Source organism: Emys orbicularis, chromosome 1 (genome assembly GCF_028017835.1).
Source record: "Emys orbicularis isolate rEmyOrb1 chromosome 1, rEmyOrb1.hap1, whole genome shotgun sequence".
Lineage (NCBI taxonomy): Eukaryota > Metazoa > Chordata > Testudines > Emydidae > Emys > Emys orbicularis.
The window spans coordinates 201,694,120-201,766,208 of NC_088683.1; the positions used below are offsets into that span (position 1 = coordinate 201,694,120).

General features: G+C 45.6%; 1 protein-coding gene across 1 annotated transcript; it reads left to right on the forward strand.

The window, feature by feature from the left end:
• The first annotated feature begins 8,235 nt into the window (after positions 1-8,235).
• On the forward strand, positions 8,236-43,446 carry IFNAR1 (interferon alpha and beta receptor subunit 1). Its single transcript, XM_065402726.1, has 11 exons — positions 8,236-8,347; positions 16,661-16,784; positions 23,403-23,599; positions 24,831-24,988; positions 27,035-27,182; positions 29,692-29,809; positions 30,683-30,882; positions 34,191-34,345; positions 35,384-35,531; positions 37,502-37,656; positions 42,244-43,446. Exons 1-11 carry the CDS (start codon positions 8,278-8,280, stop codon positions 42,469-42,471), a joined length of 1,701 nt encoding a protein of 566 aa, XP_065258798.1. The 5' UTR covers positions 8,236-8,277; the 3' UTR covers positions 42,472-43,446.
• The last annotated feature ends 28,643 nt before the right edge of the window (positions 43,447-72,089 follow it).

The window sequence follows — 72,089 nt, forward strand, 5'->3', positions numbered from 1 at the left end:
CAAGCACCCATCTTAACATTTTCATTTCCACTATATTCAAGACCTTCTCCTCAGTGCCCAGCATTCAGAGCCATACAAAAGTGCAGGCCTAATTAATGTCTTGAAGATCTTACTTTTCAATTTGATAGACATTCTCCTAATGCAGATTACTCCACTCACTTATCTCCATTTAGTCCACGTCTTTCCTGCTCTGCTAATAGGTTCATCGAGTTCACCATTATCTCAAATTATCAAACCTAGGTACTTGAACTTCTGTATCTTTGGTAGTGGCTCATCCCCCAGACTTATATTTTGTTATCTTCCTGCAATTTACTGAATCTAGAGACCATATACTCTGTTTTATTTTGGCTGGTTTTCATGACATTTTTTTCAAGTATGTGTCTCCATCTCTCTCAATCTTCTTCCACTTTTTCTTTGCCGTCTCCCCGCCCTTCTCCCAGCACTAAATCATCTGCAGAAAGCATGTTCCAGGATACCACTGTGGATGTTAAAGTGCATGAATCACCAACATGAACAAAAAGGGGCTTAGGGCCAAACCTTGATGTACTCTGACTCTTATTAGAAACTGTTCCATTTCTCCACATATGCCCAGTATCCTGTCTACCAACTGTGGCCAATGCCAGGTGCCCCAGAGGGAGTGAACCCAACAGGCAATGATCAAGTGATCTTTCTCCTGCCATCCATCTCCACCCTCTGACAAACAAAGGCTAGGGACACCCTTCCTTACCCATCCTGGCTAATATCCATTAACGGATTTAACCTCCATGAATTTATCCAGTTCTCTTTTAAACGCTGTTATAGTCCTAGCCTTCACAACCTCCTCAGGCAAGGAGTTCCACAGGTTGACTGTGCGCTGTGTGAAGAAGAACTTCCTTTTATTTGTTTTAAACCTGCTGCCCATTAATTTCATTTGGTGGCCCCTAGTTCTTGTATTATGGGAACAAGTAAATAACTTTTTCTTATTTACTTTCTCTACATCACTCATGATTTTATATACCTCTATCATAGCCCCCCTTAGTCTCCTCTTTTCCAAACTGAAAAGTCCTAGTCTCTTTAATCTCTCCTCATATGGGACTCGTTCCAAACCCCTAATCATTTTAGTTGCCCTTCTCTGACCCTTTTCTAATGCCAGTATATCTTTTTTGAGATGAGGAGACCACATCTATACGCATTATTCAAGGTGTGGGCGTACCATGGTGTAGTAGTGTTCGGCCGAGGTTCGGCCGTCAGCGGGGCGGTGGGGTATCCCACCGCCTTGCTCTGGTCCGGTGGCAGCCTGGGACAACAGGCACACCGTTAGGGCCTCTGGCCCGTAGCAGGGGCTGAGCCAAGAGGTCAGAACCCAGGCCCTTAAGCCAGGGCTGAGGCAAAGTCTATAGCAGCCCAGGCCCTAGGTCAGGGCGGGGCAGCAAACAAATAGTCAAACAGCGGCCCAAGCCTTGTAGCAGGGGCTGGGTCAGTTTGGGGCGGCCCAGGCCCTAGGTCAGGGCGGGGCAGCAAACAAATAGTCAATCAGAGGCCCAGGCCCTTAAGCAGGGGCTGGGTCAGTGGCAAATAGTCAATCAGAGGCCCAGGCCCTTAAGCAGGGGCTGGGTCAGGGTTTGTGGCAGCCCAGGCCCTAGGTCAGGGAAAAAGGGGGAGTCTGCCACCCAAGGAGTGGGTGGCACGGGGGACACAGGCCCTCCCACTCCACTGCGTCCCAGCCCGGGGCCCTAGCAGCGGAGGATACTCGCTGCTGTCAGTGGGGATCCTGGCCGCAACACACGGACATCGGCTCTGGCAGTGCAGCAGCCAGACTGGGGTCGGCTGCCCCCGGGCTACTTCCACACTCCCCCTCGTATGGTACCTGGGCCGTCTTAGTGTCGTCAGTGCTCTCCACCAGCATTGGCTCCTCTGGGTAGGTAGCGAAGGGCAGGCTCGGCTCCTCCTCGGGGTAGCTGGCACGGGGCAGGCTCGGCTCCTCCTCGGGGTAGCTGGCACGGGGCCGGCCCGGTGAGTCAGCAGGCTGGTCGCGGCCTGCGGCTGTTTCCCAAGCGGGAGCTCAGCCACAGACGTCTGCTCTCTCCGCCGGCCTGGGATCCACTGAGCTCTGCAGGCGGGCTTTTATACTTCCGGGCCGGGGCCGTGACCTCGGAGGGGCGGGCGCCGGACCCGGTGGCTCCGCCCACATTGGTATTAGGGGAGGTTTGGTCCTCAGCGGGGCTGTGGGGTATCCCACTGCCTTGCTACACATGGATTTATATAAGGGCAATAAGATATTCTCCATCTTATTTTCTATCCCCTTTTTAATAATTCCTAACATCCTGTTTGCTTTTTTGACCGCCGCTGCACACTGCGTGGACGTCTTCAGAGAACTATCCAAGATGACTCCAAGATCTTTTTCCTGATTCGTTGTAGCTAAATTAGCCCCCATCATATTGTATGTATAGTTCGGGTTATTTCTTCCAATGTGCATTACTTTACATTTACCCACATTACATTTCATTTGCCATTTTGTTGCCCAATCACTTACTTTTGTGAGATCTTTTTGAAGTTCTTCACAGCCTGCTTTGGTCTTAACTATCTTGAGCAGTTTAGTATCATCTGCAAACTTTGCCACCTCACTGTTTACCCCTTTCTCCAGATCATTTATGAATAAGTTGAATAGGATTGGTCCTAGGACTGACCCTTGGGGGACACCACTTGTTACCCCTCTCCATTCTGAGAATTTACCATTTATTCCTACCCTTTGTTCCCTGTCTTTTAACCAGTTCTCAATCCATGAAAGGACCTTCCCTCTTATCCCATGACAACTTAATTTACGTAAGAGCCTTTGGTGAGGGACCTTGTCAAGGGCTTTCTGGAAATCTAAGTACACTATGTCCACTGGATCCCCCTTGTCCACATGTTTGTTGACCCCTTCAAAGAACTCTAATAGATTAGTAAGACACGATTTCCCTTTACAGAAACCATGTTGACTTTTGCCCAACAATTTATGTTCTTCTATATGTCTGACAATTTTATTCTTTACTATTGTTTCAACTAATTTGCCCGGTACCGATGTTAGACTTACCAGTCTGTAATTGCCGGGATCACCTCTAGAGCCCTTTTTAAATATTGGCGTTACATTAGCTATCTTCCAGTCATTGGGTACAGAAACCGATTTAAAGGACAGGTTACAAACCATAGTTAATAGTTCCGCAACTTCACATTTGAGTTCTTTAAGAACTCTTGGGTGAATGCCATCTGGTCTCGGTGACTTGTTACTGTTAAGTTTATCAATTAATTCCAAAATCTCCTCTAGTGACACTTCAATCCGTGACAATTCCTCCGATTTGTCACCTACAAAAGCTGGCTCAGGTTTGGGAATCTCCCTAACATCCTCAGCCGTGAAGACTGAAGCAAAGAATCCATTTAGTTTCTCCACAATGACTTTATCGTCTTTAAGCGCTCCTTTTGTATCTCAATCGTCCAGGGACCCCACTGGTTGTTTAGCAGGCTTCCTGCTTCTGATGTACTTAAAAAACATTTTGTTATTACCTTTTGGGTTTTTGGCTAGCCGTTCTTCAAACGCCTCTTTGGCTTTTCTTATTACATTTTTACACTTAATTAGGCAGTGTTTATGTTCCTTTCTATTTACCTCACTAGGATTTGACTTCCACTTTTTAAAAGATGCCTTTTTATCTCTCACTGCTTCTTTTACATGGTTGTTAAGTCACGATGGCTCTTTTTTAGTTCTTTTACTGTGTTTTTTAATTTGGGGTATACATTTAAGTTGGGCCTCTATTATGGTGTCTTTGAAAAGCATCCATGCAGCTTGCAGGGATTTCACTTTAGTCACTGTACCTTTTAATTTCTGTTTAACTAACCCCCTCATTTTTGCATAGTTCCCCTTACTGAAATTAAATGCCATAGTGTTGGGCTGTTGAGGTGTTCTTCCCACCACAGGGATGTTAAATGTTATTATATTATGGTCACTATTTCCAAGCGGTCTTGTTATAGTTACCTCTTGGACCAGCTCCTGCGCTCCACTCAGGACTAAATCGAGAGTTGCCTCTCCCCTTGTGGTTTCCCGAACCAGTTGCTCCAAGAAGCAGCCATTTAAAGTACCGAGAAATTTTGTCTCTGCATTTTGTCCTGAGGTGACATGTTCCCAGTCAATATGGGGATAATTGAAATCCCCCACTATTATTGAGTTCTTAATTTTGATAGCCCCTCTAATTTCCCTTAGCATTTCATCGTCACTATCACTGTCCTGGTCAGGTGGTCGATAATAGATCCCTAATGTTATATTCTTATTAGAGCATGAAATTACTATCCATAGAGATTCTATGGAACATGTGGATTCACTTAAGATTTTTACTTCATTTGATTTTACATTTTCTTTCACATATATTGCCACTCTTTCCCCCCACCCCCGCACGACCTGTTCTGTCCTTCTGATATATTTTGTACCCCGGAATGATTGTGTCCCATTGATTGTCCTCAGTCCACCAGGTTTCTGTGATGCCTATTATATCAATATCCTCCTTTATCACGAGGCACTCTAGTTCACCCATCTTATTATTTAGACTTCTAGCATTTATATACAAGCACTTAAAAAAATTGTCATTGTTTGTCTGCCCTTTTCTGATGTGTCCGATTCTTTTTTATGTGAATGTTTCTCGTCTTATCTGACCCCTAGATTATCCTCTTCCATCCTCTGCTCCTGACTAAAACCTAGAGAATCTCTATCAATAGAATCTCCTCTAAGAGAAGTCTCTGTCCAATCCACGTGCTCCTCTGCAGCAGTCGGCTTTCCCCCATCTCTTAGTTTAAAAACTGCTCTGCAACCTTTTTAATGTTTAGTGCCAGCAGTCTGGTTCCACTTGGTTTAGGTGGAGCCCATCTCTCCTGTATAGGCTCCCCCCATCCCAAAAGTTTCCCCAGTTCCTAATGAATCTAAACCCCTCCTCTCTACACCATCGTCTCATCCACGCATTGAGACTCTGAAGCTCTGCCTGCCTACCTGGCCCTGCGCGTGGAACTGGGAGCATTTCTGAGAATGCCACCATAGAGGTCCCGGATTTCAGTCTCTTCCCTAGCAGCCTAAATTTGGCCTCCAGGACGTCTCTCCTACCCTTCCCTATGTCATTGGTACCTACATGTACCACGACCACCGGCTCTTCCCCAACACTACACATAAGTCTATCTAGATGCCTTGAGAGATCCGCAACCTTCGCACCAGGCAGGCAAGTCACCATACGGTTCTCCCGGTCATCACAAACCCAGCTATCTATGTTTCTAATGATTGAATCTCCCATTACTAACACCTGCCTTTTCCTAGTGACTGGAGTTCCCTCCCCCAGAGAGGTAACCTCAGTGCGAAAGGATACCCCAACACCATGTGGAAGGAGGGTCCCAACTATGGGAAGTCAAGTATCAGCCGTGTTAGTCTGTATCTACAAAAACAACAAGGAGTCTGGTGGCACTTTAAAGACTAACAGATTTATTTGGGCATAAGCTTTCGTGGGTAAAAACCTCACTTCTTCAGATGCATAGAGTGAAAGTTACAGATGCAGGCATTATATACTGACACATGGAAAGCAGGGAGTTACTTCGCAAGTGGAGAACCAGTGTTGACAGGGCCAATTCAATCAGGGTGGATGTAGTCCACTCCCAATAATAGATGAGGAGGTGTCAATTCCAGGAGAGGAAAAGCTGCTTCTGTAATGAGCCAGCCACTCCCAGTCCCTATTCAAACCCAGATTAATGGTGTTAAATTTGCAAATGAATTTTAGTTCTGCTGTTTCTCTTTGAAGTTTGTTTCTGAAGTTTTTTTGTTCAATGATAGTGACTTTTAAATCTGTAATAGAATGACCAGGGAGATTGAAGTGTTCACTTACTGGCTTTTGTATGTTACCATTCCTGATGTCCGATTTGTGTCCATTTATTCTTTTGCGGAGGGACTATCCGGTTTGGCCAATGTACATGGCAGAGGGGCATTGCTGGCACATGATGGCATATATAACATTAGTAGATGTGCAGGTGAATGAGCCCTTGATGGTGTGGCTGATGTGGTTGGGTCCTCTGATGGTGTCGCCAGAGTAGATATGGGGACAGAGTAGGCAACGAGGTTTGCTACAGGGATTGGTTCCTGGGTTGGTGTTTCTGTGGTGTGGTGTGTAGTTGCTGATTGGGCAGGCGAGCAGGCTCCCCATCAGCTCCTCCCAGCCCAGGTAGAGCGACGGGAGCAGGGGTGGAGAGCAAGCGATGGAGGGGGGTAACAGGTGGAGGAAGAGGCGGTGTTCAGTTTTCAGGGATTAGAAAGTTAGCAACCCTAATGGAGGTGGTTTTATTAGGCCGACGGGACATAGAGTGTCTTCACCAGACACATTGCAGTGCTATATGTGAAGACATGCCTTGAAAGTTCCAAGTACAGCCTGATCCTCAGGTAGAAAAAACTCCATAGAGGTTTACAGGAGCTCTGCCTACATAGTGCTGGCAGGATGGGACCCCGGCTGTAGCTAAATCTCAAATTAAACATCTGATTTAGTTGAGATTTGTATGTTAATCCTCAATTCTGTAGTGCTGCCTTTCATGCAAGTACCTGATCTCTAAGCTCTTTACAAATAAAACCTGACACACCCAATCATAGAATAGAATCAGAGAAGATTAGGGTTGGAAGAGACCTCAGGAGGTCATCTAGTCCAACCCCCTGCTCAAAGCAGGACCAACACCAACTAAATCATCCCAGCCAGAGCTTTGTCAAGCCAGGCCTTTAAAACCTCTAAGGAGGGAGATTCCACCACCTCCCTAGGTAACTCATTCCGCTGCTTCACCACACTCCTAGTGAAATAGTTTTTCCTAATATCCAACCTAGACCACCCCCACTGCAACTTGAGACCATTGCTCCTTGTTCTGTCATCTGCCACACTGAGAACAGCCGAGCTCCATCCTCTTTGGAATCCCCCTTCAGGTAGTTGAAGGCTCCTATCAAATCCCCCCCCCCCCTCACTCTTCTCTTCTGCAGGCTAAATAAGACCAGTTCTCCCAGCCTCTCCTCATAAATCATGTGCCCCAGGCCCCTAATCATTTTCGTTGCCCTCCGCTGGACTCTCTCCAATTTGTCCACATCCATTCTGTAGTGGGAGGCCCAAAACTGAATGCAATACTCCCGATGTGGCCTCACCAGTGCCGAATAGAGGGGAATAATCACTTCCCTCGATCTGCTGGCAATGCTCCTACTAATGCAGCCCAATATGTCGTTAACCGTCTTGGCAACAAGGGCACACTGCTGAGTCATATCCAGCTTCTCGTCCTTTAATGCAGAACTGCTGCTTAGCTCGTCGGTCCCCAGCCTGTAGCAGTGGATGGGATTCTTCCGTCCTAAGTGCAGGACTCTGCACTTGTCCTTGTTGAACCTCATCAGATTTCTTTTGGCCCAATCCTCCAATTTCTCTAGGTCACCCTTCAGTGTATCTACCTCACCCCCCAGCTTAGTGTCATCTGCCTACTTGCTGAGGGTGCAATCCATCTCATCATCCATATCAGTAGTGAAGATGTTGAACAAGGGAGGAATTTCTCCACACAATTCAGCATTCTCATTCTCTGTAAAAAAAAATTAAATATAATTTTAAAAATAAATCAGGTGCATTTTAAATCTCTTCTTAAAGGAAACACAAACCAATTAAGTAAAATAGCCACAGTTAGAAGGCACATTAAGTTCTTCAGGACAGGGAGGGAGCATCTTTTTGTTCTGAGTTTGTCACAGACTGTGACTCACAGTAGGGCCATGAACCTCAACTGGGGCCCCAAGGCACTAGCAACAGAAATAACGATTGGTGTAAGGAAATGGGGGGCAGCTTCTCCTCCTTCCCCCGAGAAATTATGCTCTTACATATTAATTACTGTGATGGGTTTGCAATAAAACACCCAGTGCCCGCGGTTGGGCCAATCTGCCCCATGTTATTTGCATTGCAGCTGCACTCCGAGGCCCTGACCAGGCTGAGGTGGGGGCATTCTGCTGGAAACTGCACAGACCTAGAAATGAGCCCTGCCAGGCCTGTTTTCACGCTGTCCGTGGGCAGGAACCACACACACAAACACAGCTGCTGGCTGGGGCGGTGACGTCACTCCCCCACACCGCCCACGCCAGCTCTCGCGCTAGCTCTGCCCGGGTTTCTGGGAAGAGTCGCTGAAGCCTGGAGGCGTGTGCGCAGCGCGAGACCGGGGCGCGGCGACGGTGGCTCGAGGCAGCGGCGGGGGCCCGGGGTGGTTTCCAGGCACAAGCCTGGTCGCTAGAGCCCCCGCGGGAGGATGGCGCCGCCGGAGCTGCTGCTGCTCCTGCTCCTCCCGCTCCTGCTGGGGCCGGTTCCCCTCGGCGCAGGTGAGCGCGGCGGCTTCGCCGGGGGGCAGGTTGTGGGGTCTGTGGCGCCCCCCGGGCCGATCTGTGCCCGCCTGGGGGGGGGGGTAGCCGCGTGTCCAGCCTGCGGCCTCGTGTCCAGCCTGCGGCCTCAGAGCCCCCCCGAGTCCAGCCCTGGGCGCCGGCGGCTCTGCCTGGCCGGGCTGTGTCTGCCGCGCCTCGGCCCCGGACCGCCAGCGGCAGCAGCCCTGATGGAAGCGGAGAGACAAGGCGGCCCTGAACCCCACACCGGCCTCGCTTGTGCCGCTGTCAGCCGGCGGCTGGGCTCCCCCAGGGCTCGCCCGCGCCAGGAGAGATGGTCCAAATGGACTGTTAGAGTGGGTTAGTTAATCTGCCATGTGGTGCCTTTTATTTAGCGTGACAGTGGCCTTAATGTGGGTCAGTTCCGTTTACTTGGAAGTGAATTAAACTAAACTGAATCAGGCCGTGTCTACACTACAAAATTGACCACCTCGCTTATGTTGGCATACAGCCCCCGCAGTTATTAAATCGTGTGTGTGTGTGTACGTGTGCAGACTTGGCTTTGTGTCGGAGGTGAGGGCCTTCACCAGGAGCCCTTGTATCGATTGTATTGTCAGTGTGGGGGTACTGCGGGATAGCTCCTGAAAGCCAGTAACCGTAGACGTAAACAACGCTGTGTCTACACTGACGCTACCTTGACCCTAATTACATCCCGACATGACTTGTTGGGGGGAGAGGGGGTGTCACACAACCCCCAGATTTTTGCCAGGATAGGAGTTGGGCTGTGTAGAAAAGGCACTGGCACCTAGCACTCCTGCTGAGCCCTGCTAGGAGGTGCCTGGGGCAGGGAGGAGAGTGGGTGGGCAGCACAGCTCTGCCAGAGGGAGCGCAGGGAAGCCCACTGAGTCCCATCCCTTCCTCACTCGCAGCTGCAGTTACCGATGCTTGGCAGTAGGTGGCTGGAGCCTCTGTCCGCAGCGGGGAGGCAATGGGAGAAGTGAGGAAGGAGCTGTGATGGGCGTGGAGACAAGTTGGTGCCAGCTTGAAGCGGTTGTGGGAGGCACGGGAGGAGTGGGAAAGGGCCCAGAGGTGAAGCAGTCATGTGCCCCCACTGACTTTTAAATTATGCCCAGCCCATTATCAACAGTTAAGTGTCGCTACTCAGGGGGGTCATGTTACTATATTGGTGTAGAGAGACACGTAGGTTGGTAGGAGCCATCTTTAAGTGAAAACACTTTCACAGCTAGGTCAACACAAAGCAGCTTATGTCGACCTAGTCCTGTTGTGTAGGCCAGGCTCAGCCACACAAGGTGGGTGAGGTAATATGTTTTATTGGACCAATTAATTTTGGTGAGATAGACAAGCTTACACAGAGCTCTTCTTCCAGTCTGGGACAGGTACTCAGTGTCACACTTAGGGCTGGTCTACACTGGGGGGGGGATCGATCCAAGATACGCAACTTCAGCTACGCGAATAGCTGGATCGAATTACCTGGGGTCCAGACAGCGCGGGATCAACGGCCGCGGCTCCCCCGTCGACTGCACTACCGCCGCTCGCTCTGGTGGAGTTCCGGAGTCAACAGTGAGCACGTTCGGGGATCGATATATCACGTCTTAATGAGACGCAATATATCGATCCCGGATAAATCGATCGGCGGGTAGTGAAGACGTACCCTTAATTACAAGATGGAGCAGTCATGGGAAGGGAGGGAGGAAAGATGCTGGAGTGGGATGGTTAGCTGGTTACTGATCATTGTAATAAGCCATAAATCCACTGTCCCTATATAGTCCATGATTTTTAATGTTTAGCAAAGTTGTAAATTTAAGCTCCCAGGTTCGTCTTTTGAAGGTGTTGTGCAGGTTTCCTTTGAAAATAGGATTGAGAGGTTAGATATGGCGTGATCACTTTGTGAAAAGTGTGCACCCACAGGATGATGTGGTATTTTTGTCTTATTTTCTGTGTGGGTTCATTTGAGAGTGTAGTGATTGTCTGGTTTCACCCACGTAGTTGTTGGTTGGGTATTTAGTGCACTGGATGAGGTACATCACATGTGATGGACATGTGTGGGACCCATGGATCTTGAAAGGAGCGTTGTTGAGGTTGTTGGTCATTGTACCCATAGAGAGATGTCTGCAGGTTTTGCATTTGTTGTTCTGGCAGGGATTGGTGCTGCTTTGAGTTGGTATGTCTTGGTCTGCTGGGAACTTTCTTCTGATGAGGTGTGTGTGTTGGTGGAGAGAGGATGTATGAAGGCCAGAAGAGAAGGTTCAGGAAAGATTGAAGTATGAGTTGTAATTGTTTGATACCCCTTATGGGTTCCATTGTAGGGTGGTAGGTGACAACTTAGTTCCTTTTCCCCTTAGGACTGAAGAGTTGTTAACAGGCCACTTCACCTTGAATGGTCCCTTGAAATATGTGGGGACTACCTATGCTGAACAACCTGTTTCCTCTTGTATTCTGCTGTGTCACTCTGAGGGCTTGTCTACACCACACAGCTTTTAGCGACAGGGCTGTGTTGACACAGCCTTGTCGCTAAAAGTCGGCTTGTGTAAACCCTCCTTGTTGGCACTTTGTCGTCACCTTTGCCAACAAAATACTTCCACCCCCATGAGTGGCATTCAGTTTGTTGGCAGGAGAGCGGTCCTGCTGACAAAGCCACATTCACATTGCCACTTGCTGCGGCAAAACTTTTGTCTTTCGGAGGGGGGCTTTTTTAAGCACCTGTGAAAGACAAAAGTTTTGTTGACAACTTGGCAGTGTAGACAAAGTCTTAGTACCTTTCCCAGACCTGAAGAAGAGCTCCATGTAAGCTCAAAAGCTTGTCTCTCTCACCAACAGAAGTTGACCCAATAAAAGATATTACCTCACCCACCTTGTCTCTCTAATATCTTGGCACCAACATGTCTACAATACCTCTGCATAAACTGAATTAAGGCCACTTTAATTCTCAGTGAGGGCAACCACACGGGTTTAATGCGGTTTAACTAATGCACTTCAAATTCACTCTTGAATTCAGTTTGATTTTTCTTGAGTGTCCTTGTGTAGACAAGCCCTATGATTCTCTCTGTCCACTGTAAATCAGTAACACAAGCCCCATTGGAGACATCCTTGACCTTCCTCCCAGCCCCCCGTTCACCTTAGTCAGCTACATCAAGGTAAAGCTACAGATTGCTTGGTCTGCACTAACGTTTTACAAAATGTCAGCTATCATGTACTAGCTATCACCTTGTAAAAACAACTCAGTTTTTCCTGGGGTAGATGTGGTCTAAGTGAGCTTTTGAATTGTGTTCAGGCAAGGGTTTGTGTGCATGGTGGGGTAATGCACACTATAGTGTGCGACTTCTGAACCACACTAACATATTGCACACTAGCATCTTGGTCTGTGTAGACCCTGCTGGGGCTCATTAAAGGTTTCCTAGTGCACTTTAACATCGGGCTGGCTATATTATTTTATCACAAGGGAATATTTGAATATAGATTGAGCAGATGAAGGGATTGAAAAAAAAATCCATGCAACCATGGATGGTTATGTAATGCAGGGTGATAATCATCATGTGAATTATCAATCTGTTTGAATTAGGACTGAGGCTGACCGATTTTTTTTTTTTTTTTTTTCCTTCTAATGATTTGGCACGCCTGTCTGTATACTTTATTGGCTCTGGTGTGGAGAGCCTTATTATTGTAAAATAACTCTCAGCTAGTGTTTATATAGGGACATTGAGCACTTCCATATTCTTCTACTTGTTCACAATATTAATGTAAAAACTTATATTAATAAAGGCAAATACAACTCAGAGTTTGAAATGAAAAACAAAAAAATGCTTTGATCACACAAAATACTATTATTTTTTCTTAAATTTATTTCAGTGTACAACTAGTGTTGGCATTTGTGAGTGTATCTCTGTGCTGCAGTGGAGAAAAGAAATGGGAATTCTCAGGTCTTTACTGAAAGAGTTGGAGTTTACGTGAAAGGATATGTGTTTCATTGGGTGTTACGAGAGGAAAGGGGCATATGAAAAGGGGTGGGTGGACAAGGGTGGTCTGCCTATCTGGGAAGCTGGCCACCAGTGACATCCCTTAGAGATTGCTGCTACACTCGTGTGACACGCTCAATCTTGTGTGTGTCTTCTTTTACAAAGATGAAACTCTTTAGTCATCATATGAATAGATGAAATAACCTTTAAAACTGGGGATGAGACTGAAAACAAACACAAGATAACTTTAGATGTGAAAATAGTTTCTTGTGGTTGTCTGAAGTTTCTTTTCCATGATGTGTTAATGTCTGACTGTAATGTTTTCCAGTGAAAGAAACTATTTGTGTGTGAGAGAACAAAAGGGGACCCTCAAATGTTTGTTATGAAAGTGTTTTGAGGATTTCTCTGAAGTGAACTTAAAGGAGCATGGTTTGGGGACTTTTTATGTGTACATATGTACAAATGAAGTGAGATAAGTGACAGTTCCTTTGAAATCAAAAGGACATGTTCAACTTTAAACTCACACTTCTGTCTGGAGTTTTTTACCACCTACAGTTATAGTAATCTTGGGGAGTAACTTGTAAGTAAAATGTCAATGAAACGTTTTTTCTATTTAGTTTTGCATTTGACAGCACTATGTATAGCTACTTTTACGGATTCTCTTGGATAGCCAGCTAGCTCCCAGTCCTGCAAACATTCACATTTATGCTTAACTTCACACCATGAGAATCTAGTTGTTAGTTGTGAATTCAATGGAACTACTCACATGCATGAGGCTAAGTATGTGTATAAGTGTTTACATGATTTGGGGTTTTGGTCATTTTCACCTTAGCTGAAAAAAAAACATTGTAAACCTTAAGGGGAGAATGATTTTGAAAAATAAATCAGAACAAGCTCTTTAAAGAATGCTCTATCAGAAACTACTTTTTTTTTAAAATAATCATTTAGAAATGTTAAAGTTGTCCGTGTCCCTTTAAAGATCACATGAGCTGCTTTAATCTGCTTGTGTTAAGATAGACAATGCTTTTATTTAAAAAAAAAAAAGGTAAAACCTTTACAATATTAGAATGTGAATGCTTTTGTTGAAGAAAACAATATGCTAAATGTTATGTTGTTCTTTCCACCCAAATCATAAATAGCCCTCCCTTTTTACACCTCTGCTGTCTGGCCCTGGAAATATCCAGTCACGCATTGGCTACAGTTTTTCCTCTTCCACTGTTACTAGTCTTTGCCATAACATGGTGTCTAGTTAAATTAAGAGCATGTGTTTGTGGCTAAAGCTGCTCTGCTAGACAGATGTTTGATTAGTAAGAAAGTTATTTCCTCCTTTCCTTCCTTCCTGATCATCATACAACATAAGCTTTTTAGCATAGTGTATATGGTTAACTGAAAAGAGTGGCAAGTTTGAATGTGTTGCAGAATTTCTTAGATATAGTCCAGGGGTTCAAACTGGGGGTCACGAGGTTATTACGTGGGCGGTTATGAGCTGTCAGTCTCCACCCCAAACCCTGCTTTGCCTCCAGCATTTATAAATGTATAAAAAAGGGTTTTTAATCTATGGGGGGGGGGGGTCGCACTCAGAGGCTTGCTGTGTGAAAGGAGTCACCAGTACAAAACTTTGAGAACCACTGATATACCATATATACTCGTTCATAAGCCGAATTTTTTTAGTAAAAAAGGGAAGCACCAGAGAAGGGGGTCGGCTTATGAACGGGTACAGAGAGGGAGAGGTGGGACACAGCCCCTCCCCCCAACAGAGGGAGCAAGGAGAGGCAGCACAGCCAGCAGAGACAGAAGGGAAGAGGCGGGGCCAGAGTCTCTCCGCTTCTGGCCACGCTGCTCTCCCCCCAGCCTCTGGAGCAGCTGCAGCTCCAGGGCTGGCAGGCTGCAGCTGTGCCGCTTGGCCCCGCACCCCAGAGCAGGCTGCGGCTGCACTGTCCAGCCTGCCGGAGCAGCTCCAGCCAGGTCAGAGACATCCTCCCCAGATAAGGTGGGAAGGGATGGGATGGGGAGAGTGTGGGGGTCCCAGGCTAGGGTTGGGGTCATGTGGGGGTTGGTCACGGGTTACTCCCCTAACCCCCAGCTTCTCCACCCCTCCCCCCCAAAAAAATTCCCCACCAGTTGCTATCCCGGCCCGTCAGGGTAAGCAGTTGGCGCGCTGGGACACTGTTTACTTAGGTTTACCTCCGTGCCTGCGGACGCTCGAGGTAAACAAACCATCTTGGCCCACCAGCGGCTTATCCTGATGGCCTGGGAGCCAAAGTTTGCTGACCCCTGAATTAATAGGGCTGGCTTATGAATGGGTCATAAAAATTTTTACTTATCCATCTTGGGGGGGTCGGCTTATAAACGAACCAGCTTATGATCGAGTATATACGGTAGTCCATGAAGGTTCACTGAACTTCTTTCCCTCCAACTCCTGTGATCTCATGAATTACTGCCCCAGGAGCTAACACTTTTCTGCTGATAGCACTTGAAATCTTCAGCACCCTACCTTTTAAAAAAAAAAAAAGAATTTGGCAGATTTTTCTTATGGGATACGTGGTTGAACTTATGACTGTTACATTGGACAAGCATGTTTGCTAAAATTTTAAAAATTGTTATAACAAAGTAAAAGGGATACAATCTCAATATTTGTGTATTAAACTAAGCTTTATTACTGATATCACATTAGAAACTTAAAGTGCAGTTCTATTCTGAAAAGTGACTGAGAATTTTTTTGAGATTCCTGTTTTACTGCTTCAGTGAATTCCAGCTCAAACGTGCTCAGTTTACATGTCTCCCCCTACCCATTCCCCTGCCCTTCCAGTCAACCCCTGCAGCTTCAGCTTGGGAGCCAAGCCAAAAGTCAAGGCTATGTTCTTTTTGGCTCACAGGTCATTACCAGTAATAAATATTCAGTCCAACTGCTGCCCTCTATTACACCTGTGTGACCCCATTGTCTTCAATTAATGCCCATAGTTAAACCTCTGCTACCCTATCATTGAGGGTTGCATAATTCAAAGGCAATGATGTTGAAAAAGTGGCCTTGCAAATGGAATTTATTTAACCAATGTAATGTTACATGAGTAAGAGAATAATCTTTCATTCTCGCAGTTGTTACTTTTTCAGGGCAGACAGTAGTAAAAAATATCTTTTTTCACAAAATTGTGCTCATATGATTTTGCATACATACAGAGTGCAGATCTGCTGAGGAAGAAGGAGCCATTTTTACACACTCACTCTTCAGAGTAGAAACACAAGTTTTGATCTGAAAACAGATTAGATTTTTATCTCCTCAATGATGCAGCTTCTTTTTTCTGACATTTGAAAATGGAGGCAGCTTGCTGGAAATCCTCTACTTCCTGTGTACTGGCAGGGTGATATGTTCTTGTGCCATGCATGCTCTGCACTATAGAATTAGGTAACAGTCTTTCCTTCCATTTCTTAAAGGAGTATTTTATTAAAAAGTGGAACAGTTGCTGTCTGAAGAGTTACCATGTGTTATGTATTAAAAAAAAAAAAAAAAGAGTCTGCAAGTTTCATTTCCTTTATCTCCACTCTTGCGCACACACAATAACTGTGTCTTCCCTTTCCTGCCACCATTTTCCTGTCTTCAAAATAACAACAAAAAATCTGTTCAAGACTGATTCCCATTTCTCCACCATCTCCATCCTCCTGAAATAAAAAGATGCAGAGTATTGGTCCATCTTCAGTCTCTTCTCTGCTCATTCTTGTTTGTGTCTTGAAGCATTTTTACCATTTACCCTCCAAACTTTTTATGGAGGACACTAACCAGCACTACTCTTGCTCAAGAGGAAATGTTGGGTTGAAGCAAAGGAATCCCAGGGTCATACTGTGTGGAGAAGTCTTTGTGGTGATCGTATCTCAAAATATATTGTAGCAGGGAGAAAGGTCATAGATCTTCTGGGTCCATTTTACAGCTGTGAAATGGTAGAGAGCAGCAGACACCTCTCTAGTAGAGCTTCTGCCCAGAGATCCAAGTGTTGAAAGCTGGCACTGCACTTGCTTTTTAAATGCTTTGGCTGACATGAATTCAGAACCAGTGAATTCTTCCATGCAATAAGTCTTGAAACTCTGTATAAAAAGAGAAAAAAATTGAATCCCAATTATAGAGGAGAAATCTCTATTAATAGGCTAAGAAGCAATGAATTATCTTGCTATTTCAATAGGCTTGAGTGCTTTTTAACTGTACTAAACTTAGTATTCTATTTTAATTTTTAACATGTAAAGATTACTGTTGTGGAACTGATGTCACACGTCCTTAAACTTTGTGTACAATAACATTTTCCCCAACCTCTTCCTATCTCTCCCCCCTCTCCCTGCCCCAATATTTTTGTAGGCCAAATGAATCTGATGAGCCCTCAGAATGTTCAAGTTGATGTTGTAAACACAAATTTCACTCTAAGATGGAGCTGGGGTAGTGAGAATGACTTCAATGTGACATTTTCAGCTCAGTACCAACGGTAAGCTTACTATTTTACTGTGAGCCAAAATTATTTGACATCCATTTCCACAGAAGGTAAGAAGGGGAAAAAACAAAACAAAAACCCACCACTGTGGTTGGTTTGTTTATTGATATAAAAATTGTTAAAAATAAGCACAAGAGCACACTGGTGACCCAAGAAAAGTGATGCTTTTATAGTGGTTTGTGTGCTGCTTTTCATCACTGTGTATAGTTTGGACATGTAGCCACATTTTTAACACCCCAAATCTGGAACTGTTTTTGGTTACAAGAGTTTCAAAACATTGATGTTAGTGTTTGAAGTGGTACTAATCTTCTATAATTCATAGAGCTTTGGGAGTCCTGGCTTTCTAGTAGTGCATCCTTACACCCAGGCTGTCCCAAAGTGTGAACTGCTACATCTGGGAATCTACAAGCATTTTAGGGGCATATCAAGGGTTGTCCCTTCGACACAGTGGTCTTTAGATAGGTTAAAAGTTGCAGTTCAGTCTACTGGTTAAAACCTAGTTCCAGCTAGGTTAAGGGATAATTCTGATGTGGTTGTATTTGTAGTGCACAGAAGCTCTCCCACCGACATAGCACTGTGAACACTACCACTTACGTTTTTCACATCCCTGAGCAACATAAGCTTTGCCAACATATGTGGTAATGTAGATGCCAAAATACATGTGTGCCATAACTTTATTTATTTAGATTTCTATCAGTGTGGATTTTGTCCTAAAGAATCACTAAAAAAATATAGAAGAGCAAAATTTTCATTTATATCAGTGGATGCTGGATCAGGCCCAGAATGAATTCTTAAATCAACGTGAATGCCAAAATATGTACTTGCCCAATCGTCCAAGAGGCATATCTGAATCTTACAAAATTGGAATTTTAGTTTCTTTCAGATGATTGGATCGGATATGTGCAGGGGGAACATCTTTATGGGAATTATCAAAACTAGGAGGAGCTGCACTGGCGGTCTTGCTTGTACCAATCTAGATTAATTTTTCTCACTGCTGTGCATTTAAATGATCAGTCTTTGTATAAAAACAACAAGGAGTCCTCTGGCACCTTAAAGACTAACAGATTTATTTGAGCATAAGTTTTTTTTACCCACGAAAGCTTATGCCCAAATAAATCTGTTAGTCTTTAAGGTGTCAACGGACTCGTTGTTGTTTTTGCGGATATAGACTAACATGTCTACCCCTCTGATACTTGAGTCTTTGTATAGAAATGCTTTAGCTTTTTTTGTAAGAAAACATCACTGAGAAACTTTTAAAATGCAGCGCGAAAGGAAAACACAATCCTGTGCTGAATGTAAGAGCCTGGAGACATAACACAAATTTATCCAAAGTAAGGCAATCCCTGAGTATATCAAATTGAACAGCATAGACAGACTAATCTTAAAAATTTAGTATCAAGTGCACACACGGTTTATTTAAATATGTATATCCTGTACTTGTGAAGCTGTGTTGCATGCGTTTCAGTCATGCCGCCAGTATGGACAAAAACACCCCAGCACACCATACTCTCTCACTGTTCATCAACATGTGAAGGGTCAGGTCATGCACTGCTAACTGGTGCCACAGGACTGCCCCAGAGATTTATGGATACGCAGGATTGAGTTAGTTGTGGGAATTTTGCTACACACTGCCTAGTCGATGTCATCAACCGTGGTGACTCTGACTCTGGCTGGGGCAGTAGTCCTCAGTAGATTATGCATGTTTGTTGCAACACTTTTTTGGGGTAGCTAGAACCATAAACCACTGTTACCTGCAAGGCAAGATTAAGACTAGCAGAGTCTCAAGGAGTATGCTGGTGAAGCGGATACACTGATGTGGCAGGGAGCTGACACACAGTTTAAGCTCCAGCAAAACTCTCCTTTGCTGAGGCAGAGAGGTAAAATTCAGAGTCCCAGTTCCTGAATCCCCTGGGAAAGCATTCCCCTGCAGCATCCAGACCCTGTTACTTGGTGCCCACAGAAATACCAAGTGTGCTGTCTCAAAAAAGACAGACTACGCACCAGTCTCTTGGCTCAACTGAGATTGCACACTTCACTTTAATACAACAGCACTGATGTGATTATGGTAAAACTAAAATTAAATTTATTAATGAACAGAGATTTAAGTGATACTAAACAGAGATAATAGAAACAGAAAAGGATACAAGTAAAACAAATAAAACACACTTCCTAGTGTCTATAATTTAACAGATTACAATCCTGGTCTCAGGCAATTTCTTACCTACAGTCCATTTTCAGTATCCTCAACCCACATGGTTGGGGGGATCTACCTTTCACAGATTCCAAGTGTGTTTGGCCCCTTTTTGTCTCTTAAGTGATGGATAACAAAGGAGTCCTCCTTCTTTCCTTTTATAATCTAGAAAACCTTTGAAATGTATTTGAAAAATAAACCCAGGAAAAGTTCCCCTCTCCTGTTGTTCTTCATGGTGCTGGTGCCAAGCCCCTTCTTCATCCTCTTGTCAACTTGCTTACTTAATTGGCCTGATCACTTTGTTTACCTTAGATGCAAATGTACTTTTATTGTCTTTTTCTTGTAATCAAGCCATACTGTTTTTCTCATCTGCCTGTTAGCTTGATCCATGGAGACCGGCAAATCCACATTCCTTTATCTAGGGCAAGCTCGTTTATCAACTGCCTCTACAACATTTTTAACATAAGAATGGCCATACTGGGTCAGACCAATGGTCCATCTAGCACAGGATCCTAACTTCTGACAGTAGCTGGTGCCAGATGCTTGGGAGGGAATGAACAGAACAGGGAAGATATCAAGTGATCCATCCCCTGTCCTCCATTCCCAGCTTTTGGCATTTGGAAATTTAGGGACACTGTGATTGGGTGTAAAGGTCGCACACGGATGAGGAAGGGGCCAGAGAGGCCCTGGCAGCAGGGCTAACCCTACCCCTCTTGCCGTGCCAATCATGCATGATAGGGAGGAGGCCTTTAAAAGGGAGGAAGCTGCAATCAGCAGTGGGGGAAAGAGCAGGATCACCCTAAGCAGCAGACTGAAGGAGTGACTCCCAAAGCTGTGGAGGGAACTTCTGGGCAGGAAACCTTCAAACCAACCCTGAGGAGAATGCAGTGGACTCCCAGGGCAAGACAAGCTGAGCCCATCCCAGAAACCAAGCCAGAGTGATTTCCCCAAACCCATTGCAAAGGGGCTGGATTGTTGGCAGCACTATATACTTGCCACTTCCCCCACCCGTTTGCTGGGATCACAGGGAGGGAGTATCCCTGAATATGTGGGAATTCTTGACTCATTTTGATCGTCCAGTCAGAGAGACTTAAGGAGCTCCACAAAAGGAAGAAACCCCCTGGTAATAGTGGGGAAGTGCAGCCTGGTTTGTGACCACCCAGTGTAGTTCACTGGGTGTGGTCAGGTTCCCCCACTGCCTAAGCGAGGAACCATCAAGGACTGCGTTACAGACACTTGGAGCATGGGGTTGTCTCCCTGACCACCTAGGCTAATAACCACTGATGGACCTATCCTCCATAATAGCATATTAAGAACATATTTCCAGCGCATATATATATATATATATATATATATACAACTCATACATACATCACACAATGATATTCATGACCAGTGTGTCACCAGTTTTCATATGATACATTACAAGACATTGTTGGGCTAATTATTCTGACTACACTGAGGGGGGGATCGATCCAAGATACGCAACTTCAGCTACGCGAATAGCTGGATCGAATTACCTGCGGTCCAGACAGCGCGGGATCGACGGCCGCGGCTCCGTGTTGGTTGTAGTAAGTTTATCAGACCTGTTGGGATTTATTGTTACATAACCATGTGCCCTTTGCCAGTTGCCATAAAGGAGCTCTTAGGGTCACCGTTGGATGATGTGATGACATATGTGTAGGGGCCCCAACGGCCATGAAGTCTGCTCTTCCCTGTGAAATCTGCCAGGGAGGGGCAGGGCTGGGGGCACCCCAGCCTGGGCTCCTATCATGCACCAGACTCTGGCCGCTAGTCCTGGTGGGGCTGGGGACTTGCTTGCTTTTCTCTCTTCGGGGTTGCACCTGGGGCTGGTGAGACCCCACCTCTGGGAACCTCCCCCAGCTGCCGGAAGCTCCACACCTCCACCGCGTCCTTCCCCCATCGCTCCCCAGCTGTGGACGGAGGAGTCATTGTACATGGAGTAGCAGCAGAGCTTCTTGCAGATTGCGGGGGGGTGGCTCCTGGAGGTGGATCTGACCCAGCCCTGGGAGCAGCCCCTGCATAAGAGAAAGAAGTCCTGTCCCTCTTCAGCCCGTCCGAGACTACTGGAGCCTAATGCATAGTAGGAGCCATCGGCTGGGGTGCCCCCAGCCAACAGCATCGGAACTGGGGCGGCTAGGGGGCCATGCCCCTCCACTTTTTAATGTGGATGTAGCTTGGGGGGCAGAGGGCGGCATTGGCCCCACAAACTGCAATACTTGCACATTTATCAGCTCCCCCATTGCCTGCAATTTGCAGTTGCTGTCCCCTGCCCCCAAACTATGCCCATGTTAAAAAGTGGGGCAACATGGCTCCCAGTCCCACAGTTCCAGCACTGGTGGTCCCCCACTTCTAAAAAGGTCCCCAGCCCTGCCTCTTCCCATCTCCAGGCCCAGCACTCATAATTTAAAGGGGCATTGGGCTGGATGGGGGCCACGGTGCCCCCCAACCACAAGTCTCTGGGCAGTCACCCACCCATAATGCTAGCCCTGCCATCTCCCCCAAAGTGATTGCCCCCACCATACCATGCAACCTTCATGTCAGCACTGTCCCCTACTCTCCAGCTGCCCAGCTCTGAAGGCAGCACCTCCGTCAGCAGCAGCTGAGAAGTAAGGGTGGTAATGCTGTGACCCCCCTACAGTAGCCTTGTGGGGACGGACACACACACACACCCCCCTCTTGTCGGTTGGGATCCCCATGCTTATAACACCCTGAAATTTCAAATGTAAGTATCTGAAACCATGAAATTGACTACTTTTAAAATCCTAGGTCTGTGAAATTGACCAAAATGGACTGTGAATTTGGTAGGGCCCTAATTATGTATCAGTGTGTATATCTGTAGGTCTGTACCTGTGATAATTTGAATGTTCTCAACATACTGAAAGTGCAAAAGAGCAAATGCTAGAAACTTGAGAATTTCACTATGAAAACACCAAATTATGGTTCCCATTGCAGCCAGGACACTGATTCTTGGTACTACTTTGTGTTTGGGAAACACCATAGAATTAAGTGTCTGAAAATTCAATCCTAAACTGATGCACCCCTAAGAAGCAACCATGGCATAGTTCCCGCAAATCATATAATTCCTGTGTAGATGTTCCCCAGTATTGGCATGCATATCATTTGTAAGAACACATTCAATAGTAACACTGCATATTGTAAAAGATGCATGTAACAGATTATGTGGCTGCATTGAGATCCATACCTTTTTGAATTGCTGATTGTGTTTCAAATCATCTGTTTGGCTCAGAATTGAAAAACACAAGATTTGTGAATATTCCCCAGTAAAGAACTCTGATTAGCTGGTCAAGGTCTTTATAAATACAGAAAGAGAAACAATGGCTGGGTGCTCTTAATTTACAAACTTTAGTCATCAGATTAAACTGTTTTTATATCCTTATGTTCAGTTAGCTCCTTTTTTTTTAGTTTGTGCTTCTTGCTTCTTTCTAATGTGGCTATTATTTCTCATTACCCCTTTCCCAACAAATAAATGCACAAACTTGTCTGGCTTAGTAGCAACTCCATAATTAAGATGTCAGAGAGAGAATTATGTTATGTATTTGAACATGAAGATTAGGTGTGCTTCTCTTTATCTTTTGGGTGGGAGAAAGTTGACTTCAAAAATACAGGGTTTACCTCAGAAACATGTAACACTGTCCTGCTGAAGACAAAATATAGTGGTTATACAACGGGATCAACATCTTTAATGGTTATTTCTCAGTTTTCCAATTTTTTCCACTTTTAATCAGGAGAGTCATCTCTCCCCTATTGTTTGTGCCACTTCCTGATGTCTGAATTGTCTTTTGGAGACAGGTGGTTTTTGGTGAGAAGCCCAGTTCTGATAGGATAGAATAGTTAACTCTCCTGTGTTTTTATTTTATTCTGTTTTCTTTTTCCCATTTGTTGTTTCTGATTTCCTATTCTGTCTCCTTTCCTTCATTTCTCTCCTTCCCTCCTCCAGTCTACTCTCCCCTCAGCTATACTCTTCACAACTGTAACTCCTTTTCCCCCATCCCTTTCCTTTGCCACTTAGGTCTCCTCCAAGCACTTCTTGCAACCCCTATTCTATCAGGGCACTTGAGGGGTAATAAAATACACCCCAGTTTGGTAGTGCACTCAGGGTTTAATCCCAAAAACGATAATCCTGAAATTATCTTTATTTTTTTCTGTTGTGTTTAAATGTTGGACTAGAAAAGCAAATTGGCAGCATGGATTCCTTATTCAATAATTAACCCAGACTAGCATTCATAAAGTAACCTAAATTAAACAGGTATTCTAGAATTCTGAGACCAGTTGAATAGATTTTTGACCACCAGATGGTGCTGATCAAAATACAAAATGAATGTTTACATTTAACTTTTATCACCAATAGAAACCTACTTTTATTTTTTTACTTGCAGAACATTTGAGGATTTTGGGAAAGAAGAAACAACAGATTGGAAAGAGCTATCTGGCTGTCAGAATGTCACTGTCACAGAATGTGACTTCTCCTCTGCAATGACAGCTTATTTAGATTCTTATAATGTGCGTATAAGAGCTGAAAGAGGGGAAGAAAAATCTCTATGGTCTACTATATCATTTATACCAGATTTAATAGGTATGAATTACATATGTACTTTGTTATTAAACAGGTTAATTATTTTTCAATTTACGGCGTTACAGCACAATATAAAATACAGTGTAGAGATTTGTATTATTATTGGCTCTGCTGTTTTATAGAGCAACTGCCTTTTTATGCTTTTAGTAATAGTATTTATATAGTAACTTTCCTGAGATCTTGTCCAAACACAAGTTATGCTGTTTTAAATAACTTGACTAAAACAGTACAAACCCCTTCCATAAGGATGGCTAAATCCCATTTGTACCTTTGAAAATCTCACCCATAATGTCTAATTTCCCAACCTTTACTACATTATAGCACTGTATGAAATATGCAATGAATAGACTTATATTGCTTGGACCATGTTATTTTTATTATCAAATATGTAATGAAATATTTACATTTAATCTAATTAGTAATCAAAATACCTGTGAAGTATGTAAGTTAAGATTATTTTGAGACCCTTAGCTCTGACTATTCTGACTTGCATGCTTAGTTATAAGGTTAACATTACTATAACCTATCTAATGTAATAAGCAGCTTTAAGTGATGGTCATGAAAAATTTATGACGGATGAGCCCACCATACATGGTATGCGTCAGTTAGTCTTCCCAGCTTTTCAGCTGTGCAGCACTCCAGTGGTAAAGTGGTGTGATGTAGGGCCCTTTATGTTTGCAGGTAATGGTTTTCTATGGTGGCCATCTCTACACTGTACCCACCCCAATGAATTTCATTCCTAGCATTAGGGAAGAGGCAGGATGGTCCAGATAGGGAATCAGCTCTCCCCCAAAGTACCATATGTGTCATTGCCCCTGTGCTGATGTTGGCAAATGTATTTGAGAAGCTAGCATTCCAGCAGTCCTACTGTCTACCTTTAATTTACCACGAATGATAACCTATATACAGCTGAATCCTTCCATTAATATTGGGTTGGTTCTTGGGGAATGGGCTTTTTTAAAGTAAGTCTTTCTTGTAACCTTATTCCACAAATTTATGACTCTTCATTTCAGAATCAGGAAGTTACCGTAATATTGTTACAGCCAGTAAGTATTACGTTAACTGTCTTCGGTCCCAGATAACACTTGGAGTTTATTCAGTTAAGCTACTGTTAGATTCTACCTGAAGAACTGAAAATTAGGCAGTTTCTTGTAGTTTACTTGTTCAAACATGTAACTTTTGGTTTTTCAACAAAGTTGTTGTGCTTCATGATAATGTTTAATTTTTGCAGCTAAAATTGGTCCTCCAGGAGTGCAGTTAGAATCCATAGATGGAGTGGTGAAAATCAACATTTCCCCTCCAGAAGAAAATCAGAACAGAAAAATGTGGAGAAATGATAAACGTTTTACCTACAATGCAATGTTCTGGGAAAACTCATCAAATACAGAGGTATGATAGGGATTGACTTTCTAAATTAAGGTTAAAATATTGTTTGATTTACTTCAGTTGCTGAGTCACTTCCTAGAATTAAATTCTGCTTTTTAGTATTTTATACATATAATATATCCTAATTTCTGTCTGTAGCTTGGTACATTCACTGTTAAAAATAAAGTGCATTGATTTGCTAGGCTGTATTACATCTCTTGCTCAAAGTTTTGGTTCAGTTGCTAATGTCATTAAGCTGGTCCATGCTTAGTTGCTTAAGAACATAACGGCAATACTGGGTCAGACCAGTGGTCCCTGTAGCTCAGTGTTCTGTCTTCCAACAATGGCCAATGCCAGGTGCTTCAGAGGGAACGAACAGAACAGACAATCATTGAGTGATCCATCCCCTGCCGCCCATTCCCAGCTTCTGGCAGACAAAGGCTAGGACACTCAGAGCATGATGTTCTATCCCTGACCGTCCTGGCTAATAGCCGTTGATGGGCCTATCCTCCATGAACTTATCGTTCTTTTTTAAATCCTGTTACAGTTTTGGCCTTCATGACATCCACTGGCTACGTGTTTCATAGGTTGACTGAGCATTGCGTGAAGAAGTATTTCTTTTTGTTTGTTTTAAACCTGCTGCCTGTTAATTTCATTGGGTGACCCCTAATTCTTGTGTTATGTGAAGGGGTGAATAAGGAAATGTTATACACTATCTCCACACCAGTCAAGATTTTTATAGACCTCTCTCATATCCCCCCTTTGACTTCAGTTTTCCAAGCTGAAAAGTCCTAATCTTTTTAATCTCTCCTCATATGGAAACTGTTCCATACCCCTATTCATTTTTGTTGCCATTCTCTGTATCTTTTCCAATTCTAATACATCTTTTTTGAGATGCGGTGACCAAATCTGCACACACTCTTCAGCTGTGTCTACACTACGCACCTTTTAGCGACACAGCTGTGCCACTACAGCCGTGCCACTACAGCCATGCCACTAAAAGGCGAACAGTGTAGCTGCTGTTTGTCAGCAGGAGAGAGCTCTCCTGCCGACAAAGCGTGTGCACACTGGTGCTTTTTGGCGGCAAAACTTGTTTTTTGTTGTTTTTTTTTGGGGGGGGGGGGGTTCACACCTATGAATGACAAAAGTTTTGTTGTTCAGGTTCCAGTGTAAACAAAGCCTTTCTCAGTAGAGCTTAAAGGACTTTGCAAAGGAGAATAAGTATCATTATCCTTATTTTACACATTGGAAAACCGGAGCACAGATCCTCTATAGCTAGCATGCCATAAGACTCAGGGTGAAAGAATGCAAGATCTTACCACTTCTGAAAGGAAAATCCCATTTCTTATCTTTAGAAGAGAGGTATGTGAATCGGGTGTATGAAAGGTCTATACATTTTAAGGTCATTTGTTACCATTATTTCGCTGAACAGTACAGGCTTACCTTTTCCTCATTTTTATTTTTCTCTTCTATCTTCCTGCTTTGTGGCAGGAAAAGGATTTATACATTTGTCTGACTGGTGTAGGAAAGTTGGGAAAATCTCAATTATCAGATAAGAAATTACCTTTCAGAACATTAAGACTAGAGAGAAATTATGTATCATTTGACATGCAAAAAATACTGCAGCATAAGAAAAATATAAATCTATTGCTGGGATTCCTTTCTACAGCAAACTATTATCAAATAGGGAACTATTTAAATTCACTTCAAAATTGCAGAAAGCATTACAAAAACATGGAATCAATTTATTTTGTTCAGACATTTAAAGCTTTTTTCTTTCCATTCTGTACTCCTTGTAAGTTTCAGGTGAGTTTTGAGTATACTGTAGCTTAAGCTGGTTCACAATTCCCACAAATTAAACATGTGCAAAATTACATTGGCATGCCAGTAATATAGTATAAATGAAATATTACCTTATCCCTAATGTCTGAATGTATCCAAATGTCATATGTTCAGGTGACGTCAAGTGATTCTTCAGGACAGTAACACTTCTTATCACAAGTTGAGGCTGTTTGGGAAAGAACAATTATCTTAATATGTTGTTTACAACTGTTTCTTTATGTATTGCAGCCAAAAAGCAAAACTATTAATCGCAGAGACACAATTTATGATCTTGCACCAAAGACTACTTACTGTCTGAAGGTTCAAGCACGCATAATTTCTGAAAGAAAAGTAGGTTCCTTCAGTCCAGTGTACTGCATTAAAACTACAGATAAAGGTAAGAAATAAAAATCCTTTAAACTCTCTAGTAATCAAATCCTACATCTAGCTTGATAGGTTTCAAAATCCATTGCTCCAAAGTAGTAGAACTGTGCAAAATTACCAACATTTCAACTGATTTCTGTGTAACCTCGATAATCTGAACATCAGTTATCCAAACTCCCTGTTATGGACAGCTTAATGTCTTTTAGCATCTACTGAGGTTTTTGATAGTGAAAGGAATTTTCAGTTACCCAAACATAATCAGTGAGCACCATTACATTTAGATTATCGTGGTTCTATTATGTTCCTAGATGCAAAAACAAATATTCCTGTATTTGTGAGTTTGGTTTAGGATAAAACTTTGTTCAATTCCTGTAAGATATTGTTGTGCATACGTGGAAAAACTGAATCAGTTTAGTTGTTCACTGGGAGGAAGGATGTTCCAGTGGCTTGGGTGCACACCTAAGATTTAAAAGACACAAGTTCGATTCCTTGCTCTTTTTTGGGGGGGAGGGATAGCTCAGTGGTTTGAGCATTGGCCTGCTAAATCCAGGGTTGTGAGTTCAATCCTTGAGGGGGCTACTTAGGGATCTGGGGCAAAAATCAGTACTTGGTCCTGCTAGTGAAGGCAGGAGGCTGGACTCGATGATCCTTCGGGGTCCCTTCCAGTTCTATGAGATAGGTATGTCTCCATAATGGGGAGGATAGCTCAGTGGTTTGAGCATTGGCCTGCTAAACCCAGGATTGTGAGTTCAATCCTTGAGGAGGCCATTTAGGGAACTGGGGTAAAAATCTGTCTGGAGATTGGTCCTGCATTGAGCAGGGGGTTGGACTAGATGACCTCCTGAGGTCCCTTCCAACCCTGATATTCTATGATTCTATGAAATGCATGATTTTGCCAAGTTAACATGCTATTTTTGTGCAAACCCTGACTTTTTTTTGTTCTGAAGCCCAAAAAAGTGATGTAGAATGTACTTGCTTGCAGCTCAATTGTCTTGCAAAGTGCATTTATCCTCTGTCCAAATGACTTATTTTTTTAAAATAGACGTTGGAAAGATTTTACACTCTTCATACTGTGTATGTAGGAACATAGGAATTTTAGTACTGAATTAGACAAGTGGCCCACCTGGTCCAGAATCCAGTCAGAATGCGATCGGTCGCAGATGATTTAGGAGAGGTAGAAGAAATCCTTTTGGAGACAGTTATGGGATAACTTTCCCCAGGGAAGGTTTCCTCCTTTTTTCCAGAAGCTGGAGCTGGTTATTTTAAAAGTTTCCAAGTAACTGATGAAACCCAAATAAATGATTTTTTTTTTTTTTCATGGATTACAAAAACAAACAGTTAAGGCAGGAGTAGAACAGTAACTAAATCTGCTACCTCAAAGCAGAAACAAGTATGAGTTTAAAAAAAGAATTATCCTCTTAGTGCCAATGCCCTAGTTCAGTGAAACTTGCAGGAAACGTGATAGATCCGAGTTAGGGCTTACTGAACAAATAAAACTAACATATATTGATAAATGCTGCTTTCATTCTGGTAAGAGAGAAGAGACTAGGAAATAATAATTTTTAGTGAGCTGTCTTCACAAGAAAAATTTCTAATGCAGTTATCTAATTTGGAATTTTAATAGGGTTAACATCCCTCTTCTTGCAGAAAGTGCCATGGTAATGTTCAACTGTATATGGCTTATGTTTTTCAGCTTGTAAACTTTGGTTAAATTATCAGCATTACTGTGTTGTACATATAGTAGACTTCTTTAAAACCAATAAATAGCATCATTCAAAAAAGTGCCATGAGACCTTTAATGACCACAAGGGTCTGGACGTGGTTTTATGAACCTCCACCAGAGTGCCCCACCTCATAATACCGCTATTGAATATTGTTTGAGTACTGTCCCTGGGGAGGGAGGAGTTCATCACTAACAGTTTCATGTAGCACCAAGATTTTCCTTGCTGGTATCCCATCCAAGTACAGACCAAGTTCTATCCTGCTTAATTTGTTTTGCTTAAAGTGAATTGTCTATTGTTCCAGAGTCTTTACTTTTGTATAGCTAAGTTTTGCACTGAGTAAAAATCCCCCAGATTTGAGAAATGTAAAATCCCCAAGATTTGAGATAATGCTATGACGGGATCATCATCAGTTGCATCATAGTGCTCTTTATTTGCAGATCTTCCAGAATATGTAATTTGTGAATTTGTATTCATGTACATTATTCCAGCCAGATTCTCACTGACACTGACTTCTCAGCATATTTCCATATTCTAACATTTTTGGGCTGTCTAATATTCTGTTGATTTAAAAACTGATGCTTTCCTACAGAACCCTCTGAGAGCTACATACCCCTATGACTTAATCAGTTGTGTGCACCCACTGCTATGATGGCAAATCAAAGAATATTTTAAAGTTCTATTCAAACAGTTATTTAAAATATACTATACAGATTTTCTTACTGTGGGGAAAAATAAGCGTACATGACTTAAGACTTCTTGATGACAACGATGGTGAGTTTTGTTTTCTTTACATTTTAGCGTGGAATGTGCTACCTTATCCAATGAATGTGGAAGTTCATGCTTTGAACATGAAGTTTCTTCTATCCTGGGATAATCAATATGATCAAAACGTGAGCTTTACAGTACAATATCTCAGGTAAGTTAAATAGTTTTTAAAGCTTTGCTGCTTAAGTAGACTGTAAACTTGACTGCTCTAAATTGCCCTCGATTAGGCCTCTGAAGCTATGTATTCCTAGAAACTCAAGTATGATATTCAGAAAAGTATCTTGATGTACTCATTGAGATAATGGGTACTTCACCCAGTCACCCATGTGGTGTGCTTACAAGAATAATACCAATGTTTGATCATAGAAGTTCACAGCACTCAGTTTCTCTCTGAAGTTTTGAACACCTGCAGGCTAGGCTTCTAAATGTGTACCAGATACTATTCCTATAAGATGAACACTCACATTTCCTAATCTGTCTTAATACCGAGGAAATTGGTGAGTTGAAGTTGAGAACTTTAACATTTGCATTTTCTGACTTTCTCATGTTTAAGTCCTCAAAGAAATTTTAACATACCCACAGTATGCATACTCTGGGATTTTCAAACACTATTAATGGTTAGGCTGCAAATGTGTAACTTAATATATGTGCAGTGAGTGCACAAATGGTGCTGTCCTCATCTAAATTTAAATGTCCTGATCTGTTCAGTTTTTCATTGAAAATGTTGCATTTAATATATTTTCCCCACTCTTCATTATAATTAAGAATGAACATTCCATGAAAAGATTGAGTTCTGATGGAATGCTTTGAGCATGTCAACAAAATAGTTGACCGAGAACTGCATGATACAGCTTTGGACTTTGAAGAAGTCTTTGACATAAATTTACACATTCATTACATATGTTTGCCTAGAAACAGGGAACAGAAATGGACATATTCATTCAACTGTAAATTAAATGAAAAATATTGTCAGTTTGATTAGACTAGGGAGTTCATATTGACCACAAAATGTCATTTATTCTAGTGGATATTTAAAGAGACTTCCTGAAGACTATTCAGATAAATGGATCACTGTTTCTGGATGTGAAAACGTTACTACTACACAGTGTGACTTCTCATCTGACATAGTCATTAGTGGAATTTACTTTCTCAGAGTACAGGCTATGAATGGATATAATAAATCACGTTGGTCTAATGAAATAAAAGTGGATCCTTGTGTAGTAAGTAAGTGGATATATTTTCTTCACCATTCTTCATTTCTCAGTTGGTTTATACATCGTTAGTATCTGCAGTCAGTATATTCATTTTCATCTTTAATATCTTATTTGTATAGTTCCCCTGTAGAAACACTGGGTGAAAAACTGGCAACACTGAAGCCAGTGGGAGTTTTTTCCATTGATTTCAGTGGAGCTGGGATTTCACTCCTGGCTTGAAAATAGCAAATTACTAACTAAAATTGAGATGCACAGCATCTTCTGCACTTTTTGCATACTTTAACTTTCCTCGTTCATTAACTATATTATATTAATCATTTTGTTATGTAAATCTTAGCATACCAGATCATAGCAGGAGTCCCTCTAATCTGGCATTTGCCTTGGATGCAGGGCGAGTTCCTGATGTGTCAGAGAAGGGGGAAACTAGAAAACCAGTCAATTGTGGAGTGCTATAAATGTGGGAGAAGAGATTCCTTACAGATCTGGTCCTCCTATGTATGCTAGTTTATACTCTAAAGTAGGCGCAATTGGGAAAGTAACTCAAATACCTTCCTGGTGGACTGTGTTTCTCTCTAAATGGACAACCTATCCTAAATTCTCAATTACTGAGGGACAATCTTCACTCATTGATATAATTTGCTTTCTACCACCAACTCTCTGTATAACGTTTTTCATGAGTAATGTACCCGAATGCATGGAGGCTAAATATTTAAACTGTATTCTTAAATGCATTCACCTAAATTTGGATTATTGCTGATTATGTACTATATGTATCTTATGACTTTAAAAACAAACTTTGTATTTTTGAATAATCTAAGCACTATACCCAGATGTACAGACACTTTTTTCTCAACCTATGTATTATATAATTTATTTAACGTTAGCTTTAATAAAAAAATTATTTCTAACTAGTGGTTTGTAACTCCCAGGGAAGTTATAAAAGACGACTGGGAAGAGGGTTGCAAGGCACTGAAAACTTTACTACAATCTAAAACGGGTTCTCAAACCTCATTGAACCGCGACCCCCTTCTGACAACAAAAATTACTACATGACCCCAGGAGGGGGGACTTGAAGCCTGAGTCTGCCCAAACCCCACTGCCTCGGGCGGTGGGGCTAAAGCCCAAGCTCCACTGCTCTAGGTGTGGGGGGCCAAAGTCTCAGGGCTTCAGCCCCAGGTGGTTGGACTTGGGCTTTGGCTCTGGCGACCCCATTAAAATGGGGTCCACTTTGGGGTCCCGACCCACAGTTTGAAAACCGCTGATCTAAAATAAAGAAAATCTTGCTCTGGCACTCCTTGCACACCTTACTTTTCAGTGTCCTCCATTTTGTCAACCTTTCAATGCGCAAATTATATAGGCTTACCAGTTTTATCATTGTTAATTTTTTTCAACATCTTTACATTTACTATAAAAGTGTTTTTTACTTGGAGTTAAGGAGTTTCAACCTGAAAAGGCTGAGAAAACATTACCTTATAACAGTGGTCACCAACCGGTTGATCGCGATCTCCGGTGGTACAGTGTGGTTGCCACTAAGGCAGACTCCCTGCCTACTCCGGCCCCAACCTGCTCCCAGAAGCCGCCAGTGCAGACCTGTGGTCCCAGGGGCGGGGAGGCAGGGGTCTCCTTCCGCGCGCTGCTGCTGCCTGCAAGCAGCTCCCCTGCAGCTCCCATGGGCTGGAAGAACTGTGGGGGCGGTGCTTACAGAGGGGCAGCACGCAGAGCCACGTCCCCCAGGGGCCGCAGGGGTGCATTGCGGGAATGGTGTGAGACCGGGGTAGGCAGCTACCACCAACCGGGAGCCGCTGGAGGTAAGTGCTGCCCGGCAGGAGGCCACACCCCAACCCCCATCCCTGAGTCCCCTCCTGGGGCCAGCACCCAATATCCCCTTCTGCACCCCGAACCCCCTCCTGCACCCCAAGCCCCACCCTGAGCCCCCTCCCAGAGCCAGCACCCCAAACCCCCTTCACCCCAACCCCCATCCCTGAGTCCCCTCCTGGAGCCAGCACCCCGAACCCCCTCCTGCACCCCAAGCCCCACCCTGAGCCCCCTCCCAGAGCCAGCACCCCAAACCCCCTTCACCCCAACCCCCATCCCTGAGTCCCCTCCTGGAGCCAGCACCCCATACCCCCTTCTGCACCCTGTACCCCCTCCTGCACTCCAACCCCCAGTCCAGTGAAAGTGAGGATGGAGGAGAGCAAGAAATGGAGGGGGTGGTGGAGTAAGTGGGGCGGGGCTTTGGGGAAGGGGTGGGGCCTTGAGGAAGGGGCAGGGTAGATCTGGGTTGCCCTTAGATTCAAAAAGTGATTTTGGGCATAAAAAGGTTGGAGACCACTGCCTTATAAGATTTGGCTTTTCTTACCCTTTTACTGAAGGCTGAAAATCAATAATGCTTCTCGCCTGGCTTATACCTCTGGGGGTAAAAGAGGAACTGCTTCCTAATCCAGTTGATCAGTTTAAGAAGCACAAAGACTGTCATAGTCCTTGTAATTGTTGCTGGGTGGTAGATGTGAAGGCCTTGCATGTGGGCTTCCCATTGGAGAAGAAATGGGTGGTATGGAGTCTGGATATATTAGTTCAACTTGTTTGTTTTATGCTATATACACCAATCTTTTGAACACAGTTGATCACAAATAGCATGCATGTAATCCCCTTTCGGAAATCGCAGTCTATAGATCAGTGTCTGGTTCTCAGGAAGAAGCTCTGCCCCAAGAATTGACTTCAGACAGAGGAAATAAGACAGAGTGCAAACTCTCCTGCTGTTTGCAACAGCTCCCCCAACAGAATACATACTTTACCTCAAAAATTAACAATAATACAGCAATTCTTCAAAGAATGGATAATGTTTGCACACTAAGGAAAAAATAACTAAGACTAACTGCCATCTGGTGACACTTATTTTTATTTATACTAGCAGGATAAAAACATTTATTTTCATGTTTTCATTAGCTCTCCCTATTAAATTAAACTATCAAGTAGATATTGCAATGCATGTTTTAAAATTTCAGTAGCTCTATTTTGACTGATATATATCACAACTTCGAAGTATCATTCACAGTGTGACTGAAAGCTCAAAAACAACAAATACAATATTAATGCTAAAACATTAGCGTTAAACGTTTACATCATTGTGCCTACTTTCCCGTCTCCCCCTATTTGTTTTTGTAAAGGTACTAGTAAAAGCCAGATTTCTAGCCATAAATCTGAAAACCTTTGCTGTTAAGGGTTTAATCAGAGCTGTAACATTTTTTATTTACACGTTTTAGCTAACAGATTTTTAACGTGTTTTTTTTTTTGTATGTGTGTGTGAAATGTTTTAAGATGAAATTGGCCCTCCAAGCGTAACAGTAAGCTCTAGTAAGGATTCGCTTCGTATCCATCTCACTCCTCCAGGAGAGTCTGAAAATAAGTCCATGAGTGAATTTTATGACTTATCTTACCGCGTTCTGTACTGGAAAAATTCTTCAGATACTGAGGTAAAAAAACTTTTTCAAACTTCTTTAATTAAAAAGGTGTAATAATAAGTAACATGATTTTAATGTTACACTAAGACCTTCCCCCTTAAAAAGTTTAATTTCACAAAGAGCCTTGTTATGATTTTCTTGTTGCAGAGCTCACATAAAATGTAAAATCTTGCTGGGATGTATACATCATAAAGTAGGCAAAGATGGTAATATTGGTTGGTTGATGGCAGCTATCCTTCATGATATTGCCTCTGTACAGTCATTTTAGGAATCTTGCATGTATGGCTGCTGATGGATCATTTTTGAGTAGTTGACTGCATGGCTCTCTGGAAGCAGTTTATTTAGGACCTGACCCTGTGCACATTGAAGTCATTGATAAAGCTCCCATTGACTTCACTGGTGCAGGATCAGGCTTTTAGAGAAAAAAATTACTTCAGAAAGTTATTGGCAGCTTTATGGCCACTCAGTTCAAAAACCAGTAATTCTTATATCAGTTACTCCAAGGAGGAACAAAAAAGCTGGCATAATACTAGTTGAATTATATCCCTGTTGATCTAAAAATATTCTCTTTTTAAATTCTCAGCACTGAAGTTTGTATGGCATTTCTAGTTAATTCAGACCTAAGGTTAGACTGAATTTCTCTGCATTTATGAATTCACACATTTTTAGTTGACATTTTGATGTGATTTTTCCATTTTTAAACTTGTGTAATAAATTCTTTAACTTTGTTTTACAAGACTATAATAAGAATGCACATATGAAAAGATATCAGAACACTTAAACATACCAGAAAGTTTGCTGTATGTACAGCTCAAACTTTGAAGTGTACTATTGGAAGCACCTTTTCAAAATAGTGAAAATGGTTGGTTAGTTTGCGAACTAATACTTTCTGAATGTAGTTTTGAAATTGAAACTTTTGATTTGAAAGAGTGAAGTATAATTAAAATTATACAAAAATATTTTTTTCAGTATTGCATTATCTACAATTTTAATACAGTTGAATCAATCGCATACTGTTTTTTTAACTTGCATTTCTTATTTTTCTTTCAGGAGAAAATCAAAGAAGAAGAACAGTTGTTATTCACAATCTCTGACTTGACACCGTTGGTTTTGTACTGTTTGAAAGTACAAGCATTTTCACCAGCATTTAAAAAAGATGGTCATTTTAGTGATGTGGCATGTATTAAAACGCTTAATGGTATGAAAAGTTTAAATATATGTTTGGGATATATTGAAACTCAGTTCAGAAATTTTTATAATTTAGGCTACAATAAAATGACTTAACCTAAAATATGCAATTTCCTCTGGAAAGACATATTTCTCCATATACTGTAAAATTTGAAGTAACTATTGTGAATTGTGACATCAAAAATCAGCATGATTTAATTTACACTAGTTACATGGGATGGTCCATGAAAATAAAAGTAAATGCAAATCAGAATTAAGTTAGAAAAGTGTGAATTATACTTTGATAGTTTCAAGTTTATTGTATTGTGTCTTAAACTCTCTCTGGGAATGGGTTGGATTAAAAGATCCTGTACTGGTAAAAAGGGGGCAAAGTGTATAGCTCATCACTGAGTGAAATCCCATCCATGGCCAGCACAGGGGATTATTTTTGTCCTATGTGAACACCAAGGGATGATGTTTGTAGAATTTCTAACTGACCTTATGGCTAGAAATGTTTTCAAATATTTAAATTGTCTTAGAGTAACATGGAGTTGTTGGCTTAAAACTGTCACCCATATAAACATTACTTATTACATATTGGCACTTATAATCCCCAAATGTGGTCTTTTTTTTCTAAGCAATCTATTTAATTCCTTTTATCTTCATATGACAGACCTTTTATTCTTCATATCCATTTTACTGTTCTTGGGATTTTTTTGATTATTTTTTTTCTCCGCAGTAAGAAGCCTACATCTGTAGTTAGGATCCAAGCCATGCCTTACCAACACTCTATAAATAGAAATTGTTTCATTGATCTTGCACATAATGCCCCATACATCAGACTGTAGGATTTTGTTTTTACATCACTTATCTGGAAGTGGAAAGTACTGGCTGCATTGTCTGTAGCTTTTGAAAGTATATTCAGAATGCAGACAGCTAATGAAAGGGAGAAAAGAAAATGGGCATATTCCAGAGTAGAATGGATGAAACACTTGTAGTAAATCCCAGGTTCCTCAAAAGAAAGCTTATTCTCTGATGCTTACAATTCTTTGGAATTAAGAGCTGGATTCTGCCATCCTTACTCATGTTAAAACACTTAATATCTTATTCCACAAATCTACTTGATGCCAGTGGAAAATCCACTTGATCCTGCAAGGTGCTGAGAATTCTGGCCCTGATTATTTCAATGGTCTACATACCTGCTTAAAGTTAAGCACACACTGCAGTGCTTTGCTGATTGAGGCACCTGACAAGATGAAGCCTTAAATAGAGAAAACAATATCTTGATTAAAGGCAGCAGAATATGGTTCTGTGACAAGCTGCTGGGGATACCTAGAGCTGTGACACTATGCTACCCCTTTCCATATGAACTTAAACTTAATTTTTTTAAGTGTTCGTATTTCTTCAGTAGGTGAATTTCTTAAAATGTTTGTCCCATTAATGCTTAAATTAAATTATTGTGGAGTTTGTTGCCACAGGAAGTAATTGAAGCCAAGAATTTAACAAGTTTCCAAAAGGGATTGGATATCAAGAATATCCAGAGTTGTTGTTGATGACAAATTTTGGAAGAGATATTAAACTTCATGCTTCAAAGTTTAGGGCAATCTCAACTATTAATCAGGAAGACACCTATGTGAGAGGCAGATTGTCCCACATCTGCCTACTGTGTGGTTCTTACATTTTACTCTGGAGCATCTGTACTGGCCACTGTCAGACAGGGAATTGGACTAGATGGACCTTGGCTTTGATCCAAAATGGCAGTTTCTAGGTACCTAAATTTGGTGCAGAAAACCTTTTGCTTTGTTTCAGTAGAATGCTCTAAGCTATTGGGATGGTGTGAAGATTTATTCATATTCATGTAATGCTTTCAAGAAACACTGTAAATGTGAAGTTTTATGGTGTAGCCTTTACGTTGTATATGATCTTTAAATATAGAGATCTTGGTGATGGGACACTTCATGAATACCTAGATAAATTAATTATTATTTCTTTATTTTTTAGATAAAACTTCACCTCTGACTATTTTGAAAACCTTTGTAATCGCCATGATGGCCTTTTTCCTTTTTGCATCATTTTTGATTTTTGGTATATATTATATATCTAGATGGATCAGATATGCGTTCTTTCCATCATACAAACCTCCTTCAAACATAGAGGTAAGGTTTTGACTATCTTTCCAAGAATGTAACTATTCAAGGCTCAAAGAACACTAGAATGTCATCACATAATATATCTGATTCATTGTTCTAAAGAATAGTGTCAGGGAGGCTTGCCAGGATTAGATACCAAGAGTTTAATGATAAAGTATGTGAATTAGTCTGATATCTTGTGATTATTACTGATTTCTCTAAATCTGTGATAAGCAGATATTTCAATTTGTATGGAAAAAAGGGGGACAACCTATTGAAAGCCATTACGAAATAACATTTTAGGATTTCTACCTTGTCAAGCTGACCCAAAGAAGGGGGAAAGCCCGTATCAAATTTTAGTTTTAAATAAAGGAATGCCTTTGTGCAAATGTTTTTCTTCCAAGCTTCAGGTTTTGCTTTAAAAAAAACCTACTTTTTATGGGACATTACATCCTCTAGTAGCTGATGGATAAAGAATAAGTGGAGTAGATGAGAATGAAGAAAGTTCATGGGGAGTGCTCCTTTCCCATGAGTTCCTCTGAGTCTCCAACTCATGTTCCCTTCTCTTCTGCCCCCCAACACTCCTAATTGTACTGTGGTTGATGGATGAGGAGCTTAATTTTTGTAGCTGTTGTAGACAGCTCTGTTTTCTGTCTTTAGCTCCTTTATTCATTTTAGTTCCATTTTCACCTATTTACTCAACTAAGTAGTTTAACTGTCAGTTCCTTGCAAATATAGGATAAGTTAACTTCTTGAGGTAGTGTGTTAAAGCTGTGATGTGCTCTGGCAATTGTTTTATCTGTTCCCTAGAGATAAGTGCTGAAGGTAGTGAAAAAGTTAAGACAAGACTCGGCCAAAATGATACCAGTCGCTCTAGCGTGGCCAAGACAGCAATAGTACATGAACCTCCTACTCCTGCAGAGGGAAATACAAACATGTGCCAGTAATGATGGACCTGCTTTCCCAGTAGAAGGAGTCTTTTATCCAGATCCAAAATCACTATATTTAGTGGCATGAATGATAGGACGTAAAACAGATTTTAAGAAACCTTGTTCTGTAGGTGTGCAACATGTATTAATCAATTCTAGAAAAGTAGACTAGAAAAATGTTATGATTCTAAATGGAGAAATGTATTTTATGGCTGACTGACTAGGATATTGATCCTGTAACCATTCCTATTCAATATATTTTAGAATATTTACTACACTTAAAATCTATGGGTTAATCTGTTTCCTCACTTAGTCCATTTGGCAGCAGTAGCAATTTTTCATTTCCCTATTAATGATAAATATCTTTTTTTCATATGACTGTTAGAAGGTTTTGCAGGGTTTATTGAACTTGTATCTGCCAGTAGGAAATCCAGTTCCTAATGGGATCTAAACTTGGTATTAACCTCTCTCCATAAAAGCAACTTTATAATAGGAATTGCAGTTCCATAATTCTTCTAGATAGATAGACTGTATGTTTTGATGGTAGACCTTCTTTCTACTGTTTTTCATAAGGACAAGGATGTACCTAGACCTCACCCCAAGTTTATCCTAAAGTAATGTCAGATTTTCATGTTAATCAATGTACTGGTTATCTTTCCTGGATCTCATGCTCATAAGGGTGAGTGTAGATTAGCATTCAGACATAGTTTTATTGTTATCTCACTAGAACTAAGGAGTTTAGGCCTTTCCCAAATTGTTCATTTCCTGTGCTGGAAACTTTAGGGGCTGAACTGTTTCTACACAGTCCTTGTCTAGATGGTCTAGACAGCATATAGAGTAAAGTTAAGATCTCCTCTCTCTCTCTCCTCCTGCTGGTCTCAGAACTCTCTCAACTAGAGTGGTTGGTACCTCTGTGGCATGTTAGGCATGTTCCTCTCTTTGAAATATGGGTCTCAAAGTGTGTACTTGTGATATTGGTGTAGTAGCTTCCTGCTCCAAAGGGCCTAGAGTCTGTATAATCTTTTGTATTTTGCTGAGCACATTGTGTAAGTGGTTAATACTGTACTTATTAGCACAGTAAAAAAATGAGAAATTAGTTATGGCCATATAGACTGTGTGATGATGCACGACTCATCCCTGCAGTGCTCCTGCTGGTCGTCTCAGGGAATTAGTGTTTCCAGCCTCCGGAGCGCCCTCTGCAGGCCGATGTCCTGCTGCCGCTGGCCCCCGTGTCCCTCCCAGGACCCGGTGCCCCTTGTCTTTGGGGTGCTGCTCCCTGGCAATACCCCCACAGTCTCAGGGTCTCCCCACCCTGGGGAACCCCCAACCCTCTATCCCCACCTTGCCTCAGTCATGGGCTACTGTCTGTCACCATCTAGCCCCCGCTCACTGGGGCAGACTGCAGTGTAAAAGCCACTTATCATAGGGTTACCATATTTCCACAATCAAAAAAGAGGACACCTGGGGAGGAAGCCCCGCCCTAGCCCTGCCCCCGCCCAGCCCCCATCCACTCCCTCCCACTTCCCACCTCCTGACTGCCCCCCTCAGAACCCCAACCCCCCCTGCTTCTTGTCCCCTGACTGCCCCCTGCTGAGAACCCCTCACCCTAACTGCCCCCCTAGGACCCTACCTGTCCCCTGACTGCCCCGACCCTTATCCACCTGCCTAAGGCTCTGGGAGGGGAGGTTGGGTGGGGGGAGGAGGTCTGGGGTGCAGGTCCTGGGCTGGGGATTAGGGTGCAGGAGGGGTGCAGGCTCTGGGATAGAATTTGGGTGCTGGGTGCAGGCTCTGGGCTGGGGCAGGGGGTTGGGCGTGCAGGAGGGGGTGAGGGGTGCAGGCTCTGGGATGGAGTTTGGGGGTGGGAGGCAGTGCAAAGGGAGGGGGTGCAGGCTTTGGGAGGGAGTTTGAGGGCAGGAGGGGGTGTGGGGGAAGGAGGAGGGGGTTTGGGAGGGAGTTTGGGGATAGGAGGGGATGCAGGGGTGAGGGCTGTGGGTCTGAGGATGAGGGGTTCATGATGCAGGAGGAGGCTCAGGGCTGGGGCATAGGATTAGGGTGCGGAGGGATGAAGGCTGGGGCTGAGGGGTTTGGGGCGTTGGAGAGGCTCAGGACTAGGGTGGAAGGGCAGGGTAAGGGCAGCCTGTCTTCCCATTAGTGGATGGGGGACGCTAGGACCCGGGGGCAGCAGACAGCAGTTGCTGCTGGCTCTGGCAGTACAAGCAGGCAAGGGAGAGGCAGGCAGGGAGAGGGGGGCCCACGGGGCGGGGGAGGGATGTGCGGAGGGGGGGTGGCAGGTGGAGGCCGGGGACCCATCCAACACTCCCTCGCTCCCTGACTGCCCCCCCCCCGGACTCCCCTTACCATTCTGGCTCCACGTGTTTGCAAAACACGCTGCCCGGTGGGTCGGTTTGTGTGTTACACAGGGCTGCAGACAGAGGGAGGGGGGAGCAGGGGAGGGCTCTGGCTGCTGGAGGCCAATGGGAGTGGGTCAATCGGCCCAGCCGCCCAATCAGCAGCCGCACTCTGCGTGGAAGGGAAGGAGGGAGGCTAAGGAGAAAAAAAAACCCGGACATTTTAACCTTGTTACCAATTCCTCCCCGACGGCTATTTAGAGACGCAAAAGCTGGACATGTCCGGGGAAATACGGACAGATGGTAACCCTAACTTATCATAGGCAAGGGGAGTTTGGACCTGCTGCCTCTGCCTACCTGTGGGCTGCCCCTACAACCCCAGTACCTAATTGGCCTTCCACTAGGTCGCAGCCTGGGGGGTTTCCAGGCCGGAGTTCCACAGCGCCCTTGGCCTTCCCCCATAGGGTGACCAGATGAGAGGAAGAAAATATCGGGACACGGGGGGGTTGCCCGCCGGCAGAGCCAAAAAAGAAAAAAAAAAAAAAGCTGAATGCTACTGGCGGAGTGAAATATCGGGACAAATTGCGTCCCGACCAAAGATCGGTCGGGACACGGGACAAACACCTAAATATCGGGACATCTGGTCACCCTATTCCCCCAGCCCTGCTCCACTCCAGGTACCTTCTCTCAGGTCCCTCCCTCTCAAAGCTAGAGAGAGTCTGTCTCTGGCTTCTGGCCCCAGCCCTCTTATAAGGGCCAGCTGGGCCCTCATTAAGCCAGCCATGGCCTGATTGGGGCGTGGCCCCCAGCTGAGGCAGCTTTCCCCAATCAGCCGCGCTTTTCCTTCCCTGCCTCAGCCCGCTCCCAGGGCTGTTTTAAGCCCTTCAGGGCAGGAGCGGGGTGACAACCCCGCTACAGACTGATAGACTGTAAGGCCCGAAGGAACCACCATGATCATCTAGTCTGACCTGCACATTGCAGGTCACAGAACCTCACCCACCCACTCCTGTAATAAACCCATAACCTCTGGCTGAGTTACTGAAGTCCTCAAATCATGGTTTAAAGACTTCAAGTTACCAAGAATCCACCATTTACACTAGTTTAGAGACATAGCTAGAGACATTTTGTACTTGTCTGTATTTACATACCAAAGCAACCTTTATAGCTAAGTTATTAACTCCTTAAAAAAAGGTGCCATACTATAAGTAGAGACATCATTGTACTATAGAATATAATGGGAACAAGATTGCAAAGCAGCTGCATTAACCAAAGCCATATTTAAGCTTATAACTAATAATTTTGTTTTTCCTCTCTCCTTCCATTCTTCCCATCTGCAGTGCCTTGGTGGACAACCTTTCAACAGTCCGTATCTGTCAACTTCAGAGGAGCCAACAGAAAATTGTTGTATAATTGAGAATATTGTTATAGAGGAAACAGATCAAACTGATTTTAAAGACTACAAACACTCTAAACAGAGCACTCGAGATTCAGGAAATTATTCTAATGATGATGATACTTCTGGAACTAAAGTGTTAGAAGAAACGCTAGAACAAGAAACAGCATAACTATAAAAATAACCTCAAACTTGAGACTGGCAGCCTAACTAGCATTTTGCTGTTCTCATTACATATGAAAGAGTCTTTGCCTGACAAAGGCAGGCTGATGTCAGACTGTTGATCCTAAAGTTTCTAGTTTTGCTTTTAAGTATTGCAAAATTACTTAAATGTGAGGAACAAATATTACTACTGCTCCTCCAGAAAAAGGATATTCTTCTGGTATACCATTTTGGTTGGTATTTGGTACTAGCCTTTCTGTTTACCATGTGGATCCTGAAACATCAGCAAAAGTCCTGTGATGTCTCCACAGAAAAGACAATCTTTGCCCATCTATGTTGCTGGTAGTAGATGCCAGCATATGTAGACAGCAGCCTCAAAAGAGAATTCTGCTAAGCTTCCTTAATCCTGCTTTTGGAATTCCTGGTGCCAGTGGTGCTTTGTATGTGCTGGTGTCAATTCTGTTAACTTTAAACATATTACTATCAATATACCCTTCTCCCAGACAATTCAGCTAGCTTAGCTAACATGCAGAGGTAGAGGCAGAAAAGGGATTTTTCTCAGGTAAATATTAGCTGAAGGAGTTAAAGGAAAATAGTGGATGCTTGTTGTAAGAATAGTTTTGGGCAACTTTGTCTTGATCGTTCTAGCCTAACAAGCACTACTACATCCAGAATAAAACAGTGATCTTCCAGATCAGATGTGCATAAAAGCAAAATCTCAGCCTTGTAAGAACAGAGCAAATTCTATTATGCACATTAATGCCGAAGCAAGTTACGGAGCTTATACTTGTCTGTTTAGTAACCAGATACCCATACGCTGTAACATTTTTACCCACAACTGAGATGTATTTAAATGTGAAATTCTTTTCTACATTTGAAAATAACAAACGTTTTATTTTCAACTTGTTCTTGAATTCCTACTGATCATAAATGAAGGGCAAACACACAACCATCAAATGGAAATGGCTTTGGAAAATTGGATCCTTTAAATCCCCCACCATAAAGCCAAATGATCACTAAAATTTATAAACCTGAATCCAACTGATTTTAATGTGGTGCCACATATACATCTCTAGATACTGGTATGGTTGAATCATCTTTGCTTTAAATAATTCAATGTGTATACTTCAATGATTTTTGTATGTTGCTGGGGTAAATTAGTTTTCTCATTATGATTGCACTGCAATTACTAGTTTGACTGATAATTCCTCTTGACTGACAGAATGGCAAGAATAGTCACCATTTACAAACTTTTCCAGCTCAGATCTTACTTTATCAGTGGGCTCTTGTTTATACAAAACATGATACATGCTGCACTGATACTTGAAAAAAATTGACTCCAGTCTTGTGGATAATTTTTCCACTCTTATTCTTGTCATATGGGATTTTAAAAATAGTTTCCTGTTTTATGGGGAAAGTTGACTTGGAGTAAGAACCAGGACACGCTCTTCCAGCTTTCATGTAAATTTATAACTTGCTATAGGTAATTGTTGGTTTCTTTCAAAATTTGAATATTTTTAATCTCTAAGATCTAAGTGAGTGTTCCCAGCTCAATCCTCAATACTTATTGGACAGGATAGTATGTTTTATAGGATAGTTTCTTTTTTCCCCAGCATAGTTCTGCTTAGTCCTGTGAAAGTGAGGCTGGAATTGCTTAGGATAATAACCTGTAGTTAGAAAGGAAAATACAGCATTTGGACATGACATGAATTTTCCTCTAACTAGTTCTAGATTTGGGGAACGTTCATTATTTTACCTTTTGGCACTTTGAGCAGAGTAGAAATGTTTTTCTTGTCTCCCTCCCCTCTACCATTCCCTCCCCCCCCAGAAAAAAATCAGTTTTTGGTGGTTGTTTTTTAATGCCCTTGTGAAAGTTTGGCAAATTTGTTTCCAAACATTGTAGGTAAATCGAAAATAACCAGACATCCCTTGAGCTTTTGAATTGTTTGGTTTTTTACTATAGTAGTCTAGGAGGATACATGTGTAAGCCATGCCCACCTCATGTGGCACTTTGTCACTGGTGGTGGCTAGGCCACAGAAATTAGTTTGTAGCTTCCAAGAGATGCATTGGAATAGCCCAGTCTTAGCCCCATTCATTGGCCCGGCCTCAAGTGTCTGATGGTGGTCAGTGCCAAATGTTTTAGAGGTAGACATAAAACGTCCCTAATTCACCTAATTGTTGTAATAGAGCCAAACTCTGGCTTTAGATCAAAAAAATTTCAAGAAGCGGGGGGGAGGGAGGGGAGACGGGACACCTTTAACTTTTGCAGATAACTGTGACCTTGGAGAAGGCAGTGTTGTCTCCTTTTTGGAGCAGGGAACTTGAACTTGGAGTCAGAATTGCCTGGGTTCAGTGTACAGTTTTATCAATTAGTGTGGCCTTGGGCAAATCACTTAATAGCTGTACCTGAGTTTGTGACGGTGCTGGGCGATCCTTAATTAAAGGAGCTATAAAACTGTATCATACATACAAATTGTAATTGGATATAGTTTTGCATCTCTTCTTCTTGTTTATGCAGCCGTTAGTGCTTTGTGCTGCAGATGTACCTCCTGGGACTACTTTCCCCAAAAAAGTTATTTTGAAAATAGCATTTCTTAATCATAGCCTATTTCTTCAGCAGTATTTAAGTTTGGAACACATTCTTCCATTTTGGGGGATTTTTTTGTAGATAGTCTTCCTTTGTTTTGTTTTTCTCTTCTAAGGAGAACACGTCAGTTGATATTTCAATGGCTAATGGTGAAGTATTACTTTTTGGAAATGATCATTTACTGGTGACACAGATTTGGTTGGCTCCAGGTGTTATGGCTGTTTTCCAAAGATTATTGTGTTTAATATGAGGGATTTCACTGTAAATAATCAAACTGTTGATGGCTGAAAAATCTCTGAAAGTTACAGGTGTAAGGCTAGCTTAGGCAACTTCCTCTGACTTCAGTGGGAATTGCACCTGTGTACATCAAACTGTACTATAGTGTCATCCTACTGGATATTTGGTAGTACATTCATTGTATTGCTGATCTGTTCACCACTTTAAATATCTCAGAGGCAGATGCTCTGTAGCACCTGTTTGGGGTTGGCTTCAGTTTCCCCCTTCTCAAATCTCTGAGCAGGAGCTTCACAAGTCTCTTGCTGTTATTACACCCTGGCTGGGCTTGTTTATTGGCACAATTGTAAATTTCCAGTTCCCCAACAGATTTCCCCAACTGCCCAGCCAGAATAATTTGGCCCTTGGGACTTTTGCCCTCTGCAGCCTCCTCTTTCTAAGACCACTTTAAGAACAGTCCCAAGCCAAACCTATAATCCACAGAGCCTCTTTAAATCTGCTCTTCCTGGGCTGTTTTTCCTCAGCCACTATTAAGTACAGTCCCCAGCAAAATTAATAAATGGCAGATCCAGCCACCCCTTCCCAGGCTGTCCCCAGAGGCAGACTCCTTTGCTGATCCCAAGATTACTTATTTTCCGCACCATGCTGGCAGTGTCTGTTTCCTCTTTCTCTTCTGAAGAACTCTCTGATTTTATATGATGCATGCCCCCGCATTAGGAGGCACTTAACTGACCACAGATGGGTGGGGCCTGTTCCCTCTTAAGGGACCAATCCCAGCTGTAATAATCAGTTTTTGACTTCTGTGCAGTCTTTCTGGAAGTGTATTGCTTCCACTTTTTCCACAGGAAGCCCCACTACTCCAAGACTGGTTCCCTGACTTCAGCACCTCTTTCTCACCATGCCCTTCGGCAAATCCAAAGGCATTTGGACACCGGTTGGAGACTTAGCCATTTGGGAGCTATGCAAACAGCAGATGTTTGCATTGACACAGGCAGGGCCGGTGCAACCATTAGGCAAACTAGGCAGCCGCCTAGGGCGCCAAGATTTGAGGGTGCCAAAAAGCGGTGCCCAAAATGTCTGGGATGCTCACCCAGCACCGGCTGAACGTGTAACCCTCTTTCCTGCCGCTGTGCGAGGGGGGGCTGTGGCTTTGATCAGCTCCGGCCGGCCGGGAAGTGATGTCATTCCTCCTCCGGCCGCCGGGGGCGCTGCGCTGCTCCCTGCTGCTCTGGCTCTTCCCCAGGGCCCCCGCCCCGCCCCCACTCCCCTGAGCTCTGCAGCAGGGCCAGGGCTGCACTCACAGAGACCTGGCCCCAGCCGCGCCGCCGGTGAGTGCTGCAGGGTGGTTCCCCACTGCCCTCAAAGCCAGCCCCACCCACCCGGAGGCCTGCCCTCAGCCAGTCCCTGCTGCACCCCCCGCCCTATCCGCACCCCCTGCCCTGCCCCTGCCCTGCCCGCAGCCAGCCCTACACCCCAACTCCAGCCAGTCCCTGCTGCACCCCCTGCCCTGCCCGCAGCCAGCCCCACATCCCCTGCCCGCAGCCAGCCCCACATCCCCTGCCCGCAGCCAGCCCCACATCCCCTGCCCGCAGCCAGCCCCTGCTGCACCCCCTGCCCTGACCACAGCCAGCCCCATACTCCCCTGTCTCCAGCCAGCCCCTGCCGCATCCCCGTGCCCAAAGCTAGACAGCCCCACACACCCGTCTCCAGCCAACCCCGCACCCCATCTCCAACCAGCTCCACATCCCCTGCCCTGCCCGAAGCCAGCCAGCCCCACACCCCCGTCTCCAGCCAACCCCTGCTGCACCCCCCTGCCCAAAGCCAGCCAGCCCCACACCCTGTCAGGTTATTCATTTATTTTCATTAAATATGTAGACTAAATAGCGAAATTAATAAATTTTCAAGCCGAATGTGTATGTATTCTAATGAACAATTCCACATTATGCAGTATTCATTTTTGAAAGTTTATAATAAGCGATGCTCCGGGGGGCAAGGTGGAAGTTTCGCCTAGGGTGCAAAATATCCTTGCACCGGCCCTGGACACAGGACAGCCTTTTCAAAACAGGATATTTATTAGACAACAGGAATACAGTCTTTAGGTACATTGAGTTAAAATGGTAAAGCAAAACCTCAATGTATAACTGTCCTAACTTATCAGGTTGTCCTTGCTTAGGTAGCTCTCTCTTTGCTCTGGCCTAGAAGGCAAATTGCACATTTGCAGCAAACCTCTCTGCCTCTGTGGGCATGTTACACAGCAAAAAAAAATTGCAAAAAACCCACAACCGCCAGTCTCAGAGCCTGGGTCAACTGACTCTGGCTCCCAGGGCTCAGGCTCTGAGGCTAAAATTAGCCATGTAGATGTTTGGGATCAGGCTGGAGCCCAGGCTCTGAGACCCTTCTCCCTCATTGGATCTCAGAACCTGGGCTCTAGCCCAAGCCCAAATGTCTGTTTCTAGCCCCATAGTGTGAGCCCAGCAGACTTCCTGCCACGGTGTTTGTTTTGCTGTGTAGATGTACCCTGTGTGTCTGTCAGTTGTCGTCTGTCCTCTTTTCACTGAGCCCCACCTCCTGACAATGTCCCCCAGTTAATACAACACCCTCCCTTTTCTAGGATCTTTGAAGCTTTCTAGTATTTTAGTGTTCCCTTTGATCCCTCTCCTCTCAGCTTTGGCCAAACAGTTATGTCACCAGGGCTGGGGCCAAGGAGTTGCCTTTTCCCTAATATCCTGGCTTTTGTTTGATGTGTGGGATGTTCCTTTTCTTGGCTATTGTTTTACCTTTTCTACTTGGTTCCTCTAACACACCTTTTGAAGTAGACTAGCAAGTAACCCATCATGAACAAACACCCATAGCCATACACCTTATTCATAAATGACATCTTCTAGTTTGTCTCAACCTGCAAAACTTTGTTGCAGTCTGGTGCATTATTGCTTTGTCATCTTCCAGCTGAAATTGGATAGTTAGCATGCAGTTCTAAACTATGCATTGGAGAGGGAGAGAAAAACGCAACTTCAGAGAACTGGAAGAGCTCCTTTGAATGCCAGGGACTTCATACAGAGTGGCACATTAGATTTGAATGGTGAAGAAATTTCATTCTGTCTCAAAGGTTTGCCAACATTTTTCTCAGGTCCTCATCTTCTCTAGCTGAGGTGTAGCCAGGGCCGGCTCCAGGCACCAGCCGACCAAGCACGTGCTTGGGGCGGCACCTGGTTAGGGGCGGCCAATCTTGAGGTGGCGGGGGGCGCTCAGGGTTTTTTGTTTTTTGGGGTGGGGTTCGGTCGGGCGGTGCTGGGGGTGGGGTGGGTTGTTTTTGTTTTGGCGGCTGGGGGGGGATTCGGCAGCGGCGCTCCGGGGGGGGTGTTGCGGCGCGGCAGGGCGCTTGGCGGGGGGCTGTTCAGCAGCGCGGCGCGGCGGTGGGGGTGTTTGGCGGCGCTCGGCGGGAGGTGTGTGTGGCGGCGGGAGGGTTCGGCAGCACGGTGTGGCGCTCCACGGTGGGGGGGGTTCAGCGGCGCTTGGTGGCGCTCTGGGGGGGGCTGAGGGGTTCAGCGGCGCTGGGGGGGTTAAGCGGGGGGGTTCGGCGGTGCTCCGCGGGGGGCTGGCGGGTTCGGCAGGGGGGTTTGGCGGTGCTCCGTGGGGGGCTGGCGGGTTCGGCAGCTCGGCGCTTCGTGAGGGGTTGGGGGGGTTCGGCGGTGCGGCGCTCCGCAGGGGGCTGGGCGGCGCTCCATGGGGGGGGGTGTTCGGCGGCGCAGCGCTCCGCGGGGGGCTGGGTGGGGTTGGCGGTGCGGCGCTCCGCGGGGGGCTGGGGGAGTTCAGTGGGGCGGGTTCGGCGGTGCTCCGTGGGGGGCTGGGGGGGTTCGGCGGCGCGGCGCTCTGCGGGGAGCTGGGTGGCGCTCCGCGGGGGGCTGGGTGGCGCTCCACAGGGGGGTGGTTCGGCTGCGCGGCGCTCCGCGGGGGGCTGGGGGGGTTGGCGGCGCAGCGCTCCGTGGGGGGCTGGGGGGGTTCGGCGGCGCGGTGGGGGTGTGTTATGGCAGCGCTATGGAGGGCGGCACTCTTTTTTTTTTTTTTTTTTGCTTGGGGCGGCAAAAAAGTTAGAGCCTGCCCTGGGTATAGCAAGGTGTGTTGTTGCCTTAGCCTGACTTAGCACTTTCTTACATGGATGGCCCAATACACCTTGATGCTTGTGCTGGCTTCATTGCTTTTCTTAGCATGCTGGTGTATGCAGATGTTCTGATGCCTTCTCAGCTCAGTAAACATCAGAATGTCTAAACACAGTTCAGTGCACTTTTCTTGCAGTAGCACTGACACCACTTTACTGTTCCTGCTTTCTATGCTCAGGGTATACTTATGGGTTTTGGAACCAAAAGGCTGACACTTCCTGGCGCATTGTGAACTACCTGTGCTTTCCATGGCTTGTGTGGTGCAATAATAGGTTGCAATAAGGCTTTCTTTTTTTTTTTAAACTTGGCATCGTGGTCACCTAGGGAGTTGTCACAACAAGTCTTCAGTTTCTAGGAGCAGCATTTCCTTTGAAATAGTTACGTGCAATAGGCATGTAAGACTCATATGGACATACTGGCATAACCAGATAAGAATGAGGCATATGCTAGTCACAGGAGATATCTTTTAATTTTGTGTGCCTATTTTGGACTCGGATCAGCACATAAGGCTTATGAAATGCCTTATGACCTGCTCAAAGACAATGGGAGTATTCCACTTTGAATTTTTGGATTGAACCAGGACAACTCTATTCTACAGTACAGGTGAAGGATGTCAGTGGTCATAACCATCCGGTTTGCTTCCACATGATAGAATTCCCAACAGAGGCTTGATTTGGTGGGTTCAAGTAGATAATTTCAGTTGAGGCATATACTTTCATGTGTTGCCTGCCCAAATTAATATTCAGATGCATTCCATAAAGGTTGGAAAACCCATGTACATGGATACTCTCTTTAGGAATTTAATATTACCAGGTTCCATATTGCTGTCTTGGAAATGAGGATGTGTGGGGATATTCCTGACTTCTAGAAATCAGATGTCCAAAAGATTAGGAATTCAAACGGACTTCCAGACTCTGAATTTCATATCAATAGACTGGGAGCTACAGGGTTTTTATCTGTTGTGTTAAAAAGCAATAGAGATGTAGAGAAAAATGTCCCACAATTTATTCTCAAAATAATTTCTCAAATTTGCCATGTTACAAACACAATGTTCATGTATAGCATGGTGTGTTTAGTGAACTTAATGCTTGTGCAAGTTGCTGCATTAGAGTCTGCTATCCACAGAACAGGAACACTGTGGATAACAGTACTGTCTTCTTTGCTGCATTGTACTGCTAATGTTTCTACCCTTATTTGGAAGGAACCACCCCCCAGGATGTGAGAAGGTAGTCCTAGGGCCGGATTAACCTTTTGTGGGCCTGGCGCCAAACATATTTGTGGACCCCCATGGAGGCAATGGAGCATGGCGAGGGGCCAGCCAGAGGCAATGGGGCATGGCATGGCCGGGGCACTATTTACAAACTAGCAGTTGCCAGATGCACGGTGGCCCGCCTGACCCTGTGCTGCCAGCATGCCCCTTCCCCTCGGGGGCAGGCCCATGCTGCGCCACACAGCACCCCTGGCCAACACCGGAACACCCCCCCCCCCCATTCCCTATGGCCAGAGTCTCCTGGACCCGCTATGCCCAGCACCTCCCCCACCCCCAAATGCACAGCACCCTGCACAACACAACCCTTGCCCACAGCCCCACCAACAGGGCCATCCTTAGGATTTATGGGGCCCTACGCAGTATTATTAAACTGGTGCCCCTATGCCCAACTTGGGGCACAGCCACCACCTCTGCCCGCAGACCCCTAGAAGACACACACTTCCCCCAAATGCTGACACACACTGAGCTACGTATGTAGCAGATGCTGCGGCAGCCTGGGCTCGCAGCCCAGTGGGGAGGGGCGAGGCACCAAAGGATACCAAGCCGCCCGACCCGCCTCACAGTGGCGGAGAGTCACAGTTCCCCGCAGAGACCCCCGTACCCTCTCCCTCACACAGAATGTGCCGCGCTGGTGCATTTGGCTCTGTGAATATGGCCCCTGTCTAAGTAGACTGCCACATGTGCTGGGTGTGTGGGGGCTGACCCGCTCTTACCTGCTGTCCCAAATTTTCAGGTTCCCTACGCAGCTGCATATGCCAAAGGACGGCCCTGCCCACCACAACTGCCCAGCAACCCCTACGGAACCTCCATTCCCTAGTGCCCCAACACACACAGGTCTTCCCCCGCCACCTCACAGCCCAGCACCCCCCCCGAGACCCACTTCCCACCCCCTGCCTCCCGGCTGCACACACCAGCACTGCTGGGAGGTGCCTGTGTCTGCCAGGCTGAGCCAGCAGCGCAGCCAGAGCTGGTCCCGGGGCCGGGAAGCACTCTGGCCCCTCGGGAGTGGCGCGATCAGCCAGGCCAGGGCCTGCTCCACCCGGGCTCCCTCAGGACCCACTTGCCTGGAGGGACCCAGGCAAGTTCCCCCCATACTGTCACCCCACACACACCTGGCTGAGACTGGCCAGGCTTCTGCACCAGTCCCAGGCAGCTCAGTTCCGGGGAGACAGGCGGGGCCCCACAGATGTTGGGAAGAAGAGATTGCCCGGAGCCAGAGGTGCACTGGGGTCTGGCCAGGGGGCAGAGAGGAGCAGGGGAGTGGGGTCAGGGGGTGGAGAGGCACCCTCGGCCTGAGGAGCAAGTGGTGGGCGGTGGGGAGCCAGCAGGCTGGTGGGGTCTCAGGACGCAGTGCAAGCGGAGCAGGCCGGGGCCCCTTCTGAGCATGGGACTGGCTCCATGGAGCCACTGGCGCCATTGTAAACCTGGCACTGGGTAGTTCTGCCTCACCATTGACTCCAGTAGGAGCTGTGGACTTTCAGTACATCTGAGATTCAGACCACTCTGACTTAGGAGCCTTACTTTAGTCACCTAGGTTTGAAAAATGTGGGCATGTAATTTTATCCATGTCCAGAGTGTCTCCAAACATATGATACTAAGTGCTGCTCCATTGTTTTCCAATGTTATTACTCTATAGTGGATTGCTTTCTTTTTTGTATTGCGTAAGTTTTTTTAAAAATCCAGTTGCATGAGGAAAATGTCTTTTGGAAATGGGTTTCTTACTGCTTTTCTTTGCCAATTTCTGTTGAGAAATAGTAATGTTTTCATTTAGCATAGACATTTCAAATAGGTTACACCAGCAGTTCTCAAACTGTGGGCCAGGACCCCAAAGAGGGTTGCGACCACATTTTAATGGGGTCACCAGGGCTGGTATTAGATTTGCTGGGGTCCGGGGCTAAAGCTGAAGCCTGAGGGCTTCAACCCTGGGTGGCAGGGCTCAGGCTTCAGCTGGCAGGGCTCAGACCCCCCCCCCCCACCCGGGGCTGAAGTCCTTGAGCTTTGGCTTTGACCCCACCCCCACCCGGGACAGCGGAGCTCAGGCAGGCTTAGGCTTCGGTTCCCCCTTCTGGGGTCATGTAATTTTTGTTGTCAGAAGGGGGTCGCGGTGCAATGAAGTTTGAGAACCCCTGGGTTACACTATGCCATCATTCTAGGGAATGATGTTTCTAGTCTCCCTGGGAAATGTTTTTCCTGACTACTTTTTTTCATTTCTAAATATTTAGTAATATAAGGAGACCTCTCAATATATGGTAGTCTACAGGAGATTGGATTGGATTACTGTGCCTGAAATTCTTAATTTCAAAGTAATTATGCTAATCTACAGTCTCCTCTTAGAAATTAGGAATTCTGTGCGGTGAAGTGGGTTTGTGTGGGGAGGATTACTGTCATGGGGGTCATTGGTTGAAAGGGAATTAGCATCTGGCTCTGATCTAGCAAGACCCTCCAGTCACAGGAACTGGTGATTTTTACCGTGGGTTCTAATTTTTTGCTTGCTCTCCACTTCAGAATCTCATGTCTAAGTTTGAAAGCTAAAGAAATATGTAGTTCTACAAGTATATCGACTATCAAGAATTGCACTAGTAACAAATCTTTCCACAATGCTGGAGTCTTCTTTTAATGATAAATCTGTCTTTTTCAAGTGATTGCATATGTCCATTCAATTTCAAGTGTGTGCATGCCCAATGCACTGGAGCTAGAGATTTTTACCTTAGCAGTGCCCATTCATGCGGCGCCTGCGTCCACTGCTGCACAATGACATAAAGGGCACAGCCACTCCCAGCCCCTCCCAGCCCTCCTTTGTTCTTTCTTACTTCCCATGATCAGTAGTGACAGCTTGTTGGCTTGATTTGATAGTGTTCTCCCTTTCGGAGAATTTTCCTCTTGTGTATATAGTTAGTGTACTCATCAGATGATAGAGCTTTAGAATAAGTTTCTTTTGTTATTTTACTTACTTTTACTTAGTTGTTTCCTGTTTGTTCTGGGTACCGGCTCACAGTACTGGGAAATACTTTGGTCTTTGAGCTTTAAGCCTTGCAATGGCTGCAAAAAGTCAATGGTGGGGAATGACCCTCATTCTAAGTTTCTGAAGTGCCTCAGTTAGGGTCACATCTGGGACAGGTATCAGATCTGTAGAAACTTCAAGCCCCGGACTAAGAAAGATAGAGAGGTCACCTTCTCATGGAGACCGTGTTATGTCCATCATCAGAGCCTACCCGCTTGGAGCGGGCACCAAGGACCTCACTCAGAAGTGCCACTCTGGACATTGTGGAGATTCAGTAGGGGAGCAATAGACAGCAAGAAGTAAGAAGCATAGACAACATGCTTCAAAGGAGCCAACCTCCTCCAGGAGATCAAGGTCCCTGGTACAGTTTACCAGCAAACAGGCTGGAAGGCAGGACATACTGTCCTTGAAGAAGAGATGCTTTGTCTCACATGAGGTCCTCTCCTCCAACAACGGTGCCTGTGCCATTGAGGTCGACCCCTTTAGTGCAAGATCAGCAATACCAGGTAACCTCTCAGCACTGACATCAGAGAATCTCTCCTATGCCTCTTGGTACCAGATTCCCCAACTGTATTGTTCCCCTGACTTCGGGCTTACTTGTGAGTAGCATCCAGCCTTCAATACTGCAGCTGACTTCAGACTGTCCAGCATCTCTTCACCCAGTGCCACCCACAGGAAAGCCCAGCATGCTGTCATCAGTATTGATGTCTCCAAAGACACATGACCGGTCCTAGGTGCTGCAGGGTACCACAACTCCCTGCTCTGGCAACTTGGACTGTTGGTCAGAATTGGAAATAGGCTCCTATGCCACTTGCTCCCAATCTAGACGGTGCCTCTCCTGCATCAAGAGGATTCTGCCCTCGGTACTGGGAAAAGGTCCCTTCGTGGTCTAGGGATGCAGATCCTTCCTCTGGTCTTATTGGAAAACCTGGTTGCGCCTGCCCATTTCTAAAGGCCCCTCCCCCAGCCTAGCGGGAGGGACCACTGGACCCAGGGACCAAGTGAGTACAGGGGACAACAAATGAGAAGAGAAAAACAGGGACTGAGGTGAAGGTCATAGCTTCAAAATGAGGGTACTGGACGGGGACACTGAGCAGAGAACCCCGGAGAGTGCCCACTGCTCCTCAAAGGTGTCGAGGGAGCCAGCGGACGCTGCCCAGTGGAACTCCGCCCAGATGCGTGAAACTAGGGAGAAAAGGAAATAGGCCCCACAGTCGCAGAGCACCCCTTCGTCCAGCATCTTCCTCCTGGTAGTGTAGTTGGAGAGTTTGGCCAGGGCCAGGAGGAGGTTGACGAGGAGGTCTCGCGACTTCGTGGGGCCACGGATGGGGTGTGCAAAAAGGAACAGGTGCAGGGAGAAGTGGAGCCAAAACCTCAGCAAGAGGCTCTGGAGGAGCCGGAATAGGGGCTACATTCGAGATAGGCATGCGCCAGGTTCTCCCTCACACCGCAGAAGGGGCAGGCCTCGGGTACAGGTGTGAACCGCGCCAGGTACACGCCCATGCTCACGGCTCCGTGAAGGAGCCGCCAACCGATGTCCCCGGCGGGCCGTGGGACCAAGGTGGAATAAAGGCTGGCCCACCGGGGCTCCTCACCCTCTTTGGGTGGAAGATAGTCCCGCCATTTGGTGTCGGGGCGGGACACGAGGGTGAGGAAATACAGTGTGTGGAGCACGAGCGTGTACAGTTGGTCTCTAGGTGCAGTTTGGAACCGGACCGGCTGTAGGGTGTGCAGCTGGCTCGGGGTGTGGGAACGGGGAGGCTGGGGGCGGGGCTCGCGGAACAGAGGCTGAATAAAAATGTCCGGAGGGCCCAGGGTGATGGGTGGGCGGGGAGCGCCCTCTCACAGGGCCCGCTGCAGGAAGATGAGAGAAATGGGTGACAAGGTGGCCTCCACCTCCTGGAGTACGCGCTGGGGGGTCAGAAGGGTGGAGAGCCCCATGCGCCGACCGAGCACATGGGGATCCACCCGGTCCCCCCCGTCGTAGTCCAGGAGGTCTCCAACCCTAGTGGTTTCTGCCAGGACGAACCTCCGGCACACCGAGGGAGACTCCGCCACCTGCACACGTAGATCGGGGTTGTGTAGCAGGGGCTCTGCGAGGAGATCTGCCCCCTCGGTGCCCACAATGGACCTGGTTGCTGAAAAGAGCTTCCGGGTCTGGAGGAGGTCCTGATAGAAGACCGGCAGCTCTGAGAGGTCTTGCGGAAGACCCCTCAGATGGAGAAAAAAGAGCTGCCGGTCATATTGGAGCCCTCGGAGGCGACGGAGGAAGGTGTGCGCCAACGTGCCCCACGCCGGACTACCTGCACCATAAAGGAGTCTCTGCAGGGCCTGGAGGCGGAAGACATGGACCTGGCTGTGAAGGCAGACCAGGCCCTGCCCTCCCTCCTCCAGGGGAAGACTCAAAACCCCTGCAGAGACCCAGTGCAGCCCCGGCCAGAAGAACTCCAGGGTCATCCTTTGGTGCCAAGCCAGGATCCCCAGGGCCGGGCTCAGGCTGTTGAGCCGGTGCCAGAGCATGGACAGGACTAGCTGGTTCAGCACCAGCGCCCTCCCTCGCAGGGAGTGACACCGGAGCAGTCCTGTCCATCTCTGCAGCCGCTCACCCACCTTGGCCTCCAAATCCTGCCAGTTCTCCGGCTGAGAAGGATGCGTGGTGGATAAACACCAAGATAGAGCAGCGGACCCGCGCTCCACCGGATGGCTTCAAGCGCGGGTGGGAGGGAGCTTGCCTGCCTCCCATCCCTGACCACCAGGCCAGAGCTCTTGACCCAGTTGACCCGGGCGGAGGAGGCCTCCGAGTAAATGGCCTGGCAGGCCTCCACCGCACCAGGTCGCTCGGGTCCTGGACTGCAAGTAGCACGTCGTCAGCGTACGCCGACAGGACCAGCCGCAGCTCCAGCCCCCAAAGCACCAACCCTGTCAACCTCCGGCAGAGGAGACAGAGGAAGGGCTTGATCGCCAGAACGTACAGCTGGCCCAAGAGGGGGCACCCCTGCTGTACTCCCCACCCAAAGCTGACCGGCTGGGTCAGGGTCCAGTTGAGCCTGACCAAACACTCCACGTCAGCATACAGCACCTGGAGAAAGCCCACGAACTGGGGCCCGAAGGCCCGCAGAGTGCCCAGGAGATACCCCTGGTCCATCCTGTCGAACGCCTTCTCCTGGTCCAGGGACAGGAGGGCGAACGACATACCATCCCTACGCCCCAGCTCTAAGAAGTCCCAGACCAAATACAGGTTATCGAATATGGTCCGGCCCGGGACGGTGTAGGTCTGGTTGGGATGGACCACGTCCACCAGCACGGATCCCAGCCGCAGCGAGATGGCCTTCGCTACAACCTTGTAGTCCATGCTGAGGAGCGAGACCAGAAAGGCTTGTTGATTCGAGATATGAAATTGTAGGTCAGCCATAGAAGAAACCTTTCTACCGAAAAGGCTATGTCTATTTGCATCTTTCGCCTTTGCGGTAGAAGACTGTGCCTGATGTTCCCCTTCATTTACTGCTGAGACAACCAACAAACCAGGGAAGGGAAGGTGTAGACTTGTTCATATCCCCGTGAAGGAATGTGGTACGTGCCATCGGTCCTCTCAGCTGTTTGTGGTAGAGATGATGGCGTTTGCCACAATATTTTTGTGGGCTCCAGTATGGTGTCATTTATAGGCAGAGCCACACGGGAAGGTCCTGCTGACCCCAGTCTATGGGAGCTCTCTTCACTACCTCAACCTGAATGTCCAGAGAGGAAGCAACCTTCTTTAGCAGGTCTTTTTTTTTTTTCACTTTTTCCAGGGGGCAGGCTCCACGCCACACCCCCGGTGTCTCCACAAACACAGTCCAGAACCCCACCACAAGAGCACAGTTTGAAAATTACTCAGTCCTTAAGTGCCCCCTCCACGGTGGTCTTCAGAGTCTCTGTGCGCTCCCCCAGCAGCAGGTGGTCCTCTTCTCGGGGCTCCGACAACTCCCCAACCGCAAACACAGCAGCTCCAGCAGCTCCGGGTGGTAGTCTGGTGGCCAGGCAGGAGGGACCCCGCTCAGATGATGGTGATGATGGTAATGTCCACAGCAGCAATGGCTTGGGCTGGGGTCCCTCACTCCCCTCCTCTGGGGAGTGGGCCAGCAGACCCCCCCCCCCCAAGGGGCTGTAGCTGGAGCAACAGCAGCAACTGAGGGTAGGGGGGTTCAGCAGCCAGCCAGCAACTGGGTAGCAGAGAAGAGGGTGGGTGGTAGTGTCTGGCCCAGCCAAGGGAGCAGCTGGAGCAGTAACAGCAAGGGCCCAGGGCCCAGCAGCAGCAGGAACAGCCCCTTCCCTTCCTCCACCCTCCAGGCCAGAGGGTAGCGTGCCAGACTTAGTCTTGGAAAGTAGTAGAGATGGGTAAGCTCAGTGTACTTCTTGGCTTGTCACCCATTAGACATGCTGATTTGAGTGCCTGCAGGAGTGTTAGCCTCCCTGAATTGGTGAACAGATCAGGCAGGTGTGTGTATGGGAGTTCCCTTCGCCCCTCCCTACCCACATTAACACTAGTTACAGACACTTTTTCTTTGGTTGCTGCTTTTCCATGGTTAACGCTTCAGGAGGAGGTCTGTTCAGAGAATGTGCAAAACATTCTCCCGAATAGCAGAAAGCCTTCTATTAGATATACTTACCGTACTTACTCCTTATGGTCACAGCAAAAAGGTGTTTCACGCCCCTGGGCCTCTATACAGCAATGTCCTGAACTATTCTAACTGAAACAACAAGGCCGATCCATTAGTTCTATGAGGGTTCACCTGGCAGCTATCTCCATTTCCAACCTCTGATCATGGGATGTTCTGTTTTCTCCAATCTGATGTCAATTAGGTTTTTAAAAGGTCTGGACAAGTTATATCCCCAAGAGGTGGATCCTATCCCTTCCTGAGACTTGAATCTGGTGTTGAGTTGATGGGTCCACTCTTTCAACCGATGACTACCTGCTCTTTACTTCAAGGGTCCATGAAAGTAGCATTTTTGGTAGCTATTACCTCTATAAGAAGAGTGAGGGAATTACAGGTGTTGATCGTTGTCCCTCCTTACAAAGTCTTTTAGAAAGACAAAGTTTACTACTTCTTTGAGTGCTGTCCCTGTGGGTGCTCCACTCTAGGTGTCGGTGCGTCCCGGTGCCGTTGATCGGAGATTTTCGGTAGCAGTGCCTGGTTGGGATGCAGGCGCTCAGTTGGTATCTCCCATCTCGTTGGAATCTTCCTGAGCTCCTGCGTCCTGCACCCCCTCAGTTCCTTCTCAGCCGTCCCCGGCTGAAGATGGGACTCGGGGCAGTGCTGCTTCTCTTCCCTGGTCTCTGTAGGAAAAATTAACAAAGAATACAGAAATACTTATTAGTTACATCCCAGTTGTTTCCCTTCCTTTAGTATAGTTACATAGTTAGTTACTTAGTTTAATTAAAAAAAAAAAAACTTTTTCGCTTCAGGTTTGTCTCCCGCTGAGAGACTCTCCCCTGCCATTTCTAATTCACAATGCCAGGGGCTTCAGGATTCAAAAAGTGTGTTTCCTGTCAGGACTCCATGCCACGGTCGGATGGGTACTCGCGTTGTGTGAAGTGCCTTGGAGAAACCCACATCCCTGCAAAGTGCCTCCACTGTATGAGCTTCAAGTCAAGGGCTTGGCGCGACAGGGACCTGCGGTTTAAAATGCTTCTCATGGAAAAATCCCTGCAGCCTCTTTCGGAGACAGGATTTCCAGAGCAGCCCTACAAGCCTCTTTAGACAGCCTGTACTACTGCAACCACTGTGGTTATGCACAGATCTTCATGGCTTTCTGCATCTGGCATCCCTAAAGAGCTGCAGAGCAAAGTGGAGGACCACCCCTTTGATAAAGACAAACTGTTTTCCAAAAAAACCGATGAACTACTTCACACCATGAAAGAATCTAGAGCGACACTGTGCACCCTGGGCATTCACCCATCTCTTCCCATTCATATCCTATCCTCCTACCCTCCTCCCTTCCAACAAGATGGGAGATACCAACTGAGCGCCCACATCCCAACCAGGCACTGCTACCGAAAATCTCCGATCAACGGCGCCTGGTTCCTTCATGGTTCCAAACCCATGAACTAGCCTGTTCCGAGCAAGTCCGATATGTCCTCCTGCACAGTAGAAAAGACTCCACTCGTAAAACCTACCTGCAGAACTGGAAGCGTTTCGCCCTCTGGTGCTCAGGTAATCACTTAACACCCAATACGATGACCCTCCCTAACATTCTAGACTACCTACTGAAACTAAAACAGGATGGACTTTCGCTTAGTTCCATCAAAGTGCACCTGGCGGCGCTTACCACCTTCCATGACCTGTTAGAAGGTTATTCACTCTTTACCCACCCCACCATAAAACGATTTCTCACAAGCCTGCAAAATCTGTACCCTGAAATTTACCCAATGGCGGCTACATGGAACCTTAACCTCGTTCTTCACGCTGTCATGAAACCTCCATTCGAGCCCTTGGCTACCTCTTCTCTTCTCCATATGTCCACGAAGGTAGCTTTCTTAGTTGCAATAACATCAGCAAGGAGAGTAGGTGAAATAAGCGCCCTGATGGCCCATCCTCCCTACACAATCATCTCCAAAGATAAAGTCACTCAGGGAGAAATTTAGGATGTGGTCTCAAAGGTGGTATCCACCTTCCACCTTAACCAACCTATACACTTACCTACTTTCTATCCCAAACCTCACAAGACTCCACACGAGGCAACCCTGCATACTCTCGATGTCACGCGAGCAATTGCTTTTTACTTAGGACTAAGCCATTTTGTAAATCTCCACGACTCTTTGTCTCCATCATCGAAAGATCGAAAGATACGGCTATCTCTAAACAACGTCTGTCCAAGTGGATCTCTGACTGCATCAGATCCTCTTACCGTATTCAAAATATTCAACCGCCCGAAGGCATTAGAACTCATCCCACTTGAGCTCTGTCAACATCCGTTGCCTTCCTACATAACATACCCATTTCTGACATTTGTAAAGTGGCTACATGGTCCTCTGAACACACGTTTGCCAAACACTATGCTCTCATGCAAGACACCACGGCAGACACCATAGTAGGCCATACAGTACTCTCTACAGTACTCACTGCCACATCATGCATTTAGGGATTAATAACAAGAATTTTGGTTATAAATTGGGGACACATCAGTTGGAAGTAACAGAGGAGGAGAAGGACCTCGGAGTATTGGTTGATCACAGGATGACTATGAGCTGCCAATGTGATATGGCCATTAAAAAAGCTAATGCGGTCTTGGGATGCATCAGGCAAGGTATTTCCAGTAAAGATAAGGAGGTGTTAGTACCGTTATACAAGGCACTGGTGAGACCTCATCTGGAATATTGTGTGCAGTTCTGGTCTCCCATGTTTAAGAAGGATGAATTCAAACTGGAACAGGTACAGAGAAGGGCTACTAGGATGATCCGAGGAATGGAAAACCTGTCTTATGAAAGGAGACTCAAAGAACTTGGCTTGTTTAGCCTAACCAAAAGAAGGCTGAGGGGAGATATGATTGCTCTTTATAAATATATCAGAGGGATAAATATCAGGGAGGGAGAGGAATTATTCAAGCTTAGTACCAATGTGGACACAAGAACAAATGGATATAAACTGGACATTAGGAAGTTTAGACTTGAAATTAGACGAAGGTTTCTAACCATTAGAGGAGTGAAGTTCTGGAACAGCCTTCCAAGGGGAGTAGTGGGGGCAAAAGACATATCTGGCTTCAAGACTAAGCTTGATAAGTTTATGGAGGGGAGATATGATGGGATAGCCTAATTTTGGCAATTAATTGATCTTTGATTATTAGCAGGTAAATATGCCCAATGGTCTGTGATGGGATGTTAGATGGGGTGGGATCTGAGTTACTACAGAGAATTCTTTCCTGGGTGCTGGCTGGTGAGTCTTGCCCACATGCTCAGGGTTTAACTGATCGCCATATTCGGGGTCGGGAAGGAATTTTCCTCCAGGGCAGATTGGCAGAGGCCCTGGAGGTTTTTCACCTTCCTCTGCAGCATGGGGCACGGGTCACTTGGAGGATTCTCTGCACATTGAGGTCTTTAAACCACGATTTGAGGACTTCAGTAACTCAGGCATAGGTTAGGGATTTGTTACAGGAGTGGGTGGGTGAGATTCTGTGGCCTGCATTGTGCAGGAGGTCAGACTAGGTGATCATAATGGTCCCTTCTGACCGTAAAGTCTATGAGTCTATCTCCAAAGTCCCACTGACCATAGTGGGAACTGCTATACATTCACCTAGAGTGGAGCACCCACAGGGACAGCACTCGAAAAAGAAGGGGAAGTTACTTACCTTGCAGTAACTGAAGTTCTTCGAGATGTGTGTCCCTATGGGTGCTCCACTCCCCACCCTCCTCCCCTCTACTGCGTCCCGACCAGGCACTGCTACCGAAAATCTCCGATCAACAGTGCCAGGATGCACTGACACCTAGTGTGGAGCACCCACAGGGACACACATCTCAAAGAACTTCAGTTACTGCAAGGTGAGTAACTTCCCCTTACGTTTTCATCTGAAATTTGTGACTAAAGTAGTGTTGAAATTCTAGCTCCGTCCAGCAATGTACTTACAAATTTCTTTCATAAGCCTCATTCTCATAAAGGATGAAGAAAGACTCCATATCTTTCAGAAGCGTGTTAGCTTTTTACTTGGGCAGATTGATTAGATTATCATCCCAACAGTTAATAGTAATTGCAGACAGGATGAAGGGTGTTCCAGTCTCAATTCAGAGATTCTCATCATGGATTTCTTCCTGCCTATGTATGTGCTATGACATTGCCAACATAACCTCGCCAAGTAGGGTGATAATAGAAGCAGAGCATGCTAACTAAGGTGCCTATAACATGTCTTAGTATTCCAGAATGATGCCAAGTTCAGATGACTAGTCCTTTAGACATTACTCAAGTACACTCCAAAACCCACCTCCATACTGAACTGCTTGTGTGTCATCTGAAGTGGAATGGATATGTGCAATCGTTTGAAGAAGAAAAAACAGCTACCTGTTCTGTAACTATTGTTCAGTATGTGTTGCCTGTGTTATTCCACAACCCACCCTCCTTCCCCTCTCTATTGGACTCTGTCCAGTAAGAAGGAACTGAGGTCAGGGGTGGCTGCACCCTTTATACCCTCATGCAGTAGCACAAGGCAACAGAGGGCATAAGCTGCCCCAACAGGTTCAACTAAGGGAAAAATCTCTGGCTCTGATGCACCGGGCATGCTCATACCTGAATGGACATGGGCAACACATCTTGAACAACAGTTACAGAACAGGTTGCTAACCATTTTTTTTGATTATTAAAGAGTTCTGATTTACTGGGCAATGTCATTACAACTTGAACTCTCTTCTGGTAACTGAAGTGCCTCATTTATGGGTATCTCATGCATTAATGTTTGGCACTAACAAAATGTTCACTTCAAAATAAAAAAAACATAAAGGTGTGGCACTCACTTTCCTTTACAGACGCTCCCCGGGTTATGCAAGACCCGACTTATGCAAATTCGCACTTATGGAAAAAGTTCCATAAACCAGAAATAGGATTTTCGAGTTGCGGAAATTTTTGCGTAACATACGGGTATACATTTCCGACTTACACAAAATTTGAGTTACGCAAGGCTTTCCGGAATGGAACGATTGCGTAAGTCGGGGGGGCGTCTGTATTGTGCGCTGTCTCAGAAAGGAATTAACATTTCTGGGGAGAAAAGTGGGGTGTGCACGAAGGAACGGCAGTGACATTAAAGGAACCAGAGAGTGTAGCTGTTTAATTAGACAGTTGTTTGTATTAATTTCAGTGGAAGCAATTCACATTTTTGAGTACATGCATGTCTGACTGTTGAGAACTAGTGATTTTTATGAACCTAGCAAGGAATTTAAAGTACAGTAGCACATTTTGACAATCACCAGTTGTCAGACGTGTCTCTGTATTTGACTAATGGAGTCTTCTTTCATTATCACTGACTTTATTTCACGTCAGTGTTAGGCGCTATTTCTTAATCTGTTGCTTTTATAATCATCCCCATGCTCTGTAACTTGTTCTCGTGTGAGTAATTTTCTAGAAGTATCAAGAAAGCTATCTGCTAGTTTTCCAGCAAGAAGCAGAACTATGATGTGTGAAATAAACTGACCTGTTTCTACAGCCCAAAATTCTCCATTAACTTCAGATGCTGTGTTGATGGGTACCATATTTGGATCTATAGTAAACCAATAGAAGTGCAATTAGTCTCTGTAGTTTGTCTGATTTCAGTGTTGCCTACCGGCCTGATTCTGCAGCCCAGTTGGCAATCAGAATTCCTAGTGATTGCAAAGTGATTTCCCATGTGATCTGGATGCAGCATTGAGTCCTTAGTTGCTTGTTTTCCACATATAAATTGATTGGTTATATTTGATAGGATGCCTTTCCAACTAAAACCAGTGGGGCAGAATCTCAAAACCATTGGTTTTTTTACTATAAATTGCTTTTTTTAAAAAAAAAACACATGAAGTTTTAGACAGTCAAGACTGTCACTTTTGAATTTAGGTTCTTCAGAGTATGTATTGGCAGAACCTGTACCAAGCCAGCTTATTGCCAATGGGCCTTGATTTCACAACAAAACCCATCAAAATATGGGACTGATGAACAAAGAGGGTTTTTTCTGTTCCTCTGCAGGAAACTGTAATTAGAATCAGGGCCGGCTCCAGGCACCAGCCGACCAAGCACGTGCTTGGGGCGGCACCTTGGGCCGGGGCGGTGCTCAGGTTTTTATTTATTTATTTATTGGGCGGGGGCTGGCGTGGCGCAGCACTGGGGGGGGCGGGGGCTGGCGCTTGGAGGAGGGGCGGGGGTTGGCACGGCGCTGGGGGGGCGGGGGCTGGCGCTCGGAGGAGGGGCGGGGGTTGGCGCGGCGCTGGGGGGGCGGGGGCTTGCGCGGCGCTGGGGGTGCGGAGGTTGGCGCGGTGCTCGGAGGGGGCGTGGCTTCGGGCGGCGTGGCGTTCTGGGGGGCAGGGATTCAGGCGGCATGGTGCTGGGGGGGTGGGGATTTCGGCGGCACTGGGGGGGGGGGTACGGCGGCGCGGCGCTCGTGGGGGGGGGGGGCGGCAAAAAAGTTAGAGCCGGCCCTGATTAGAATGCTGATATCCTTGACTTTTTACGAGACATTTAATATTTAAACAGTCTCCACTGTAAGTAGGGCAGTAAAGCCAGGTGTGGGCAGGTAATGACTTCATGATGATGACTATTTGAGAGTGCCAGAACTGCTGTTTTAAGCATTGGTTAGTAACGTGGAAGAATTGTAATAGTTAAAGCTGCCAGATAAGTTGTGTAGGCCCCAGAATTTGACTTACCTTAATCTAATGGGGAATCGATAACTGTCATAGAGGAATTTCTGCTCTACTATCCAGTTTGTCATTGAGGCTTCCTATGAGTAAAACCCTAATCCTTTTCTTTAAAATTATATAAAAAAAATTTCTGCATAGTCTTCAGCATTCCTGATTCAAGTACAGCAAACAGTAACGGGTCTCCTTGTTGATGATCTTTGCTGATCACTTTTGCTGCCTCCAGGATGTGCAGAGCACCTCTTAAAAGGAAGAGGGGAGATCCTAGTGGGCTTCTCTCAGCTCCTGCTTCCCACTTGTCTCTCTCTTCAACCACATTACCATTGGTGCTGTCATCTTCTACTATCCAACCCTAGTACCTCCTGCCCCAGTGATATCCCTCACTCACACCTGCAAGAAGCTTTCTGGTCCCCACAAAGTCCTGTACAGCCAGTATAGTCCGTGATCAGTGAAATGCTACAAGTTGAGTGCTAGACATCAGCCACAGCAAGGCAACCGCCAGCCTTGCCTGAAATCAGAAAGTGTTGGGGATTCAGCTGAAGAAAACAGAGGAAATTTTTAAAGCTTAAAACTAGAGTTGTTCCCAGGAAACCATAATAAAGTGTTTTTCCTTCTCAGGCTGGGGAAAGCAAACGGGATCAAATTACACTTTTAACCAAACAGCCATTTTTAATGGGACCACAGAGAGCCTGATGTGTTGAGCTCCCTCTGCTGGCTGTGCAGCAGCGTACTAACAAGCCGTACTTCAAAGCTATGACAATTGACTTGGGGGGTTCAAACAGGACCGTGAAGACGCATTCCAGTTCAGATCCATTAAAAATGTTGAATGAGGGTCTGAGCAGAGAAGCACAACTACTATAAATGTGGAGAGTTGATTTCCAATCCCTACAAGGGGAAAAGTTGAAAGTTCAAAGCAAAATATTTGTAACTGCTTAACCTGGTCTTTTTTCCCCCTTGCCATAAAAAACAGATCCTGTTTCTGTATTTGTTTACTTGAGTGTATATAAAAAGTATTGTATTACTTTGCACCATTATATAAAATAGTGAATTTGAAAACATTCCTCTTTGTTTAAATCAATATTTCATCTTTATTATTGTTTCTTGGGTGGGTGTGAATTAATGAGCAGCTAATTGAAACACTGAGGAGTGTTTGTGCTAACAAATTGGGCTTTCATTCTCTAAAAGTGCCCAGCACAATATGCATGAAGTGTGCTTACCTCACGTATAAGTAATTATCAAAAAAACAAACAGAAAACGTAATCTGTTCTTGAATATTGTGTGCATAATAGCAGCTGAGTCAGAAAGCACTGGTGTAGGTTATCAGCTACTCCCAGGTCACTTAATCTCCAGGAAATACCTCAAGTCTCTAGCACCATTCTACATGTTGAAACCAACAAAAAATACCAGTCAAACTGATCGAGTAACCAATGATAAGAGTTAAACCAACATCTGATCTGACCACCATTTCACACTGACATGTCAATCATTCAGAACCTCAGTGAATGAGTGTTAGGTGGCGACTGCATATGTGTTATTCTCCATGTAATATTCAAAATATCTTCATGATGGTTTTGTTTTTATACTCACATCAATTAAGGTGCCTATTTTATGCTTTATTAGTGTTTGCACCTCCATTGAGGAAATTGTCAGTATTTTACACAATTCTACCTTCCAACTATTTTAATTGAGAAGAACAAAGTGGGTGAGGTAATTTCTTTTATGGACCAATTTTTGTTGGCGGAAGACAAGCTTTCAGGTTTTACAGAGCTCTTCAGGTCACCATTGAGAAATGTCAGTCTTTTCTAATATGGACATTTTGGTGACTTTCTTATCAAGCAAAACTTCCTTAAACCATTATCAGGACAGATATTACTTTGAAACATATTTACTAGTTGTTTGTTATATACATCAGTAAGTGTCATTTATCTCATATTGTATAATAGATGAGACACAGGAGTAGAGGCTCTTGATGGAAAAACTGTTGGCATGCAAGCTGTAAAAACAAACAATGGAATTGTCTTTTGAAGTCATTTTTCACATCCTAAAGGGCTGTTTTCTCTCTAGGCTTAATATTCTCATGTGTGAAGATATATTTATGAGGCTACAGCTGGCTGGAAGACTGCTTCCAGCCATGTTGTGTGCAAGTTTCCAGTAACGGATACTCAAGGAAAAATGCTAGATGCCATCAATATTTTTCCTGTTCTGATTATGGCGCTTCCTATTTGTTTCAGTCAGTAGTTCAGCAAAATATACAGGTAAGTAAATGGTGTTCTAGGGACACAATAGACTTTGTTATAAAGAGCTCTGGCTCAAAAAAGGCTCTCAAGATTACGTCTGTGAAATGTTTGTAAGTGTGCCTTCAAAAATCTGGAAGGGGGAGAAGAAAAGTATATGCTATTAGGGTATATAGATCTTTCATTTGCAATCATCTGGTTTTTTTTCCAGCTTTGTGTGCTTTTTTTTCCTCCCATGGATGCTGTTGTGGGAGACTTACCGTAGACTCAGAATAACTTTTAGTCACCAATATACAGTAAGTACATGGTGCTCTCCATGTCCTAAGGTTGCTTAACAATCCAGCCAATAACCCCTAATATTCACAGTCTAAGTAGTGGCTAACTAAAAAGTACCTCATACTGTAGTAAATGCACTGAATATGTGGTTCTAATAATAGTGCAGCTTATGGCTGGGAGTCAATGTGCTCCAGTAGATAGACCACTGGACTGGGAGTTAGGAGATCTCTCCACTCATTGACCTGCTGTATAACTTACAATAAGTCACGTTACCTCTTTGTAAAATAGTGATGGGGCCCCCTCCTTTATAAAGCACTTCTAGATATCATATAAAATGTTTGCTAGGCTTAATGCCCATATCACACCCTCGCACAGAAGTGCCTGGAGCGGTTTTTCATGTACTTAAACATTAACTTTCAAATTAAGAAGATGAGAGTTGTTTCACTGATCAAAAATTTAGCCCCAGCATTTTAGAGCTTAATTCCATAAAATTAGCAACCTAAATCCCCATGTAGGCACTAAATGAAAGCAGTCTGAGTTTTCAAATGAGTGCCCACAGAAGTGAGTGCTCAGCACATCTGAAAAATTAAGCCACATTTACTTAGTGGTTACATATGGTTTTAGATGGCTAATTTTAGCATGGAAATTTGAAATTTTTTACCAACAAATAACTCTTCAAAACAACTACACTTAGCAAACTTTCTGTTTAGCTTGTCTACAAAGTAGCTTTTTCAATCTTGAAAAGAATAGGAGAAATAAACTATGTACTTAAAAAAAAAAATTGATAGTTGATCTGGCACTCTTCCGTTTAAAGCAGTGGTTCTCGGCCCATGGGCCACATGTGCCCCTCTTAGCACCCCGTTGTGGCCCAGCAGTGTGCTCAAAAAAATTCAAAGTTTCCTGCTCCAGTCCAGCAGGGGGCAGGGCCAGCTGAGGGGGAAATGGCATCATGCTGGAGCCCTGCTGGAGCTTTCCTGCCAACAGGGAAGGCAAAGCAGCCCCCTGTGGCAGGGGAAGAGCTCAGTGGCCCAACATAGGGCCCCGTGCTGGGCAAGTGGGTCCTGAGGGACCCTGGCCTGGGCAGGCCCCACTCCTGCTCCAGCCTGGCTGATTGTGCCTCTCCCAAGAGGCAAGAGTGATCCCCAATCGGCCCCGGCCGCGCTGCCAGCTCAGCCCGGTGGACACAGTCACCTCCCAGCGAGGCCGATAAGTACAGCTGGGGGGCAGGACACAGGAGAGTGGGTCTCAGTGGGGAGGGGTCTGTGGCAGGGCTCTGGGCAGTGAGGGGTTTGTGAGGGGTGGTCTGTGTGTTAGGGCACTGGGCAGTTGTGGTGGTGGGGCTCTGCAGGTGGTGGTGGGCAGGGGGTGGTAGTATGCAGGGCACTATGCAGTTGTGTAGGGTCTGTGGAGGTGTCTGGGTGGGGGGTGCTGGGCATAGGGGTCTGTGGGGGGGTCTCTGGGCAGGGGAGCACTGGGCATAGGGAGGGGGTCGATGTGGTGTGTGGTGCAGGCCTACCCCCCAAGGGGCATGCTGGAAGCACAGGGCTGGGCGGGCCACTGTGTGTCTAGTACAGTGATTCTCAACCTGCGGCCCACAATGGTAAATAGGTTGAGAACCACTGGTTTAAATGAAACAAAGCAACTTCCTCCCTTTCATGCACAAATTTCTTAATGCTGTATTTCTTTAGGACTCCAAAGATAAATGGAAAAAGTAAATGATTTTCCCAGCTGTGATTCCTGGGAAACCTTCTGGTGATATTTTAATGTTTTCTATTTGAGGGGTGTCTTAAATAAAATATCACATGGAGTTTATCAGAAACTAGACCTTTTATTCAAAGCTGGCCTAACATATTCAGCTAAATGATGGAGATCCAGACAGTAGCAGACAAATTTCTCTAATTTTCAACTCTTGCTATAGGCTGCATGAGTATTTGAACAACACATAGTGCTATCCATAACTGCTTTAATGGATACAGTGGCAAACAACTGGAAAAGAAAATGACACGGTCATACATGAATGATCTTTATTCCTTCCTTCCTTCCTTTTGTATGTTTTTCTCTTTTGTCACCACTTTTCAGGCACAAAAAGTTGAATATCCCTTGTACAGCCTATCTGAGTCAGGCCTCAAACTTTTTCTTGTAATGGTTTTATAACCAATGTAAAACTCCAACACATCTATCTTGAAACTTGATGGTCATAGCAGGAGAATAGAGATGAGCTAAACTGAGTCTGACAATTGATTTCAGCATTCCAGCTGAGTTAGTTACCCTTTTTAAAAACAAGATGAGTAGATTATAACTTTACAGTATGTTTAGAGACCTATTCAGCCATACAAACACACAGGGCCGGCTCTAGGTTTTTTGCTGCCCCAAGCAAAAAAATTTTTGGCTGCCCCCCCGCGCTTTTTTTTTGGCTTTTACACATGTTTGCACTTTGCAGTTTTGTTTTGACTGTTTAAAATTTAAAAAGTAACGAAAACAGAGAATTTGTAGGGGAGGGAGGCAGCAGCCTCTGGGGCTCCAGCAGGCAGAAGATCCCCAGGGGTCCTGGGGACCCTCCCGCCTGGCCCGACTCTTACCTTGCTGCAGATCTGGCCTGAGGTGGAGTCATCTCTGGTCACCGCCGCTCCCAGGGCCAGGGGTTGGGGCTGCTGCTGGATCCCAGCTCTGCTCATCCTTGGGCTTCGCCTTGGCCCTGGCACGAGCTGGGCTCAGCCTGGGCTGTCGCTCCGCTCCCCTCTCCCCTCCCCTGGCAGGAGGCGGTGCAGAGAGGAGGAGGAGGAGGCAGAGGCGGGGACAAGCCGAGGAGGAGCAGACTGTCCGGGCGCCATGTTACCCCGTCCTCTGCAGCCGGAGCAGGGCCGCGCTACCGGCTCCCGCCTGGGGGGGGGGAGTGGCCGCTTCCCGCTGCCCGCGGGAGAGCGGCGTGAACAAGCCGAGGAGCGGCCCGTCCTCTGAAGCCAGGGCAGGGCCGCGCTACAGGCTCCCGCTGCTCTCCCGCTGTCAGCGCCCACCCCCCAGGCGGAGCCTGTAGCGCGGCCCTGCTCCGGCTGCAGAGGACGGGCCGCTCCTCGGCTTCTTCACGCCGCTCTCCCGCGGGCAGCGGGAAGCGGCCACCCCCTCAGGCAGGCGCCGGTAGCACGGTCCTGCCCCGGCTTCAGAGGACGGGCCGCTCCTCTGCTTGTTCGCGCCGCTCTCCTGCGGGCAGCGGCTACTTCCCCCCCAGGCGGGAGCCGGTAGCTCAGCATTTTGCCGCCCCATACATTTTGCCGCCCTAGGCACCAGCTTGTTTAGCTGGTGCCTAGAGCCGCCCCTGCAAACACACATACTGAGCTATGCTGTACAGCTAAAGTAGTTGGGCCCAACCCTTGAGCTGTCTAGAGCAGTTGTACCCTACTGGTCTGGCCAGTTGACCATGTTTGATGGTACAGGTGAGCATAGCTGTAAACATCTTTTGGGGAAAACCATTTTTATTTGCATATAATTACATACATTTGCATAAAATGTTGCTTGATGGTGCTTAGGCTTTCAGCTCCTCTAACACACATATGAGTAAATTAATTTTGCATCACCCCCAGCCCCATGTCAATTAAATCTGTACCCTCCAGCAGCTCCACAGTCAGTCAATTCTGCATGCTCACAGTCCCACATCAATTAATGGATAGGTATATTGTACATTTTGCAAACTTGGATTTGGGGGGTAGTAAGGAGAGTCATCAGAAATGTATGTTGGTATCTCCCTTCCTGCAAGTGATGATAAAGATCATTGTGTTAAATGAAGGGTGGGGGGTAGTTCCTTTTTATGGACACCCAGCCAGCCACCCAGTTAGTTACAAAAACCTTGTTAGTAGCTGTTCTCTACTTGCTTTACCTGTAAAGGGTTAACAAGTCCACAGGTAAAAGGAAGGGAGTGGGCACCTGACCAAAAGAGCCAATGGGAGGGCTAGAACTTTTTAAAATTGGGGGAAAAAACTTTCCCTTTGTCTGTCTGTCTGTTCTCCGGAGAGAGGAGAGACATAGCAGCAATGCTATAAGAAGCTTTAAGACAGGTATGGAAAATCATCAGATCATACCTAGAACTACTTATCTGAAACCCTAGATATGTAAGTAAATCAGGGAATATGTAGGACAGGGGTGGGCAAACTTTGTGGCATGAGGGCCACATCTGGGTGGGGAAATTGCATGCAGGGCCATGAATGTAGGGCTGGGGCAGGGGGTTGGGGTGTGGGAGGGAGTGTGGAGTGTGGGAGGGGGTGCGGTGTGTAGGAAGGGGCTCAGAGCAAGGGGTTGGGGTGGAGGAGGGGTTCAGGATGTACGAGGGGGCTTGGCAGGAGGTTGGAGTGCAGAAGGGGGCTTGGCAGGGGGTTGGGGTGCAGGAGGGGGTTGGGGTGCAGGAGGGGTGTGGGGTGCGGCAGGGGGTTGAGGTGCAGGGTGCGGCAGGGGGCTCAGGGCAGGGGGTTGGGGTGCAGGAGGGGTTTGGGGTGTGGGCTCTGGCGCCGCTTACCTGGAGCGGCTCCAGGGTGGCAGCAGGGC

Excerpts from the sequence above, each read along its gene's own strand:
- IFNAR1 (XM_065402726.1), top strand. The coding sequence starts at position 8,278 with ATGGCGCCGCCGGAGCTGCTGCTGCTCCTGCTCCTCCCGCTCCTGCTG. Across the intron at positions 16,785-23,402 it reads TTTTCAGCTCAGTACCAACG|AACATTTGAGGATTTTGGGA; the intron begins GTAAGCTTACTA and ends TTTTACTTGCAG. Across the intron at positions 29,810-30,682 it reads TTTACAGTACAATATCTCAG|TGGATATTTAAAGAGACTTC; the intron begins GTAAGTTAAATA and ends CATTTATTCTAG.